Source organism: Pipistrellus hanaki (genome assembly GCF_964339955.1).
Source record: "Pipistrellus hanaki genome assembly, chromosome: 2".
Taxonomy (NCBI): domain Eukaryota; kingdom Metazoa; phylum Chordata; class Mammalia; order Chiroptera; family Vespertilionidae; genus Pipistrellus; species Pipistrellus hanaki.
The window spans coordinates 22,412,183-22,484,271 of record NC_140504.1 but is presented as its reverse complement, the minus strand read 5'-3'; the positions used below and the strand labels follow the sequence as shown (position 1 = coordinate 22,484,271).

At 39.8% G+C, this 72,089-nt stretch overlaps 1 protein-coding gene and 1 pseudogene across 3 annotated transcripts; one reads left to right on the top strand and one right to left on the bottom strand.

The window, feature by feature from the left end:
- Nucleotides 1-22,950: 22,950 nt before the first annotated feature.
- NMD3 (NMD3 ribosome export adaptor) lies at nt 22,951-49,819 on the bottom strand. Of its 2 annotated transcripts, XM_084876027.1 has the most exons (16): nt 49,705-49,819; nt 49,204-49,263; nt 47,680-47,814; nt 46,383-46,479; nt 43,838-43,918; nt 42,181-42,309; nt 41,838-41,928; nt 40,698-40,776; nt 39,374-39,470; nt 36,583-36,700; nt 34,653-34,798; nt 28,606-28,718; nt 27,532-27,604; nt 25,866-25,972; nt 24,646-24,716; nt 22,951-24,226 (listed from the first exon to the last, which is right to left on the bottom strand). In XM_084876027.1, exons 2-16 carry the CDS (start codon nt 49,245-49,247, stop codon nt 24,093-24,095), a joined length of 1,515 nt encoding a protein of 504 aa, XP_084732153.1. In that variant the 5' UTR covers nt 49,248-49,263; nt 49,705-49,819; the 3' UTR covers nt 22,951-24,092. The 2 variants fall into 2 exon arrangements, with proteins under 2 accessions (XP_084732153.1, XP_084732154.1); XM_084876028.1 differs by lacking the exon at nt 46,383-46,479 and having other exon boundaries at nt 49,705-49,774.
- A 12,350-nt stretch (nt 49,820-62,169) lies between these two features.
- LOC311617545 (pre-mRNA-splicing factor SPF27-like) lies at nt 62,170-62,835 on the top strand (annotated as a pseudogene). The gene has a single exon. The product of its transcript is annotated as a pre-mRNA-splicing factor SPF27-like (transcript).
- Nucleotides 62,836-72,089: the final 9,254 nt, after the last annotated feature.

Here is a 72,089-nt window from a genome sequence, read left to right as displayed (position 1 = left end):
GCAGCAGCCATGCCCGGAGCAGCCAGGTCGGGAGCTGCAGTGGCCAGACCCAGAGCAGCTGGTTGTGGAATGGACCAGAGCAACAGAGGCCAGACCCGGAGCAGCCAGGCCCAGAACAGCTCGCTCCTCACCTACCCCAGCCCCAAGGCTGCCTCTCAGACATGGCTAGAAACTTTTGCGGGGACTTGAGGGTCTGCTGAATCAAGTGATGAAGGCTTAGATCTGGATATGTTGAGTTAGTATAGCGCTGGGGTGTTGACCTGTGAGTGCCTTGTGCGAGGCCTGGATGAGGTTGGTTGACCTATTTGGAAATGTCTTTTGTGTGAAGTGTATCTTTGGGCATGTGGAGGTATTATTGATATGAGAAAATGCTAAGTAACTGATTTACTATCTGAAAAGGGATTTACTACCGGGGAAAGGGAGGGAGGAAGAGACTGAACATAAACTGTGCACCTATGGATGAGGACAATGGGGGGTGCGGAGGGGGCGGAGGGTGGGGTGGGAACCTGGTGGAGGGGGGAGAAAATGAGGAACCTTTGTAATAATATGAACAATAAAGATTGATTTAAAAAAATAAATAAATAAATAAATAAATAAATAAAATAAAATAAAATCTTTCCCACTGCTTGTAAATGATCGGAAGTTGTTTGCTGAGCAACGTTTAATCTTTCTGCAAATTGTTTTTTTAGTTTGACACACATCTTCATCCAATAATACTTGTAATTGTTGGTCTTCAAATGTTTTCGGTTCACCTGGACATTCTTTGTCTTTCATATCAAAATCATCACTTTTAAAACATTTAAGGAAATTAAATACAGTGTTCACAAGTATCTTGAGATGGAGCATGTTCAACACAAGCTTCCTGAAGTATACAATAACTTTCAGCAGCACTTTTCTTCAAAATAAAGTAATGAATTAAAACTTCCCCCCCGCAAATGCTCTTTTTTTGGCACAAAATTTGACATTTTTAAACGTAAAAATACCTATGGTGTTAACACCTTCAGAAAATTTGACATATGAAGTTTTGAAGCTTGTTGCCAATACAACAAAATGGCATACATATCAGATCGCATATATATCAACATATGTGTAACTCCATTTATTGAGAAAAATCCGCATTATTAACCGGTACACCTGGTATATAGGAATACATTCAGAATAAAGGGTGAAAGGAAAAGTTGGTTAGGAGGAAATGTGGAAGGCCCTAAATGATTTGATTACAGATACATATGCTGTTGGTGGGAATAGTAAATTGATAAAACTTCCTAGGGGACGGTTCAGTAATATTTCTCAAAATGCATATACCCTTTGACTTAGAATCCAACTTGTAGGAACTTCTTTTAAGAATATAATTAGAGAAGATCTCAAATGACTTTTGTAAAAGGATGTTTACTGAATATAACCGGAAAATAAAACTGTTTCCCATACCAAATTGATAACAAATAATATCTCCATATATGGAACCCAGTGCAATCATGAAGGGAGATTTCTCAGGGTTACTAAGGAGACAGAAAGATAATGTATACATGAAGTGAAGACAACAAATCATGAAAGGTCTTCATATGATATGACTCTGTAGAGATGGAAAAACTTTTCCCTTCTTCCTTATAGATTTTCTGACTGACCTAACAATTCAATTGACCTAAGGCAGAGTAACAAAAGAAAAACAAATTTAATTTTGTATGCACATGAGCCCATAAAGGAAATATGAGACCAAAGCAGCAGCTTTTTAACCTGCCTGAAAACACACACACACACACACACACACACACACACACACACACACAAATATATATATTTGTGAAGAATTGGGCTTGGGGCAGTAAATTAATGAAAAAGTATTGAAGTCTGTTTATACAATCTCCTGGCCCTAAGTTCCCGATCTCTTGTAAAGATGCCTTCTACCCTCCTGGTAGGGGTCAAGTACCTTTCACATGGGAGACTATTTCCTGCTTTCAGGAGGAACAAAGGAGGGTCTGAGTGTCCTTGAACTGTCTGTTTCTTTAGGACTTTTAATTCAAAATAATCAATATGCCAAAGTAGCATATGTGGAGGTGGCATATTCTCCTCTCCTTCAATTAATTTCTAAATATATTTTTTATTGATTTCAGAGAGGAAGGAAGAGGGAGAGAGAGATAGAAACATCAATGATGAGAGAGAATCATTGATTGCTGCTTCCTGTATGGCCCACTCTGGGGACTGAGTCTGCAACCCGGGCATATAGAACCGAATTGGAATCCTGGTTCATAGGTCAACGCTCAACCACTGACGTATGCTAGCCGGGCCACTTTTTTTTTTTTTTATTAATTCTCAGCCACAGATATTCCGGCCCACCCTCACCCCCCGTTGATTTGCAGAGAGAATGGAAGGGGGGGGCAGAGAGAAAGAGAGAAAGAGGGACATCAATGTGAGAGAGACACACCAATTGGTTGCCTCCAATTGGGCCAGTGATGGATCATGCAACCAATGTACTGCCTTAGATTAGAGTCTAATCTGAGACCCTTCAGTCCGAGGGGTGAAGCTCTAACCACTGAACAAAACCAGAAGCTATCAATAGTCACCTGTCTCATGCTCCATCCCCGCAGGGCTAATCTGATAACCAGTAATAACGTGGTGGACCCTCAGTGCAGTGCAATGCGGATGGCTGCCTCTCCCATGGGACACCATTCTCTTACAGCAGACCCTCCGGAAACCAATGCCTGAAGGCACAGTGGAGGCAAGCAGTGCAGACTGTTTCAAGGGAGGTAAGCTTTCAGTTTTTCAGATCACACCAAGAGTTTTAGTTGTCATTTCCTTGGGAGTCAGGCCTTATGTTTGCCATAGATGGTTTCATTTAAACCCTCAACAGTCCTATGAGTTAGGATGCGGTATTCTTCTCATTTTACATACGGAGAAACTGAGGCACAGAGAGGTGAATCAACTTCCTTAAGTGCACACAACTAACAAGAGATGGAAGCAGGATCTAGATATAGACAATGATAGAGTCCATATTGACAGCTACACTCTCCCACTTCTTTGAATAGAAGACAGACAGAAAATACCCATCCTGCACACACATCTCTTCGTGTAGGGACCCCACCACAGCACACCATCCACTAGGAAAATTCTGGATGGCACCTCTAGGTCTGGCACATCTGTTACTAGGTGTGGCACATCTGTTACTAGGTCTGGCACTTATTAGCTTTATAACTTTGGGTAAGTCATACACCCCCAGGCTTGACTTTCTCATGCATAAAAGGGAAATAATATTATCTGATCTGCAGGCCTCCCAGGATAGCTGCAAAGATCAAAGGAGACAAGACACATGAAAGCCCTGTGAACACTGTCGAGTGCCATACAAATAAAAGGTATGTTAGTCATAATACTAGCATGGAGCTCTCGGAGCAGTGAGATCGGACTCCTGATTGCTCTGAGAAACTCCCCAAGGATCATTCTCAAGGACTCTGTCATATAATCGCACAGACAGTCACTTCAGCTGTGGCTTGACGAGTGTGATTTGCAACAAGGCACCTGATTTGCACCACGGGGCACATACTGTGTGGAGACACGTACCCGTGGGTCATGGACACTGACTGAGATGAGCTAAATAACGATTCACACAACCCAAATCCTGGCCTGGAAAGCCAGTCAGGGGAACTTACTCTGCTATTCTGGCAGAAGGTCTTTTTGATTCTTGAGACAGAATGATGGTAACAGGCAGATAATGATGTTGCCCACCACATAGGTACAAGGCACTGCATGCACTAGGCCCCTCATAAGCATCTTCTCTAAGTCTCACAGCGCACCTGCCATTATCCCCATTTCACAGTTTAAAACACTGAGGCTCAGAGAGGATAATGCACTTGCCCTCCAGACAACTTAGGGATAAAGAGAAAATCAAGGGATGTGATGACACAATTTTGTTCTTCCATTTCTATGCCTATAAAGCTATCTACAATACTTTTTTGTTTGTTTTGTTTAGTCCTTCCAAAATGTAGGTAATTAATAAATAATATCATTTCCAGTTTTCTGTTGACATGTTACATGATAAAACTGACATTGATTCAAAAGAATTTTTAATTGTATCATTCTTTTGAGACAAATGCATTTCTGCTAGATGCTTATGAAAATTATATAAACTTAATAGAAAAGAGTTTGATTTTTTTCTCAATTAAGAGGGAAAGGTTTTTGGGTTTTAGTTAGAGAAATGAAAGACATATTTACAACAAAATGACACATTCTTCATGTCAATAATAAATAAACAGTTTATGTAATTTTATTTGTTTAACACAAATTGCCCCAAAAAATGAGCAAACAACTCACAAAGAAAACAATATATAAATTTTTATCAAATACATAGGAATTCAATAATAAATTTAAAGTAAAATAATGAAGACAACGAAATAGATCACAAATGAAAGAAATGGAGGACAAAAAGCGACTGGATATAGAGTTCAAATTTACGCTTATAAGGTTTTTCAAGAATTTCCTAGAAAAGGTCGATAAGACCTCTGAGGATATGAAAAGGGATCAACTAGAATTAATAAGGAATCAACAAGAAATGATAAGGGATCAACAAGAAATAAAGAATACATTGTCTGAAATAAAAAATATTATACAGAGTCCTAAAAACAGAATGGAAGATCGCAAGAATCAAGTCAGAGATTTGGAACATAAACAGCCTGAAGACACTCCTCCTCAGAAGCAAGAAGGCAAGAGAATCCAGAAAATTGAAGATAATGTAAGAAACCTCTGGGACAACTTCAAGCGAACCAACATCAGAATTATGGGGGTCCCAGAAGATGAGAGGGAGCAAGATATCGAAAACATACTGAAAGAAATAGTGACAGAAAACTTCCCCCACCTGGTGAAAGAATTAGACTTACAAGTCCAGGAAGCACACAGAACTCCAAACAAAAGGAATCCAAAGAGGACCACACCAAGACAAATCATAATTAAAATTCCAAGAACAAAAGACAAAAAGAGAATATTAAAAGCAGCAAGAGCAAAGCAGATAGTCACCTATAAAGGAGCACCTATACAATTGTCAGCTGATTTCTCAACAGAAACCATGCAGACCAGTCGGGAATGGCAAGAAATATTCAAGGTGATCAATAGTAAGAACCTACAGCCAAAGATAATCTACCCAGCAAAGCTATCACTCAGAATTGAAGGCCAGATAAAGAGCTTCACTAATAAAAAAAAAAAAGCTAAAGGAGTTCATCACCACCAAACCAGAATTATATGAATTGCTGAAGGGGGTTCTTTCGGAAGAGAAAGTAAATAAAGATAAAAATTATGAGCAACAAATACGTAACTATCAACAAGTGAATCTAAAAACCAAGGAAATTAAAAAAAAAATCTGATGAACAATATTAACTGTTGAATATAATAGAATCAGAGGTGTGGAAGGGGAATGAACTGACGATTCTTGGGGAAAAGGGGAGAGGGGGATGTGGGAAGAGACTGAACATAAACTGTGCACCTATGGATGAGGACAATGGGGGGTGGAGAAAGGGCAGAGGGAGGAGTGGGAACCTGGTGGAGGAGAGCAATGGAGGGAGCAATAATATTGTTCATATTATTACAATGGAACATTTGTAATAATATGAACAATAAAAATTTATTTTAAAAAAATAAATAAATTAATTAAATTAAATTAAATTAAAAAGTTGCAGAATTCAAAAAAATAAAAAAGTAAAATAATGAGAGCCCACATTTTACATACTAAATAAATGGATATTTAAAATGGTTAATATTTAGCCAAAACCAGTTTGGCTCAGTGGATAGAGCGTCAGCCTGCAGACTGGAAGGTCCCGGGTTCGATTCTGGTCAAGGGCATGTACCTTGGTTGCGGGTACATCCCCAGTAGGGGGTGTGCAAGAGGCAGCTGGTCGATGTTTCTCTCTCATTGATGTTTCTAACTCTCTATCCCTCTCTCTTCCTCTCTGTAAAAAATCAATAAAATACGTTAAAAAAAAAAAAAAGAAAAGAAAAAGTAAAATGGTTAATATTTAGTGTTGGTGAGTGTGATCTTGGGTTTGTGTCAGGTGAGTGTCTGGTAGAGCTGCATTTCAGTACAACCTCCTGCAAAGTGACCTGGTGACGGATAAAGACGCCTCAGCGATGCTCTTTCATTCTGGCAGATTAATAATGGCCACAAATTAATCTGTCACTTCCTCCTGTAACTCCCTCTGGGATCCAGCCTGTGACTGCTTAGATCAAGAGAGCATTCTAGAAGACAGTCTGCAGCAGTTCCGGGCCTAGCCTTTGAGAGACCGGGCAGTTCCCCCTCCTCCATCTTAAAACCCCTTGAAAAGACTCACCCGGTGGAGAACCAAGGCCCAGCCACCAGCCGTCACCAACTTGTCAGCCATGTGAAACAGTCAACCAGGAAGTGGGGCCTCCAGCCCCAGGTAAACCACCCAGCCAGCTAACCTCACATTGAGCAGAAACAAAGCATTCCCAGATTACAAAACTGAGCCAATCAAAGATTGCTATGGGTTACATTTTAAGTGTTGAGGACATGTGACACAGCAATAGACACCTGAGACTGACCCAATAATCTTACTTCTAGAAACTGATCATCAGGTACCAATCAGAAAAGCACACAAAGGCTTACATCCCCAAACACTGCTGGCAGAGAAGCTTGGAAAACCTTACTGTCTAAATTAGGAAAATAAACATGTACATCATAGCATCGATTATAAAAGTGATTTAAATGTTAGCAATATGGAGAGTACTTATGATACGCTTTTAGGTGGAAAAGGTCACATAAAGAAATATGTGTACAAAAAGGAAAAAAATTAAAATTTAATAGTGGTTATTTCTGAGCAATAAGATGATGAGTGATTTAATTCTGAGCTTCACGTTTTTGTGGTAATCGCACAATCAGAAAAAAAATAAAACTTAAAAATGAGAAAACAATCAACTTGTGAAATCTATCCACAGATAAAATAAACTTTAAAAAAACTTCATTTTAACTATAGTTTTTAACTTTTTCATAAAACCATTTTACCAAGGCATTCAGCAATATTGATGTTAAATCATCTGCTATTTCTGATCAGTGGCAGGCTGATTGGCAGTTACATTGCACTTTTAAAAATCAACAGGAGACAGACTTATTGGCAAAGGGCTTTGATTAGCCATAAACTGGATGTTAAAATCCTCAATAACTAAGCAGTTCTAATGAGGTGGCAGAAAGTTGAACAATTAAAGAAAAAGCTTCAAAAAATCAGATGGACCTCACTGAAAGTTGGTTACCTGCTCAGAGCTCTCCCACAGCCAAGCCACTTAATTCTCTCCAAAGTCCTATGAGGCAGGTGCTGTTCCCATTTTACAGGTGAAGACCCGCTGCCTTGACCAAGGTTCCCACAGCCAAGTATTGGGCCCAACTTCCATGTTCTCCCACAGCACCAAGCCACTCCACAAAGGTCAGAGTTCAACATTCCTATGGGATAAAACAAAATGACCAAACATGCAGATGTGGTCTGAAAAGGCCTTTTTTTTTTTTTCTAACACCACTAATTAAAATATATTTAATTGGACTTCTTAGCAGGATCATTTTCTTCTTGCAAAACTTGAAGCAATCCTAAAAAGTCAATGCCAATTTTATGAGAAGCCTAGACTATTTGTGAGCCATTGAAAGGGGCTCAGGGGAGCCCAGCTGGTGTGGCTCAGTGGTTGAGTGTCAACTTATGAACCAGTAGATCATGGTTCCATTCCCAGTCAGGGCATGCCCGGATTAAGGGCTTGATCCCAGAGTCAGGGGTGTACAGGAGGCAGCCAATCAATGATTCTCTCTCATTGATATTTCTCTCACCCTCTCCCTTCCTCTCTAAAATCAATAAAAATATATTTTAAAAAAGAAAAAAGAAAAGAAAGGGGCTCAGGGGAGGGGACTGGCTTACAAAGCAGAGGTACATATGGCACAGCTCCTCTTCTCCTTGTCTCCTCTCCCGTGGCACCTCTGTGAAGCTTTGACGTTAGCATGACTGAGGCTTTTAGTGAGTTGTTGGTTTTATTCTTGATTCATATTTGTTTTGTTTTGTTTCCAATAGGTCATACCCATTTGGGGAGCCAAGCTGTGAGTGATCAGAATCACCAAGAAGCCCCACAGGGCATTTGACAGGTAAGATGGAGAGCCAGATCCCAACCAAGCCCAGTGGTTTTCTGTTTGTTGTAATTAAATAAGAATAACTATAACAATAATAGCTAAAGTTCCCACAATGTTACATGCAATCAGCTCTGTGCTGTGCACAGAACACATGAACATGATCCTACTTAACCCTCACCATATGAAGCAGTAGGCACTATTATTATTATTATTATTATTAGAGGCCCAGTATATGAAACCTGTGCACTCAGGGGGGTCCTGAGTCTTCTCGCAGTCCTAGAGCCTTTGGGGGATGTTCGACTGCTGCAGATGCAGGAGAGACTCCTGCCACCACCACTGCACTCACCAGCTGTGAGCCCGGCTTCTGGCTGAGCGTCACTCCCCCTATGGGAGCACACTGACCACCAGGGGGCAGCTCCTGAATTGAGCATCTTTCCCCTGGTGGTCAGAGCATGTCATAGTAAACAGTTGTTCCGCTAGTTCTCAGATTTCCTCTGAGGGTTCCCAGATTGTGAGAGGGTACAGGCCATGCTGAGGGACCCCAACTATGCATGATCAGGGCTTGAGAGGGACATAGGAGGACTCCAGGGTGTGTCTGGACCATCTCGCTTGGTCTTGATCGACCAGACCCCAGCAGCAAATTATCCTACCAGTCGGAGCATTTGCCCCTGGTAGTCAATACACATAACAAGTGATTGAGCGGCCTTAGCATATCATCAGCATATTATACTTTGATTGGTTGAATGAACAACTGGACACTTAACATATTAGGCTTTTATTATATAGGACTAGAGGCCTGGTGCACAAAATTCGAGCACAGAGCGGGTGTTTGGGGGGAGGTCTCTCAGCCTGGCCTGCACCCTCTCCAATCCAGGAACCCTATACTTTTTTCTTATCCAGCTAACCTCTTCATATTTAAAATTAACTGAAATACCACCTACTCTAGGAAATCCTCTTTGAATAAATCTCTTTACAATCTGTATTAAGTATTTTCATAGTCTATCATTCTTTTTCTTTAGCAGCAACTTAGAGTGGATGCAATCTGTTTCTCATTCTTGCCTCCTTATTGTTCTTGTAATAGCGAAGCTTATCCAATTTACATTTGCCCTTCAAGGGCTTATATTTGGTTCAGTTTCTAGTTGACTCCCTGTGTGTGTGGTTTTTTTAAGCAATAAATTTGAGTTGTGATAGTAAACCTCGCTTGTAATCAAGCCTGTAGGTCTCCCTATCTGAATATTTCTATAATACCTATCACTTTAGCATACCAGAGATTGTGTTCATTTACAGAAAATAACAATAAATGTTGCCTGATCCTTTGATCTTCTAATATTTTATAGCAAGATGCATTATTCTAGTAATTTAACTATTACAAAACTGAGGCATACAGAAATAAGTCACATTGAACAATAAAGAATGTCTCAAATATCATAGCATAGTACATAGTTCACACGGACCTCAGCTTCCTTTAAAATAGGAAGTGATGCCGAAGCCGGTTTGACTCAGCAGATGGAGCATCGGCCTGCAGACTGAAGGGTCCCAGGTTTGATTCCGGTCAAAGGCATGTGCATTGGTTGCAGGCACATACCTAGTGTGGGGTGTGCAGGAGGCAGCTGGTCAATGTTTCTCTCTCATCAATGTTCCTTGCTCTCTATCCCTCTCCCTTTTTCTCTGTTAAAAAAACAATAATATATATATATATTAAAGCCGGTTTAAAAAAAGAAATAGGAAGTGATGCCATACTCATGAAGCAACTACTTCCACACATTTTTTTTATTTAATTCATAGCACATACACTTTGTATTAATTTTTGGAAAATCCCTCTAGCAACTGACTGTTCCTCTTGGTATTGCTGCCTTACATTCTGATGTCATTACTGCACTTTTATCATTCACTGGCTGTAATAAGATTGTGAATTATTTAAGGGCAGAGATCACGACTTGTGTTTCTCTGTCATGGTGTCTAGATAAATACTCAAATGCCATCCAGTCCAAATGACTGTGATGAGAGAGGCCCACCGAATCAGTTGCTGGAGACCTCTGATTTTCATTTAAGGGGCCTCGCTTGTTCTGTGCCTTTACAGAGGGGTGAGTAGGAGCTAAGGAATTTGGGGAAACGCAGACAAACTTCTCCTCCTGCAAGATTTTGCTAAGCTGGTGCCCTGGACCATGGGCAACCTCTTCACCTGGGACCGTGGTGGCCTCTTTGCCTAGGTCAACCACGGCAGCTTCTTTGCCTGGGCCGGCTGCAGCCACAGGCACCAAGGACTATGGGTGGCTTCTTCCCCTGGGCAGACTTCAGCCACAGGCACCTGGGCTCTGGCTTTGTCAAGAAGGATGTCCAGAAGGTCGTCTGGAAGACGTCTGGTCTAATTAGCATATTACCCTTTTAGTAGTATAGATTATTATTAATCCTCACCAGAAGATATTTTTCATTGATTGTTTTTAGAAATCTTGGAAGGGAGAGGAAGAGACACATCTATGTGAGAGGGACACATCGACTGATTGCCTCCCACATGCGCCCCCACCAGGGCTGGTCCCAGGGCCTGGGAATGAGCCTGCAATTGAGGCCATGCCCTTGACCAGAATTGCACCCGAGACCCTTCATTCCACAGGCTGACACTCTACCCACTGAGCCAAACTGGCTAGGGTGGTAGGCATTATTTTTTATCTTCATTTTACAGTGAAGATGCCACGAACCTGGACCCTGGACCGGAAGTGGTCAGGGAATGAAGTTTGATTTCAGTCCATGCTCCTAACTGCCACCTGGATTACAGCAGTCAGCACTGGGGTTTCAGAGAGAAGCTGGCTAAGCCTTCTTCTAACTGCTAAGCCTTCTTCTAACAGGTATTTCCACTCATTCATCATTCCCTAGATCTACAATGACACCAAAATTGAACATGCAGTAATAAAGAAAAAGAAATGAGTAGATCTTGAAATACTCAGCGGACAAGATAAATAAAATCATGACAAGCAGAGACCAGTGTTCATTATATTAAACAAAAACAAACAAGCAAACAAACAAAACTCAACAACTCAAGATAAGCACAACTGATACCCATATTAAGGTCAAGGAGATATTTTCTCCTGAAAGCAAAGTGGCCCCATGCAACGTGATGAGCAAGCCCCCACGCCTGCAAAGGACTGCATACCTGGCTGCAGAGCATGAGGACCCTGGAGCCAGGCGCCTGGGCTCTCCCACATTCCAGCCGCAATCCCGAGCAAGTTACATAACTTGTCTGTGCCTCAGTGTCTTCATCTATAAATGGGAGCTGGAGAAACACGGAGGACTACACAATGGATATAAAGCCTTTAGGCATGGATAAGCTGTGTCTGTGCTACTGTCATCACCAGCCTTGTTTGGAACATACCAGACAGGTCCTACCCAAGGCCCCTCTCCCCACTGCTCCCTCTGCCTGACACACCCTCTCCCCTCATACAAGGCTCACTTTTTCCCCTCCTTCAAGCCTTTGCTCAAATGGCACTTTCTCAGCAAGGCCCTTCCAGACAATAATATTTAAAACTAGTGGCCTGGTGCACAAAATTCATACATGGAGCGGGGGTGTCCCTCAACCCAGCCTGCACCCTCTCCAATCTGGGCCCCCTCGAGGGATGTCCCACAGTGATCGGGCCTAAACTGGCAATCAGACATCTCTCTCACAATTCGGGACCACTGGCTCCTAACCACTCACCTGCCGGTCTGCTCACCCCCAACTGTCCCCACCCCCGCCAGCTAGCTTACCCCCAACTATATCCCCGCCCACCCCCGCTGGCCTGATTACCTCCAACTGCGACCCCTCTCCTCCACCCCCCCGCCAGTCTGATCACAGCCAACTGCCCTCCCCTCCTGGCCTGATCACCCATAACCGCCTCTGCCTTAGACCCAACACAATGGCTTTGTCCGGAAGGATGTCAGGAAGGTCTCCCTGTCTAATTAGCATATTACCCTTTTATTAGTATAGATAGAAACACTTTTCCTCCTTCTCTCCCCCAAACTAGCAGCCTGCAGTGCCTGCCACAATTCATTTTTTTCCTTCTCATGCTCAAATAAGCATTTATTTTCTTTGTGTGGGTTTTTTGTCTGTCCTCCACTAAGTGAAAGCAGGCTTCTGTTTTATTCACTGCTCTATTCCTAACACCTAGAACAGAGAGTAGATACCTGGTAAATATTTGTAGGACTCATCACCAGGCAGCCAATTGCAGATCCTTTGAAACTCTGTAAGAGTAAGCTAATAAGTCAGAAAGTGAACTTGTAGGTTGTCTGAACTTTCCAATCCTTTGGTAATAATTCAGGAAAGACTTTGAAAATCCTCCAAATTTTGTGGGGAAAGAGGCAATCTCATTGATACTTTAGGTGAGATGTGCTGTTTTACACTCTTGAAGCTTAAAGTCAGTGACTGGGAGTCACTCGCAGCAGGGATGAAACAGTCAGGGCAGAGGAAGAATAAAGCATGATTGGAATCAAACAGTCACTCTGTCAGTTCTTAATAGAGCCAGTCCAAATAAATCGTGGGTCTTACTCTCCTGGCAGCAATGCAAGGACAGGAAAGCCAATTATTGATGAGGACATCTTATCTCATGCCCCAGAGGAATTCAACAAAATTAATAAAGCCTAGTGTTCCAGGTGCAGAACTGGGGGAGGGAGGAGACCCCGGGAAACGTGGGGCTCCCACACAGTACTGAGAGTTATGTGCCTTCTCAAACAGTGAAAGGAAATCTAGCAGAACAGAAAACATGCCACAGAAGGGGTAACAGAGGCCAACAAAGTGAGTCATGCCCCAGGGGAAGCTGGGAAACTCTCCCAGGCACAAAGACCGATTGACCCGTGTCATCCACATGTGGTGAAATGCCAGCCATATAGCAGTGGCCATTTCGCTACACCACACTTTGGCCAAACAAAAGGAGCCCATGCCTGAAGTATGAGAGCCAGGAATATTTCCATGGTAAATGCCAATTCTTCACAAGGTATTCAGGAGAAAGTTGAATTGACTAAGGCTGCATTCTGAGCATTCCGCTGTTGTCCACACCTTCGTTTGTGTGAACTGTGGCCTGAGCACAGCCTAAGGTTCCCAGCACGAGAGAGAACTGTGAGGCCTGGATTGCTGGTTGTGAATGAGGCTCACAAGCCCTCCCCAACCCTCAAATCACAATGACCCACCGCTGTCCACTTAGGCCTTCATCCGCTAGTCTTTAATTAAATTCAGGCTTAATCTATTCTATTCTTTCTTTTTTGTTTTAAGTGTGTTTCTTCTAAACTATGGATTCCTTAAGAGGCAGAGACTACATTTTAAGGTTCTTCTTTTGCACCGGCCTGGGCATCGTTGAGCTGACATTTAGCACCAGGAGAGTTTAAGGTGTACAATTTGTTGTTTGATACTCTTACACACTGCACAGTGATTACCACAGCAGCATTAGTGAACCCCTCCATTCCTTTTATTTAACTTTTCAAAAAGCAGCTCTTAGTTTCACTGATCTTTTCTACTATTTTACTGGTCTCTATTTCATTTATTTCTGCGCTGGTCTTTGTTATTTCCTTCCTTCTGTCAACTTTGGGCTAGGTTTCTTCTTCTCCTTCTTCTTGTAGTTCCTCGAGGTGTAAAGTTAGTTATTGCAGATTTTCTTTTCTCTTAATGTAGGTATTTATTGTCTATAAATTTCCTTCTCAGGACAGTTTTTCGCTCCATCCCATATTTTGTTTACTCCATTTGTGTTTCAAAACAAATTTTTTCCTTTTTATTTCTTTGACCCATTGGATGTTCACAAGTATACTGTTCAATTTCCCTTTTTTATTAATTTTTCATCTTTCCTCCTATTATTGAGTTCTAGACCATTCCATTGAGGACAGGAAAAATACTTGGTATGATATTAATCTTCTTAAATGAGCAAGATTTGCATAGGATCTACCCTGGAGAATGTCCCATGCACACTTGAGAAGAAAGTATATTCTGCTTCTGTTGGGTGGAATGTTCTGTATATGTCTGTTAGGTCCATTGGTCTCAAACAGAGGTGGGAGATGTCTGGTCCTTGGGCCATATAAAGCCCTTTCCAGCTTTCAACTGCCAGAAGCTTCCCATCTGAATGTCTCCGGAGATGAATTCCTACAGCTGAGTGACTGACTCTCTAACTTCTTAATACCTACATGAAAATGTCCCACAGTAGTGTTTGAAACAAATCCTCATCTTTCTTTTCTTTTATCATACATATTACCTTTTGCATATAATAAGAGGAATGTAAACCAAACTTTATAGCAGGCCTGTAAATGTCCAAAATCACGATCTGGATAACTGTACATAAAGGGCAGAAAAAACATGCTGATAAAAAGTTCTAAGGAACAATTCATCAGAACTGAGACTTTTAAAAAAATTTTATTGCCTTATTTTAAAATCTGAATTCAGCAATCAGAAAGGATGCCAAGTAAGTTATTTACCTGTTGGCCATTGTATGGCAAGTGGCCAGTGCCTAACCCTGAGCAAGCAGGCACGCCCTTGGTACATCCCATGGTCCCCAGCACTTCCTGGGCAGGTCCCACTGTACCTCTTCTCTGATCACCCATGAGCTCACCACCACCCTCTCACCCAGTGCCCCACTTGTGGCTCTGCCTGGAGTTCCAGCTCTGGTTTCTCTTATTAATTAGCACCACCCAGAGAAGAAGCACTGCCCCACATGTTGGATGGGTAAAAAATTCCCAAGGGACACATGGAAAACCAAGCACAATGGCTTCAGGAAACTTGGCAGCAAGTATCAAAGACAAATGTCCTGCCCCACTTTTTTAATCTGTTTTTTGTTGCTATTTGCTGCTTGTGTTACTTGGATTACAGCTATAAGCAAAGCCAAAGAAGGACAGCGGAAGGAAGAGGAAAGGAAAGACAGAAGGAAGTTAGCTGACCAGAAAGCTCTACCTCACCTCTTTGGAACTTTGCTCAAAACGGCAATGCCACTGATACTTGCCTGTCAATTAGTTTAATACATTAGTCTTTTAAGAATATTGTATCTTTCTAACAGTTGAACCAGGAGAAAATGCAAAGGTCTTATACTTAGGGATGGAATTTAAGAGACTTTGACACCTGAATGGAGGGACGTAGAAGTAGGAAGTTGCTTCTAAGACCTCTTAGGCCATGACACTCTTTAGATTTCAAAATCAAAGCTCAATCTTGGTTATATGTCTTCAAGACAAGTTCTCACAACATTCATTCTAAAAGAAAACACCCAAGACTTCAGCTGTCATGTTCTGAGTATACCCCAATTTATTCCTCTTTAGTAATCCACAACATTTCCTCTGATGCCAGAATGCCCAGGTTCAAATCCCAGTTCTGTGATTTACTACATGTAATATGTGGAGAAAAGTACAGAACACTTCTCCCCACTATCCTAGCTGTATAACCTTTAGTAAGTGATTTGATCCTCTTTTGCTTTAGCTTGTTCATGTGAATGAAAATAATATTATTACTTATCTCATAAAGTCTTACCTCATAAAGATTATATGAATTACTGTACATAAGGCACTTAGCATGATGTCTGATATGCAGTAAGCACTGTTTGCCATTATTATTTCCCCTTGAGGATAAAGACATCCTATAATAGGCCTGTGATCTCAACTAGAATTGGTTATGCAAATACCAACCATAAGCCCCAGGAGTTAGTGAAGATAATGGGAAAACAAAGTAACACAAAGCCATGCTAAATCACAAATCGCACATTCCATCTGGCAGTTTTAACTTTCTCTCCCTTCCCTTGACCATTCCTTTGATCTAGAGATACAAGAAAGGCAAGCAGCAAGAAGTAAAAATAAGAAACGGGTGCGCTTCAGACTGGATGGTCAGCCCCTTACTATGGAATGTTTCCCCTGTCCCAGGGCTGCTCTAAGGCAGAGTTCGACCTCTCCCCCACCTACTCCCAACCACAGCATGGAGGGTGGAGAGAGTTCTGTGCTAGGACTGGCAAATGTTCAGAACCACAAGATGTAGAAGAAAGGGGACCAGACTTCTCATCTGAGTCTCTGCCAGACCTCTGAGTGACCTAGAAATAAGTCACCTGAATTCTTTCATTCCATCTACAGGATGAGAATGCCTATGCTATGCACCTCAGAAAATGTTAAAATAGGTTGACATAGGCATGTGAAAGCATTTTGAGAAATATAAAGTACTGCCCTGGCCGGTTTGGCTCAGTGGATAGAGTGTCGGCCTGGGAACTGAGGTGTCCCGGGTTCGATTCCAGTCAAGGGTACATGCCCAGGTTGAGGGCTCAGTCCCCAGTGGGAGGGGGTGCAGGAGGTAGCTGATCAGTGATTCTCTCCCATTATTGATGTTTCTATCTCTCTATCCCCCTCCCTTCCTCTCTGAAATCAATAAAAATAATTTTTTTAAAAAGAAATATAAAGTAATATATAAGGTTTCATTAATGACAGGGTTTACATTAGTTTAGCTTTCCCTAGAGTTAACAGATGGTCACAAAATAAAGGTTCTATTATCCAATTAATTTAGCAAATGCCGGGTTAAGAAAATTGTCCAGATTCTGTACTTAGGATAGCAGTTCCCAGCCCTATCAGATACATAGAGCCCTTGTTGTAAACATGTATCTTTGTAACATCTCCTTCACCATCTCCTTTCCCATCTCCTAAAACAAATTCAAAGTTATGTCCTACACAAATAGAATATCCAGAAACCCACCACCACCACCAATGTATCCTTTATACATAAACTAAAGGCCCGGTGCACAAAATTCATGCACGGAGGGAGGGGGGTGTCCTCTCAGCCCAGCCTGCACCCTCTCTAATCCGAGACCCCTCGGGAGATGTCTGACTGCCAGTTTAGGCCTGATCCCTATGGACATCCCTTTCACAATCCGAGATCACTGACTCCTAACTACTCACCTGCCTACCTGCTTGATCATCCCTAACTGCCCCATCTGATGGCCTGGTCAACCCCAACTACACCCCCCCCTCCCCCCGCCAGCCTGGTCGCCCCTTTCTGCCCCCCACCCCCTTCTCCAGTGCTGGCCTAGTTGCCCCTTACTGCCCCCCTGCCAGCCTGGTCTCTCCACATAGCCTGCTGTTCGGTCATTTGGTCATCTCTCACTAAGCCCCTGCCGGCCTGGTCACCCCACACAACCTGTTTGGTCATCTGTTCAGTTGTTTCGGTTGTGACAGTCATTTAGGCTTACTAATATATATATATATATATATATATATATATATATATATATATATATATATATATATATATATGCCTGGGACTGACTAAACCAAAAGACATAAGTAGTCAGACACTCGCATCTATCATGGTGAATATGACAGCTACTCACCGTGGAATATTTCACCTGCCCCAGGGTTCGAAGTTGTGCTGTATTGGCGAATCAATTACATGCAGTGGCATTTGCTCATAATGTGCTTTTCTGAAATAGTAAAAACAATTACTTGTAAAGCTCCAAACAAAGTGAAATCCAACCTTCCCTTAACTTATATGATCATTGTATTTCTAAGACATTCAGTATCTACAATGATAAAATCACAACTACTTTGTGCTTATACATAAAACAGCTAGGCCAGAAGCTTAATGAAGAACAGATTTACACGACTCTAGGTACAAGTGTAAGTCCCAGGGAGCGAGGAACAACTCTTGCTTTTATGGGACTGTCTTTTACTGCAGTCTATCTAGCATACATGACCTCTTGGCCAATCAGGGCAAGAAAAACACTTTCACAAATTTATAAAACATCCCCAAGGGGGCAGTACCACTCTATTGAGATTCACTGCTTATAAGGCTTCAAAGTGTCTTTAATGTGATAACATGAAGACAAAAGTACAATAGCTTGCCAATGCTTAACCATAGCATACATTTTCCCCCAAGTAGCTTCTGGAAAGATTATAGTTTCACTAATCACACTTTGGGACATACTACTAGTAAGCATTTTTAAAGAGTAGTCGAACAGTGAAAGCATACAGACTACCTGCCACAGGTGAACAGCAATAGGAGGTGTTGGAGATAGGTTTCCCAGAGATGAGAAGACTGATGCTTGGCTGGGACTCCCAATGTTGTCAATAATGCAGAAAAGATATCCCCAGAAGATGAGGGGGAGCTCATAGGAACTTCCCAAAGGTACTCAGCACAGACAGAGCCTGACTCATTAGTGCCATTCAGGATAAATGGTATTAACGTTTTATATTTGGAATCCAGGCTGTTGCTTGGAAGTCACTTTTATGGTCCTTGAACATATTACTTCATAAATTTATTCTTCAAGGGCTATAAACTTCTCTATGCCCTTTTCCCCAAAAGAAATAGATTTATAGATCATTCCAGTGAATGAGGTAGATAAGGTTAGCTATTCTTTTCATTATCAATTCAATACACAAAACTACAGCAATGAAATGTTTATTTCCATTAGTCCTCCAAACCTACAGGTTTCACAAGCACTGAAATATGTTTAAATTGGAGCCAAACCTGGCTTTAACCCAAAACCTAATATTAAAAAAAAAAAAAAAAAAAAAAAAAAAAAAAGCCCCATTATTCAGGGTCTAGTGAGGCTAAAAATGTTCTCATTTCTACTCCAACTGCAAGAAATAAACTCTAGCAAATAATTAGATAAATGTTACTTAGAGCAATCAGATAAATGCTATTATAGGACCATAGAACCTTAATTACACTGTCAATATATTATCTCAACAGATTTTAAGGTAAGTGTGAGAATAATGCTTCTAATTTTCCTAAGTATTTATCATGCATTGGTGCCATCTGGTGGACATTTTTAACTAAACTTAAAAATGATTATTTTTTAAAAAGGGGGGTGCTTTTTTCACTCGCTAAAAACAAAAAAAGGTAGAAAAGCACATTTTTGTTATTTTGCAACATACTTAGTTTCTGTAATTTGGGGACCAATGCATCAGTTCTATCAGCTTGAGGTCACTTACCACATGGCCATACCTCATCTTTATGCACACTTATGAATGGATTAAGTTACCACGTTATTTGTAAAATAAATACTTAACAGTACTTGAAAATTTAATAAAAGAGTGAAGATATATGCAATGTCTGAAATCAACAAGGGCTACTTATACAAGATATTTCAATAGAAAAGAAACAAAGTAAAGACTATGTATAAGCCCTGACCAGAGATATGAAAGGATACTCAGCATGTTATCCAATAGTTAAAATGAGATATCACTTTACACCTATTAAGGCAAAAATTATTTTAAAAGTCTGACATTAGCAAGTGCTAGTGAAAGTATGAACAGAAGCCCCAAGTATTGCTGGAAGGAAAATCTAGCCGTACTTAGTGAAATATGTGTGCATATATCCTACAACCCAAAAATCACATTCCTAGGTATAACACATTACCCCAAGATTTAGAGGCTTAAAATGACGAACATTTCTCTCAATGTTTCTGTGAGTCAGGAATCCAGATGTGGTTTAGCGGGGTGCCTCTGGGTCAGTCTCAAAAGTCAGCAATCAAGGAAGGGTCAGCGGGGCTGCAGTGATCTCCGGATAAATGGGGAAGTACCAGCATCCAAGCTCACTGAGAGCTGCTGGCAGGTGTTAGGGCCTCACTGGCTTTAGGTCAGAGTTCCCTGCCACGTGGCAGTTTAAAACATAGCCCCCTGCCGAAACCGGTTTGGCTCAGTGGATAGAGCGTCAGCCTACACTGAAAGGTCCAGGGTTAGATTCCGGTCAAGGGCATGTACCTTGGTTGCGGGCATATCCCCAGTAGGGGGTGTGCAAGAGGCAGCAGATCGATGCTTCTCTCTCATCGATGTTTCTAGCTTTCTCTCTCTCTCTGTAAAAACTCAGTAAAATTATATATATATATATATATATATATATATATATATATATATATATATTATATATATATAAATTATATATACATAAATTATATATATATAAATTATATATATATATATATTAACATAGCCCTCTGCTTCCTCCAAAGAGAAAAATAGCAAGAAAAACAGAAGTCACAAATCTTTAGTAAACCTCCGATGTGAAATCTCATCGTAATCGCCATATTCTATTCATCAGAAGGCAATCACTAAGTCCAGCCCACATTCAAGGGAAGAGATTAAACACTGGCATGCAGATGGTAACTAAACTTATTGTGGTGATCATTTTGCAATGTTTACAAATGTGAATCCTGATGGTGTACATGTGAAACAAATATAATGTTGTATTCAATTATACTTCAAAAGAGGGAACATGAATCACTGGAGCCATTTTAGAGGCTGCCTACCACACTGGGTATACACCCCAGAAACTCTCAGATCAACAAAAAAGGGAGGAGACTGCTCGTTGCAGTATTGTGTGGGCATGGGTAACAAAAAGGAATGGGCGTGATTTGCATGGGCCAAAATCAATATGCCATGAAATGAATATAATCAATTCTGTGACTAAGGGCATTAAAAACAAAGCCCAAAAGACAATGAATAAAACAAATACGTCCCTGGCTCTGGCCAGTTTGGCTGTGATTGGAGCGTCAACCCTCAGGCTGAAGGGTCAGGGCTCAATTCCAGTCAAGAACATTTACCTGGGTTGCAGGCTCAATCCCTTGCCCTGCTCAGGGGCATGTGTGAGAGGCAACCAATTGAAGCGGGCAGGGTGGAGGGGGCATAGGCAGCACTTTTGGTAAGTGAGCCCAGCCTGCCTCTAACAGTGCAGCAGCAGGTCAACTGAGGGCTGCAGCTCCTGCAGCTTCTCATCTCTGGGTATCACCCCTTCATCTTCCTTTTCATTGCTCCATTCATCTTCCTTTTCATACTTTGTCAGTACAGAGAATAAAGACCATCAGAAAAACTGCTTTTCTATTAACCTCATAATAGGACCCACAATTTTAAACAACTATAATTCCCATTCCAGAGAGTGATTCAGAGACAATAAGTACAGTGGTGCCTCACACAACGAACTTAATTCGTTCCAGGAGCAAGTTTGTTATGCGAAAAGTTCGTTATGTGAAACGCGTTTCCCATAACAATACATGTTAAAAAAAATAATTCGTTCTGTAGCATAAAATATGCTAAGATGACATAAAAAAAGATAAATTTTTTGTTATTTTTATTTAGATACATCTAAAAACATAATTTTTTTAAAAAAAAAACACACGTTTTTTTAATTTTAAGACAGACTAAGTAGAGTCTACCGAATCTTGCACATCTTCATCCATTTTCTGCTTTTTGGCCGATGGTTTCATGAAAAACCTGTCCAAAGTCGTTTGTTTTTCTCTTTTCTCCAACATCTGCTGGAAATAACGGACAAGAGTATCGGAGTAAAGATCGTTGATCTTGTTTGCTTCAGCTGAATCCGGATACAGTGTATTGAGTTTAACTTAAAAGGACGACTGCCGTGATACGTGCGTGATTTAATTCGTAATGAAGAACGATTGCCGCGATACGTGCTTAAGTTAAGCGCAGTGACTAACGACTGCCTGCAGTGCCTGCGCGGAAGGATGCAATACATCGGCAGCGATCGTGGAAGCTCGGGCGAAGCAGTCGTGGAAGCTCGGGCAAAGCGGTCGTGGAAGCTCGGGCGACTTCGTTGTGTGAAACGAAGTTCGTTGTATGAATCATGAAATGAAGTTCGTTGTGTGCAGCGTTCGCTGTGCGAGGCGTTCTTTATGCGAGGCACCACTGTACTTGCCTGAGTCACATCTGGGATTTGAACCCAGTAGACATCTGGCTCCTGAGCCTATATGCTTACCTACATTCCATACTTCCTTTCACACACATATATTTCCCCATGATGTCATATAAAAGAAAGAAATGTGACACTTATAGTTAAATAATGCCAGTAGCCCTTTTATTTTGTATCCTCATGCTTAGAAAGAAAATGGGGGGGGGGGGGGGGAGTTACACAACAAAGTAAATGTTCCTTGGGCTAAAAATACAGATGAAGTAATTTAAAGGATAAATTAAGAGTGCAGAGCAAGCTCTAGCACTGATTCAGTACTGACCAGATAGATGGTCCCAGCGTACAGCCTCGAGTTCCAGGTTCTGCTGTTAAACGGAATTACACAAGCAACTCTCCCTCAATTGTTTCCTGGCTCTTCAATTGATTTTTGCCTATAAAACAGCAGTTTCCAGTGCAGATCTGGCTCCAAAGAAGACAATTAATCATACTGACTTAGAAATTACTCCTATCTATAAATTGGGTTATCAGCTTCCTGTGAAATTCACTAATACCAGCATTCCCAAATTGTAGCAACTCTGCAACATCACAAGAGTATTTTGAGACCCATAGCCTATACACTAGACTCTAAAATGGCAGATTTATCAAGGCCATATAGCTGTGCAACTCCTGACAGCTTTTCTCTTAGCTACATTGTTGCACCTGTCAAAACCTATTTCAGCCAAAACCGGTTTGGCTCAGTGGATAGTGTCGGTCGGTGGACTAGAAGGTCCCAGGTTCGATTCCAGTCAAGGGCATAATATATCTTGGTTGCGGGCACATCCCCAGTAGGGGGTGTGCAGGAGGCGGCAGATCAATGTTTCTCTCTCATCAATGTTTCTAGCTCTCTATTCCTCTCCCTTCCTCTCTGTAAAAAATCAATAAAATATATTTTAAAAAAAACCAAAACATATTTCAACCACTAAGTTTCATTATTTAGAAAGACATGGCATCCAAAAGAGAAGACTACACAAGGTTAGTGGCCAATTATATTTTTCAGTGGAAAATTTGACAAATACTTAAAAAATACAATTCCAGTTTGGAAAACCACATGAGACATTGTCATTTAAATATGACACTGATGCAATCACCTCAAGGAAACAAAGAAAGGGAAAGTTTTTATTTTCATGCTTTTTAAAGTCTTGACATAGAACAAGTAAACACAGACCACAAGTGAAAACTTTAAATATGGAGACAGAAAACAAGCCATACAGTAAGTTCAGGCCTTTATTCATAACTTCAGAGTTCAATTTTAAAAATAAAAAGGAAAATGTTCCATTCAGCACTTACTCAATTTCCTTCTTTAGTGGTATACCTAGAATTTTTAAATTAGCTCTTAGTTCTGGCATATTTAGTAAATATGATCTCACTTACAAAAATAGAATCTTACTATTTCATTCTGAGAACACTTCAAAACCCCAGCCCTTTTCTTTCAAGGATGTGGAAGGTGAACCTCATTCAAATCTGATTCATGGTTTTATAAAGCATGAAGATCATTCTTGCTACTTCATCTATATGCTGGCTTCTAACATTCTTTGTGATGGTTATGTGTTCAATGATAGAAACTTATATAGAGAAAATCCCTTCCCTCTCAATTTGTAAACCAAAAATTTAAAAGAAAAATTATTGAAATGAAAGAAAGACATTTTAATGACATAAGTAGCTACTGCCCTAAGCTGCTGGCACAGGCAAAAATAACAAAGGTACAAATTGTTATTTAACCTTTAAATAATTAATCTATGTTTGCTACAAATCCACAAATAATTTATATATTTTCTTCTGATAAACTGCCAGGTCAATTTATCAACTTTTAAAGGAGTTAATAAAAACTATTAATTTTCCTCCTTAATGTCCAGTGATAAACTGAACCCTAATTTCCCTACCTACTCCAAAGACAATAAACTGATCTAAAGTGGATCAAAGTGCATAACAAGTTCATATTAAAATGATTCGTCATATAGCTCTTTTACAAAAGCAATCGATACAAAAAGAATGTAAAGGCTTGCTTTATGTTTTCAGACTTAGGTAACCTCCAAGGAATCACAACTTTTATTCTAAGCTTTTAAATCCCATGTTAATGATATGTAAAAATACAGTGTAAGAAAAAAAGTGAACCAATCAAATCCTACAGGTAAAATAGTCTAAATATCAGTAATAAGAATATTCTCCATAATCTTTTATCTAAAATTTCTAAGCCATCTTTTTCAATGCTTTGAGAGGGCAATCAAAACAGTCTTATTTATTTAGGTTTAAAACTAAATTTCTCCTCTCTAAATATGAAGGCATAAATGAAATAGAAAATTTGGTTTTGTCCAGCATCCTGAGCCTACAGATATGAAAACCATCCACATGATCTCATGATGTCATCATCGAGGCACCTTCTTCCCCAGTAGCATCCTGAGAAATGTGAAGGTCTTCAAGCATCTCAGCCAGACTAATTCTAGGCGCTCCCTCATCATCTGTCTCACTTTCCACAGGAATGGTGGAATCTAAGAAAAAACCACAAGGAGGATTTCAAATGAATGCAAATATGGAAATATGCAAATACCAGCCCCTTCCATCATTATTACTGTTTAACCATATTATATCCACAGCTCTTATATCATACCTAGAGCAGACATTTAAACATTCATTGAATGACTGAGCTGCATAAATAAATAAATATCTTCTAGTAAAGGGGTCAACAACTTGAGAGATCATCCTAGGATACATATGTGATATAGCAAACATTTTAATAAGATTTACTGTTCTGCAAGTTTTTAAAAAATAAATGTTTAACTAAAGTAGTTTAAAAAACACACAATAAAAGTCATTTATAGAATCACAGTTTAAGGTACCAGAATACTTAATGTGGGGGAATACATCTATATAGTATAGATTAGAAGACACAAAACACTCAAATACCAACCTCTGTAAATGTTTACATTTTTTCTAATTGCCTCATCTTCTTCAAGATCTTCAAGGAAATCTTGGTATTGCCTATAGAAGAATAAAGAAACATTTAAATATTTCATTTTTACCCAGAAAGTATAGTCATATTTTCTTTATTTTCAGAAGTTTAAGGTGTGTTACAAGTATTACAATCTTTAAAATAATTTTATTTTCAAGTATACAGGTTAAATAAACTCATAAATATGAGTTTTTTAAAGTTTTTCTTTCACCTGGCCAGTGTGTGGCTCAGTGGTTGAGCATCAACCTATGAACCAGAAAGTCAGGATACAATTCCCGGTCAGGACACATGCCCAGATTGCATGCCAGTTTGCCAGCTCAGTCCCCAGTAAGGGGCATGCAGGAGACAACTGATCAACAATTCTCTCATCATTAATGTTTCTCTCTCTCACTCTCCTATCCTCTCTAAAATCAACAAAATAAAAATATATATTTTAAGTTTTTTCTTTCAAAATTACATCAAACACTTTTAAGACTATAAATGAAATAGTCAAATGCATACTTATACCTAATTTATGAGTACATATGTAATACGTACCTACTGGTATTTTAAATTATATGAGATTATGTTTTAGAAATAATTTAGAAAATCATAATTTTCAATGATGATATAATGAGATCATGTGGATGGTTTTCATATCTGTAGGCTCAGGATGTTGGACAAAAGAACCTTTTCTATTTCATTTATGTCTTCATATTTAGAGAGGAGAAATTTAGTTTCACACACATTTAATGACACAATTTTATTTAAACTCTTCGTTTTTTTTTTTAGATATCAGTGTCTTTACCATTAAGGCCACTTTTCAAATTATCCAATACACTTTACTAGAACATAGTATCTCCATTTCTCCTTAAGTTTTTTTGAAAATAGCATATTTGATATCAATGAACCATATTCTTTTTATCCCAAGTCATAGTACTCATTTGCTATTACTATATTTTGTCTTTCCAAATAAACTATTTACAATAACACTGCAATTATCAGGTCATAACCCAGAAAATAATACCTAGATCTGTGTTAAATGTCATTATAGTCTGTTATACTAATTCTATCAAACATTGATAAGAAAACTGAGTGCAAGGATCAATTGGGTAATGACTCTAATATGAAAACCATAAAAACTTATTATCATAAGGATTTCCTTTGAGACAACACAGAGGCTGAATGAAAAGTGGGACCTTTCATCATCTGTATCCATGTTTTCTCTCTCTCTCGCGAGCTCTTTCAGTTTCCAGTTTCTACGACGCTGCCGTTTGGTCCGGTCATAGCTCTTCTTGATTAATACCTATAAGTAACCAAAATATTTGCAAAGTTATACAAAATGGGAACGAGGTAACACTGCCTCAAAATCCAGCAAAAATAAAAAACAAAAAGTTATGGGAATGCCAGGAAGTCACCAAACTGATGACAGTGGTTAGACGCCACTTCTTCAAAATAGACTCGCCCAGGCCGTGGTATTTTGTGGAAGAGCCACATTCAAGGGGCCAAAGAGCCGCATATGGCTTGCGAGCCGCAGTATGCTGACCATGGCCTTAGGGGAAAAGAGTAGAAAGGGATCGAGAGGCAGTCAAGAGAACTTTTAATATTTTTTTGCATGTACTTTTTTGTATAATTTTTAAAATTTTTCAGTAATTGAAAAATGTTTTTCTTCAGACCAAAAACTTCAGGTGTCTCGTATGTTTTCACAGCATCATTCAGTTTTTAACTGCCAATCACATAAGTCATTCTGAAACATTATCACAGACACTTTTTCTCCCTTTTATTCCCACTAATTACAAAACTATTATGTATTATTCACAACGTATGTCCTAGAACAGTTTAATAAATTGCAGAATGAATAAAATAAATTTACACAATACAAAATCTTATAAGACCATCATGATCTGCTTTTATGACCTATTTAGAAATATCAACTTACACCTAAGCCATGCTTCTATATCTTAAATCAATTAATTTAACAGAAGCCTAACTGGGTGGTGAGGAGAGGAGTCTACCTTATACCATGACTTTATTCTGCCCACAGTTAAAGGGATTAATGTTTATTTTAAAAGATTAAAGAAACAGGTCTTTCACATTTATTGTTGCTCGTGGCTCTTATAAACTCATGCTAGAATTTAAGTTTGTTTTTCAAAGGTCAGATTCTTTCTCTAAGACTTGCTACTATGAAGATCACTTTCAACTGTAATTATATTCCAACCAGAAAAAGAATTTAATTCTAAATGCCTTCCAAACTGAACATTACATGAAATAAGCTGAGCCTAAAAGAATGAACCTAAATAAACTATAAAGGTCATCGACTTTAGCTGCAAATTTCTTTTTTTCTATACCAATAGTTATTTTGACAGAATATGAAAATTTAATTATAAGAGCAACAAAAGAACTCTTTAAATCTTGAGTTTTCCCCACTAAGAGAAATCATATGAAACAGCAACCTTCAACCTTTTTCATCTCATGGCACACATAAACCAGTTACTAAAATTCTGTGGCACACCAAAAAATATATTTTTTACCGATCTTCCAAAAAGTAAGTATATTTTTTATTCATTCATATCAAATGGCTATTGTGTTGGCTATAATTTTTTTATTTGAGAATCTAAGAGAATAGAGGTCAGTGCATCTGACTAATAGTCAGGTATTGCAAGTTTTAAAAAATCTTATGGCATACTAATTGAAAAGTGCTAACTTAAAATGAAGGCCTTTGCTATTATACCTTAAGTGCAATTTCAAAAGAAACCTCTAAATTGATTTGTTATTTTTTAAAATGTGAACTTGTGCATCTTAGGCTTAAGTGTTACATCAATCCTCTTTAACACAAGGAAAAAAAGAAAAAATCTAAAGCCTTACCACATCTGGGACTCTATCGGAGTTCATTTTGTTGACATGTTCATCATTTACGTTACAGTTTGCCAAATCAAACCTGAAATGAAAATAATAAAACACTTAATGGCAAAAACATTTTCCCTTTCCAAGTAACTTTTTATTTTATGGATAATCACCTAAAAGTTCCTCCTCAGATCAAACATTTAATATGCATTACAATTTCAAAAGTTTTGCAGTGTACAAATACAGTGAACAAGCTTCCACATATCATAGTAAAGATAATGTACACTAAATCTGAGTTTTACATATCTATTACTCTATCTCACCGTGTATTTGTAAAGAGTAAAATACTTATCTATCAGTCTAAATGTAAGTTAGATTGTTCAATTCAGTTTATAATAAAACAAAAAAATACCCTCATTCTCTAGTAAAACTAACTAAAACCCTAAGCGCAAAAGTAATGTTTAAGGCATGACGATAATTTCTGCATCAGAAAGGGCTATCCTGCCGAAACCGGTTTAGCTCAATGGATAGAGCGTCAGCTTGAGGACTGAAGGGACCCGGGTTTGATTCCAGTCAAGGGCATGTACCTTGGTTGCGGGCATATCCCCAGTAGGGGGTGTGCAAGAGGCAACTGATCGATGACTCTCTCTCATCGATATTTCTAACTCTCTATCTCTCTCTCCGTTCCTCTCTGTACAAAATCAATAAAATATATATTTTTTTTTAAAAAAAAAGGGCTATCCTATGCCTGTCAAGGCCTCTTACATACATGGCTGCCATTTTGTAAAAGTGAAATATCTGAACAGCAGCATATGCATAATAAAAACTACCCTCAAAAAGCTGTATATATGATGTAACCATACAACCTCAGAGTTCAGTTACTCAAAATTTTCTAACAAACAATGCTTTAAGATGATGACCAAATGGAATAAGTATGGGTTTCTGTTCAATCCACATTTAATTTACTTATCAATAGCGGGAACTTTTAAGTTCTTTTTGGAATAAACTTTGGTATTTTATAGATAGCTTTGTTGAATCCAGAAGAAAATCTGTAATGCAAACTGACAGCTGAAAATATTGTAAAATAATACAAACCCCAATACCAGGTCCCCAGGATTCAGAAGATGTCCCAAATGAGTGCGACAAAAATACTGTTTATCTGTATCCATTTCAGATGTTTTCTGTACCCAGACTTCCCCAAGGGTATGCTTAACAGGAAAGAAAATGAAACTTAAAATGCATTTCTTAGAAAACTTAAATGCAATGATTTTGGTTTTCTAATTTTAATTTTAAAAACAAATTATTTTATTTTTCAGATCTTTGAAACACTGTCAAATTAAGAAATTACTTAATTATGAATATAAAAAAGATTCCTAAGAAATTAATAAAATAAATATTCTTAAGATTTAGTCAAAGTGCTATGGGCACTGCCATCTTTAAGGGTAGGGAAGTCAATTACCATATTCCCTCCCTACTGGCTGTGGGCAGCACCATCTCTGAGGGCCTGGTAATCAATTAGCATATTCCCTCCGTATTGACTGTGGGCACCACCATCTATGCAACAGCGTGAGGGTCAATTAGCATATTTCCCTCTTTATTAGATAGGATACCAATGTCAACTAAAAACAGACATATATAAAATTTTTTAAACATTTTAAAAATTGATTTTTAGAGAGAGGAAGAGAGGGATAAAGAGAGAAACATCGATGTGAGAGTGAAACAAGGTTGCCTCCTGCACCCCCCTTACCAGGGAATTGAATTGGCAACCTTCTGGTGTACAGGAGGACGCCCATCCAATTGAGCAACACTGACCAGGGCGACACATATAGAATTTTCATAAGAAATGTTTTCATGGGGAGATGGGCCAATACAGACTGAGCAAAGAGAGTAACTGGGAAAGTAGGGGAATCTTAAGCCCAATATTCCTCAATGGGACATAGTGAAAGCAGTCTTGAGAGGGATGTTCATAGCTCTACAAACCTACTGCAGAAAACAAGAAAAAATGGTAATAAATTACCTAACCCTACAACTCAAAGAATTTAAAAAAAGAGCAACATGAAAAACCCAGTGTAAGTAGAAGGAAGGAAATAATAATGATCAGAGTGGAGATAAGCAACATAGAGACCAAAAAATAATGCAAAAGATCAATAAAACCAAGAGCTGGTTCTTGGAAAGGATAAATAAGACTGATGAACCTCTAGCCAGGCTCACCAAGAATCAAAGAGAAAGGATGCAAATAAACGAAATCAGAAGTGAAAGAGGAGAAATAACAACAGACCCCACTGAAATACAAAGGATTGTTTAAAAAAATACTATGAACAATTCTATTCCAAAAACTGGACAACCTGGAGGAGATGGACATATTCCTAGAAAAATACAACCTTCCAAAACTCAATCAGGAAGAATCTAAACATCTCAATAGGCCAATAACTATGGAAGAAATTGAAGCAGTCATCAAAAAGCTTCCAACAAACAAAAGCCCGTGGTCAGATGGCTTCACAGGGGAGTTTTACCAAACATTCAAGGAAGAACTAAAACCTATCCTCCTCAGACTATTCCAAATATTTTAAGAGGAAGGAACACTTCCAAGCTTCTTCTATGAAGCCAGCATCACCCTAATACCAAAACCAGATAAAGACAACTCAATGAAAGAGAATTACAGGCCAATATCCCTCATGAACATATAGATGTCAAAATCCTCAACAAAATTTTAGCAAATCGGATCCAGCAGTATATCAGAAAGATCATACAACATGACCAAGTAAGATTTATCCCAAGGATGTAAGGATGGTACAATAAACATGATACATCACATAAACAAATTGAGAGATAAAAATCACATAGTCATATCAATTGATGCAGAAAAAGCATTTGATAAAATCCAACACCCTTTCTTGATAAAAACTCTCAGCAAGGTGGGAATAGAAGTGGGAATACTCAACAAATAAAAGCCATATATGATAAACCCACAGCCAACATCATACTCAATGGACAAAAACTAAAACCATTTCCCCTAAAACAGGAACAAGACAGGGATGCCCACTCTCACCACTCCTGTTCGACATAGTACTGGAAGCATTAGCCATTGCAATTAGACAAGAAGAAATTAAGCTGTCCTTATTGTGAAGCCTTGTGATGACTGGTACCATGGATCCATCTCTCGTCCAATGGGGCAAACTGGGCCCTACCTGGAGAAGAAACCCAGGTTTCCCAAGATATGTGATCAGTGCTGGGGCCCCACCAGCAGGCAAGGGGATCCGAAGGCAGGTGCTGGGCGTGTAGGCCACAGGGGCATAGGCTACCAAGGAGACAGAACTGAACCTCACATCACCCTGCTTGGCCCCAAAGGATGGCTGGTTAGCCAATGACGGGTAAGATTCCTCAAGGGAGGGACAACCTAAGACAGGCACAGTCACAGAGGGGCCATCAGGAGAGGGGGAAAAAAGCTGTCCTTATTGGAAAAGAAGTAAACCTGTTCTTATTTGCAGATGACATGATATTGTACATAAAAAAAAAAGAAAGACACCATCAAAAAACAGACTTAATAAATCAATTTGGCAACATAGCAGGATACAAAATTAATGTCAAGAAATCTATAGCGAGGTAAACAACTAAACTGCCGCCTCGCAAAACAATTTCAAAAGTACACCTAAGCTGGGACCGGTGGATAGAGCTCAGTGGATAGAGCGTCGACATGCGGATTGAAAGGTCCCGGGTTTGATTCCGGTCAAGGGCATATACCTTGGTTGCGGGCACATCCCCAGTAGGGGGTGTGCAAGAGGCAGCTGATTGATGATTCTCTCTCATCGATGTTTCTAACTCTCTATCCCTCTCTCTTCCTCTCTGTGAAACATCAATAAAATATATTTTAAAAAAAAAAAAAAAAAAGTACACCTAAAAGACAAAACGTCTATCACCCAGAATCACAGGAAAGCTAGCTGAGTGGAAGTTTTACATCCAGAAGGAAAAAGGAGCACAAATGCTGAAAAGCTGAGGTACAGAGGCACGGGAATCGGGCTATGGCGGGCGACTGGGAAAGTGGCTTTTTTTTAACTCGAAGGGAAACAAGCTCCCGATCACTCTGAAATCCAGTTTCTGGGGACACGCGGGGGGACCCAGACGCCTATGAGGAGAAGCTGCCCTGTCGGCCATCAGGTCGGAAAGTGAGGGTGACGTTTTTGCAGAGATGCACCCAGTAATCATTGTTTACTGTGCTGGAGCACGGGACGCAGGGACTTGGAAAGGCAGAGAAGGCTGGCTGGCAGCCATCACTGTTTGCCACGCCCTAGCCTAGTGATGCCCTAAGACCTGCCCCACTCTGAGACCCTGCCCCACACATTCTACAAACCCACCCAGGCTCCACACAGAGGCTTTTGCATATAAATGGCCTGCCCTCTGGCAGCTTAACAAAATAAACTGCAGTTCCAGTCAGACTGCTCCAAAACCACCTAATCCCAAGCAAAGAGGAGAAAACTGTAGTTCTTGCTGTAGCTCCTGCTGGGTGGCCTCAGACAGTAGCTGATCTGCACACCACTGGAGATCCAGAAACTAGTGTTATCTAGTGGTTGGTGTGAGACAACACCAGATTTCAAGTACTCTCATAAGGCACACATTCAAGAGGCAGACTCAGTGAGCACTAAAGCCCTACTGGAACAAGTCCTACCCCATAAACGTGTCTCCAGCACAGCAATTCCTTTTATAGACACAGTGGGACCTCACAGCCAATTGGCCTGGAGGTCAATTCCTCTCAGTGATACCAACAACAATCAAGACTTCACTATAACAAGGCTGTACACATAATCCACAAAGGGGTACACCAAGAGTGTCCACCTCAGGTAACTGGGAGGCTGACCCATTGAACCATATAGGACACCCAGCACACAAAGCCACCCTACCAACTCAGGGAAGTAGCAAAATGAGGAGACAAGGAAACAGATCACAAACGAAAGAAATGAAGGAGAACAAACGACTGGATATAGAGTTCAAAACCACAGTTATAAGGTTTTTCAAGAATTTCCTAGAAAAGGCCGATAAATTTAACGAGACCCTCGAGGATATGAAAAAGGACCAACTAGAAATTAAACATACACTGACTGAAATAAAAAATATTATACAGAGACCCAACAGCAGACTGGAAGAACGCAAGAATCAAGTCAAAGATTTAGAATACAAAGAGGCAATGGACACTCCTCCAGAGAAGCAAGAAGAGAAGAGAATCCAGAAAGTTAAAGATAGTGTAAGAAACCTCTGGGACTTCAAGCGTACAAACATCAGAATTATGGGGTGCCGGAAGAGAGAGAGCAAGACACTGAAATCCTATTTGAAGAAATAATGTCAGAAAACTTCCCCCACCTGGTGAAAGAAATACTTACAAGTCCAGGAAGTGCATAGAACCCCAAACAAAAGGAATTCAAAGAGGACGACACCAAGAGACATCATAATTAAAATGCCAAGGGCAAAAGACAAAGAGAGACTCTTAAAAGCAGCAAGAGAAAAACAGTTAATTACCTACAAGGGAACACCCATACGATTATCAGCTGATTTCTCAACAGAAACTATGCAGGCCAGACGGGAGTGGCAAGTAATATTCAAATTGATGAATAGCAAGAACCTACAACCAAGATTATTCTACCCAGCAAAGTAATTGCTTCTAGATATGAACCTGGATTGTAAATAGTTACTGTTTTGAATTCATGCACATCCCCCTCTCCCTGCATGCCCTGTTTTCTGTACTCTATAAAACCTTGTGTGGCAGCAAAACAATAGCACTGGCTGCCTCTTCACCTGCCCATCCCTCAACTCCATGTGGCCACTCTGGAAGTATGCATGTAAGTTCTAAGCACTTGTCTTGCACAGTCAATTCTCCAGATTATTTCTTTGGAGTCCACAAACAATATGCTGAGGTCTGCCGAAACCGGTTTGGCTCAGTGGTAGAGCGTCGGTCTGCGGACTGAAAGGTCACAGGTTCGATTCCAGTCAAGGGCATGTACGTTGGTTGTGGTTAGGGGGTGTGCAAGAGGCAGCTGGTAGATGTTTCTCTCTCATGGACGTTTCTAGTTCTCTATCTCTCTCCCTTCCTCTCTGTAAAAAATTAAAATAGTTTTTTAAAAAAATTTTTAAAAAATATGCTGAGGTCTTCTGGGACCTCAGCACTTTGCATAATAGTATGTTAACATTTTAATTATGTAGAGAATGTTCCCATGTTTTAGAAATGCAAACTGATGTATTCAGTATCCGATAAAATAAAGAGGTGATATGCAAATTGACCCTCACAACCTCACATGATGGCTGCCTATGACCAGATGGGCAGGGAGGTGAGAGATGACCAAACTGAACAACCTGCTGGTGGAGCAACCAGGCCGGCAGGGAGGGGTTAGTGAAAAACAATCAAATGACTGCACAGGCAGGCTGCATGGGGCGACCAGGCCGGCAGGAAGCGGGGCAGTTGGGAGCAACCCAGACAGCAGGGGGGAAGGAAGGGACAGTTAGGGGTGACCAGGCTGGCAGGGGGTTGGGAGTGATTAGGCTAGCAGAGAGGGCAGTGAGGGGCAATCAAGCCGGCATGCAGAAGCAATGAGAGTGATCAGGCTGGCAGGGGAAGGCAGCTAGGAGCAGCCAGGCAGGCAGGCAGATGAGCAATTAGGAGCCATCAATCCAGAAATGTGAGAGGGATGTCCAACTGCCAGTTTAGGCCCAATCCCCGGGACATCCCCCAAGGGGTCCCAGATTGGAGAAGGTGCAGGCTGGGCTGAGGGGAGCGCCCCCTGCATAAATTTTGTGCACCAGGTAAAACTTTTCCATAAGTTTTCTATAAATTAAGTGCCAGGTAAAACTGATAATACAGCTTTCATAAAAGATTAACTTGTCACTCGATTCTCTTGTACAAAAGTAAAGCAAGAAAATGTTTTCCCATAATAATAAACTTTTTCTAAATGTTTCACATTAAACAAAAAATAAATTTACCAGATAGTGTAAGCCTGATAATAATCACCACAATTACCATGTTAAAAGCAAAAAAATATATAAACATGGAATGCATTTTTAATCTAGTGTGGTGTTTTATTTGTAAACACATTTTAGAATTACTGGGACCAAAACAATAATTTGGGGAGGAAAAAAAAGATGTACAAGACAGTACTTACCTTTTTTGATATCATTCCAGCACCTGCTTTGCGTTTTAGATCTCGGACTATGCTGCATTCCATCACAATAAACTCCTCTAGCTGTTTGGGATGGCATAAACTATTGAAAGGGTGACTCCAGAAAGTGCTCCCATCAATATCTGCCACTAAAAATAAACACAGACTACTAAAGAACAAGAGAAATGAAGTGTTTTAAAAATCAACAAGTGCTATAAGTAGGAACAATTTGGTATGTACGAATTGGGAAGCATGCAGTCAACAGGAACAACAGCCAACTCACTCTCTAGAGCAGGGGTCTTCAAACTACGGCCCGCGGGCCACATGCAGCCCCCAGGGTAGTCTGATCCTGCCCGCCAGGTTTTTTGGGCAGTGAGCGCAGCCAAGGTGTTACAGTAGGAATTAGTAGTTCATATAGTCCGGCCCTCCAGCTCTCTGAGGGACCGTGATCTGGCCCCCACTTTAAAAAGTTTGAGGACCCCTGCTCTAGAGTCACCATTTACTCCTATAAATCAGCCCAAACTCCTCACAGCTCGAGAGACTATCAGGTGTCAAACATTATCTTTAAGAAGTTACTAACATCACAACACCACAAGGCTAAGTGCCTTTAACATAAAGTCAGATACAATCAGTTGTATAGTTGTTTCATGGGTTAGCATTTTATTTCAGAAACATTATCAGTTGTCTTAGGCACTTAATTTATAGAAAACTTATGGAAAAGTTTTACCTGACAGATGTTTATCCCAATATTGTAAAAAAAAAAAAAAAAAAAAAACAGCTTCTGCATGATGAATTCTAATCTAATTGACAAGGATAATAAATGACTTTTGGGGAAACAGCAAAATAAATTCAATTTTTTATAATAGAAAACTTATATTAAAAATAAAAAGTGAGCTGAAACCGGTTTGGCTCAATGGATAGAGCATCAGCTTGGGGACTGAAAGGTCCCGGGTTCGATTCTGGTCAAGGGCATGTACCTTGGTTGCGGGCATATCCCCAGTGGGAGGTGTGCAAGAGGCAGCTGATCGATGACTCTCTCTCATCGATGTTTCTAACTCTATCTCTCTCCCTTCCTCTCTGTATAAAATCAATAAAATATATTTAAAAATAAATAAATAAAATAAAAAGTGAAAAAGATCAAGAATAGGAGATGCAAACAAGTCCTGAGGAGACACCTATCAATATGGGATCTTCTTTAAAAAATAGTTTTTATCAAGGAAATGTTAAAAATTATGTGTAGTAATGATGAAATTAGTTAAAATTCATATTTAAACTAAATGTTCTACCGAATTACAAAAAGTTAACTTTCTAAACTTTAGTCACAAAAGTAAAATGAGGTAAATAAGTCAATTTCAGTAAAAATAAATGGCATATGCTGTGGCTGGTTTGGCTCAGGGAATACAGCATCGACCTGTGGACTAAAGGGTCCCAGGTCAATTCTGGTCATGGGCACATGCCCAGGTTCCAGGCTCGAGATCCCCACTAAGGGGCATACAGAAGGCAGCCGATCAATGATTCTCTCTCATCATTGATGTTTCTCTCTCTCTCTCTCCCTCTCTCCCTCTCTCCCTTTCTCTCCCTTTCTCTCTCTCTCTCTCTCTCTCTCTCTCTCTCTCTCTCTCTCTCTCTCTTTCTCCCCCTCTTCCTTCCTCTCTGAAGTCAATAAAAATATATATTTTTTTATTTTTAAATAAAATAAATAGCATAAAACTAGTACATTTTTAAAAGTTCACAGAATTATTTCTTCAAGTATAAAATACAAGGTTACTTACCAAAAGCTTTAAAAATTAGGGTTTTGTAAGAAACAAGAAACAATAGTAAAAATGTTAACTAGTTTTTCAGAATATTATTTAAAAATTTGATAAAATTAACAATATAAATTATTACTGCTTATCAAATAGAATTGTCAAGACAAACAGTTCCAAAAACTTACCTTGTAGGGTATTTGGATCTATGAGATGGATGGCACTGGTTACGCGAATACACACACAAATTTGATTCATATTTCCCAAGCTTTGTGCCAGTTTTGGAGACAGACAAACAACATTATCCTAGACATAAGAACTCACATTTAGAGTGAAGCTAATCTTAAGTAACAGTCTCCAAAAAGCACTCATCAATGAATATCTGATTCAAATGCATTTGCTCAAATTAAAACATTAAATTTTTAATTCTGTGTATCAAACAAGGGCCTTAAAAAAAGAATTTTTTAGAGAAACAGAAAATAAGCTATACCTTCTTAAAATGGGCATATTTGTCTTTTTTTTAACATATATATTTTATTGATATTTTACAGAGAGGAAGGAAGGGAGATCGAGAGTTAGAAACATCGATGAGAGAGAAACATCGACCAGCTGCCTCCTGCACATCCACCACTGGGGATGTGCCCGCAACCAAGGTACATGCCCTTGACTGGAATCGAACCCAGGACCCTTGAGTCCACAGGCCGATACTTTATCCACTGAGCCAAACCGGTTTCGGCAGCATACTTGCCTTAATAAAAATGCTTTAATTTTTTTTTCCAGGTCATATCCATCAAGCTATTAATTTATTTCAATTTTATTGAAGTGTGAATGCTTACCACTCTATGTTAACATTGCACATCCTAGGCAAAGTATTAAGTATCAGAAGGAGAGTGATTTTCTAAATCTACCTGTGACTTCTTTCAATCTCCATAAAAACATATTTCAGGGGAGCCACATATTTCTCTTTTATGGCTACATTAACAATATGCCCCAAACAGTACGCCTCTATGTGTACATTGGGAAATACCAGTAATGGGATTATCTGTTTTTAAACTGTATCTTATCTAATCTAATAAAGAGGGAATATGCTAATTGATGGTTACACCCTCACAAATATGGCGGTGCCCACAGCCAATGAGTGAATACGCTAATTGACTGTCACGCCCTCAAAGATGGTGGCACCCACAGCCACAAGATGGCAGCACCTAATCCCCTCATCCCCACCAGGGCAGCAGTAGTGAGGCACAGCCAGGCCTGCCCCCAGATGGGTCCGGTCACTCCATGTGCCTGCCTCAGAGTCCCCCAATCTTCTCAGCTTCCTAGCAGACCAGGGCCATCCCAAGGTGCAGGCAAGCTGCCAATGGCAGCTGCCCAGCTGCCCAGGGCCACCCAAGGCTCAAATAAACAGGGCCAGCTGAAGCTTGCACTGCCGGCAGTGGCAGCAGCAGAGGTATGATGGGTGTCACCTTCCCCTGATCACCAGGTCACCTCCTGCCCCTGAGGGCTCCCGGACTGTGAGAAGGGGCAGGCCGGGCTTAGGGATGCCCCTCCAGTGCATGAATTTTCATGCACCAGGCCTTTAGTTAAAATATAAAAGAATATGGGTTATATTTTAAGCTGCATCTATTCATAATCATAGGTTCCTCCACTAAAAGGATATCTGCATATCCTTAATAGCACCTAGTTCAGTAACTTCCTTTTTAACTTAAGAGTCTCCAAAGATGAATGAAAATACTACTTTACATGGGTGCATGCATCCAGTTATCTGTATGAATCATTCAAAGTACTTTATACACAAGGTCTCAAATATGCCCTCACACCTAGATTTATATTTCCTTTTGCACAAGTAAAATGTTCAGTTTTAAATCAGGGGTTTGCAAAATATGCCCACAGGCCAAATTTGGACTACAGTCCGCTTCTATGGAACACATCCTCAGCCATTCCTTTACCTATTATCTATAGCTACTTTGTGCAATAGCAAGAGTTGAATTGTTGCAAAGGAGACTATATGGCCTAAAAGTTGAAAATATTTACTATCTGGCCCATTACAGAAAAACTTTGTTAACCCTACTTTAAGCCATCATTTCATCCCTGAAATTGCATTTACATTATAAATTAGCAATAATAGCTTTAAAGCTTAAGTTGCAGACCTAGGTACAAATAAATCCTGGCTTCATCATTTTACAGTTGTGTAACTCTGGTCAAGTCATCTAATCTCCGGAAGATTCAACTACCTCATCTTCAACATGCTAGTATAATTTACCCTGGTTATTATGAGATATAAAGAGTTGAAATATATTCAAGTACTTAGATATTAACTTATACAGAATGCTCAGAATAAATTATAGCACTTATTAGTTTTAAATATCAACATATAAAATATTGCATAGACCTCTAGAGACATAATCCTTAGCATAGTCTTCTGTACACTAGATCCTCAATAACTATTTGTTAAATTTTAATCCACTTATGTTTTTAGAAGCAAGTTTTTACCTTAGTACAATTAAATTAAATGATAACCTACACATTTCAAGTGTTATTCATATTATGTTTTTAAATCACAAAAATGATTCTATAGTCTCATTTCTACAATACTGTTTATTTTCATCACGCTAAAATCTAATTTGAACATATTCCAAACTAGTTCACTGATATTTATTTATTTTAATGGTATTTCTGTATTCAAAGTTTCATAGAATTGTCATGTATCCACAAGGATCACAAATTTTAAGGTTAAGGACATTAAAAAAACTGAAATAGGCCTTTCTATACACTCAAAGAAAGGGAATGCCAATTTTAAGTGTAATTACTTTTTAACATCTTTTTCATATGGTTGTGTGTGTTAGAAATCATTTATGAAAGAAGTTATTCTAAAATTTTAACAAACCCAGAAGGAAACCAAAAGCTAATCATTACATATAAACCAATTAATTACTTGTACTCTTTATGGACATGGATTAATTAAATAAGAAAAAGTACCTTGCATATTGGAACAATTTCCATAGAAAAAGTGCTTTTGTAATTGTATGTGTTACTATGAATATCCTGAGAGATCAGTCTCTGTGAGGCTTTGTATCTATTAAGAGAAAAAGTTAATAGTAATGAAAAGACAAATGTCTAACTTTCTAAGGTCTCGAAATATCAATTTTCATCAAATCCAATCATTACCAGTAAAAGTCTGAAACAGCTTTCTGATATCCGCTACAGTGAAGCCTAATTTCATCCATTTACATTTCAAACCTTCACCAATATGACTGCACCCAACTATTTTCAACTTTATCTACTAAAAATTTATAAACACTCCCTTGGCTCAGACCATTCTAATCCATATGCAGTATCTATTAAAAGATAAACTAATATCCATAAGACTTTGTTCACACTAATCTCACTTTTCAACATAAATTCTACCTTTGAAAATTTCCCATTTTAGGAGCCCTTTCTCCTCTATGAAGCTTTTCCGCAAAGCTCTCTACCCCTTCTTTCTGTTCTCTTATTTAAAGATATTCAATCAATCGTTTGGCACTACAGTGCTTACCACAGGGTGAGGTCTATATCCCCAAATGTGCTCTTAGGGTAATACTTCCTCCCTTAAAGTGACTAAAACAAATAAATGTTCACTAATTGCGTAAGTATTCCTCCTACAATTTTGAATACATACATACATACATACATACATACATACATACATACAGATATATATATGCCTAAGCAACAGAACCGAACGACTGAACAACCAGCCGACCAGTCACTATGATGCATACTGACCACTAGGGGGCAGACATTCGATGCAGGAACTGGCCTCTGGTAATCAGCGTGCTCCCACAGCAAGAGCGCCTCTCAGCTAACCGACAGGCAGCAGATGCCAGGCTCATGGCTGTGAAGCATAGCTGTGGCGGCACAAGCCTCTCCTGTCTCCACAGCAGTGCTACTCGAGTGGCAGCAGCGGCAGGCGCAGTAGGGCCAGGAGGAGCAGGAGTGGTACGGTGCCTGGCCCAGGCTCAGGCTCCTCTCTGGCTACCTGCTGCTTTGTGCACTACTACATCCTCGGGGGATGTCAGACTGGCTGTTTAAACCCTACAATCCCTGGGGATCATGCCAAAACTTGCAGTTGAATATTCCCTGAGGGGTCCTGGATTACAAGAGGCTGCAGTCCAGGCTAAGGTACCTCACCATTGCATAAATTCGTGCACTGGGCCTCTAGTTTTAGCATAAAAGAGGCTCTTTCAGTGTAAAGCATGGATAAGACCTATATCCACTCCCCACTGCTTGGATTTAATTAATCACATTTAGGTTCAGAACATACCTACAGGGAACTGTACTCTGAAGAAATTCTACCATCTTCTGAGCGTGCTGCTTTGAAGAATAATAGAAATCTAGTCCATCTTAAAAAAAAAAAACACACACAAACATGAAAATAATTCTGCAAAATAAGATTTTCCTCTACTAACATGACTATATAACAAATCCTTTAAGAATAGCTATTTCTAAACCTGTACTTTAGAGACTAGAAAAACAATGTACTGTCTACCAACAGCAAGCACTGTTAGCAAGAAATTTAAGAGTGTGCTAAAGGATATTTATATTTTTTACTATTAATTAAAGAAATATTCATCCATCATCTAGTTGTATAAGTATGCTACATCAACAGCAAATGATAAAAATATGCTCTAAAGCACATATGTCAAACACAAGGCCCGCAGGCCAAATCCAGCCCGCCAGGCCTTGCAATGTGGCCCGCACCGCACTGTCATCACTGCACTCCGCTGTCAGTTTATGACATTGTCAGTTTACGACTGTTCAGTAAACCATTCGGCCCGCGATTTAGGCTGGATTTTAGATTTTGGCCCCTTCTCTGATTGAGTTCGACACCCCTACTAAAGAGCCATTATAAAATTATGCAAAAAATTTTAAATTCCATCTTCAAGAAATCTAATTATATCATTTGTTTACCACTGTTTATTATTACTAAGTTTAGTCTTCTGATTTAATATATCCATAATAAATGCCTTTAGGCATATGAAAAACAAATATCTACAGAATAACTAACTTAGAGTTCTCAAAAATAACTGTCTTTCCATCAAAAACTGATCTCTGCTTAAAACAAATTTCCAATGAATTTTCTATCATAGTACTTGACAATCTATTAATGTAGTTACTGGTTTAGTCATCTGCTAGCTACTTAGTATATATTTAAGTTAAAACAGAAAAAAAATAAAAATTCAGTTCCTCCGTTGCACTAGGCACATTTCAAGTATCCAATATTCACATATGGCTACTGGTTACATACTGAACAGTCCAGATAAAGAAATAAGACATTTATTTTTCTTCCTAACAGAAAGTTCTTTTAAACAGTACTATTTTAGATATTATCAGTAAAAGACTCCTTAGGTTAGCTGAAATAAAATTCTGACATCATTTCAAATGACTTTACATTTTAACTCACCATGAATTTCTTTGATACGAAGTGTATTCTGATGCATTCCATACTTCAAAATTAACTGTTCCAGATAGTAGAAAGTTTTTTTGTGCAAAGTCTAAACATAAATGCATTATTAAATTAATACATGAAATGCAAAAAAAAAAAAAGCTATCTATAGATATAGCACACATATTTTAAAAACAAAATAATCTTTAAAGATTATCTAAAATGCAATAGTGATCTATTTCTAAAGGTGGATGCTCTAGGGATTAGCCCTGGTGCATAAGGATCTGGGCGAAAAAGGAGGTTTTATTTATAACTGGCAAATATATACAAACTGGAGGATTCACTCATCATCTTTCATTACCTTTTGCCTAACTTGAACCACAGCCTTCCAGAAATCCTTAGCTTCTACTCTATGGCAATCTCCACACATCTGGGGCTGAACAACATAATCCACCACGAACACTTGCTGAAGGATAGCACCATTCATCACCTGATTTAAAAAAAAAAACAACAACAAAAAAAAAACATCATACTTCATCCTTTCCTTTTGTTTAATAACAGATCTTTTTCTTAAAAGAAGACACTTTTAATATTTAACTCAAAATCATTATCCACTAATGCTTTGAGAATATCAAAAATCACTTTAAGTCATATGAATAAGTTATACTATTTCAAGAAAGATATACAGGTTTAATTTGTAATATTTATTACTATATTACCATTTCAAAGTTACCTTTAGTTGAAATGGTTATGAGAATTTTTTTTGCGGAATTTTTTATCTATACTAGAGGCCCAGTGCACAAAATTAGTGTCCTGGCAGGGTCCCTCGCAGCACAGTACTTACTCCCTTCCCCCAGCCAGCCCCACCCCCTGGTCGAACTGCTGGAGGAACTCCCAGGCGAGGGGACAATTTGCATACTACACTTTTATTATATAGGGTATCCAATATAATAAAAGGCTAAATGGCTAATATGCAAATCACTCAAACGGCTAAATGACCAGTCACTATGATGCGCACTGACCACCAGGGGGCAGATGCTCAATGCAGGAGCTGCTCCCTGTAGTCAGTGTGCTCCCACAGGGGGAACGATGTTCTACCAGAAGTGGGCTCATGGCTGGTGAGCACAGTGGCGGTGCTGGGAGCCTCTCCCACCTTTGGGGCAGCACTAAGGACATCCCCTAAGGGCTCCCTGAGTGCAAGAGGGCACAGGCTGGGCTTAGGGACTTAGGGATTCCCCCACCCCCGAGAGCACAAATGTCATGCACCAGACCTCTAGCATTTGCATATGTGCATATAAAATTCATCCTTAGGGAAAAAATAAGACAAAAACACTCCTAAGTTGTTTCCAAACATAGCCAATCATCTGCAATCACCGGGGACGCTTTTCTCACATCCAGCAGAATCCATTTTGACTCAATTACTATGTCATGATCATCAAACAAGTTTGAGAAGCACTGTCTTTGTTCATTTTTTTACTTCAGTCTTTTTCCTAATAAAAATAACTTTAAGCCCAGCCAGATGGCTGAGTGTCAACCTATGAACCAGAAGGTCATGGTTCAGTTCCTGGTCAGGGCATATGCCCAGGTTGCCAGCTTGGTCCCCAGTAGGGTGTGAGTATAGGAGGCAGCCGATCAATGGTTCTCTCTCATCGTTGATGTTTCTTTCTCCCTCTCCATTCCTCTCTGAAATCAATAAAAAATATTTTATTTTAAAAAGTAAAAAGTAAAAAAAAAAAAAAAGCTACTTTGAAAAGATTATCTTATGGGCCCAAGTTGGGCCATTACACAAACCAAATAAATTGAGCAGTTAACACAAAAATAAGATTAGCTTAGCCCTCTAATCATAAGCTTTATTAGTGACCCAATCATCTATGTAAATGATCCAAAAGAAAACAAAGGTATAATTAAGAGTTTATTTGTGACCTTTTAAGCTGTTCAAGTCACCAAGTAACTAATAGTCCCTTCATTTTGACTAGTACCTATATTTTAACCATGCTGAGAAAATTATCACAACTTACTTCTTTCTGAACAGTCAGTTTAACTTTAAGTCTCTTAGAATGGGGCTCAGTCCAAACAAAGCCTGCATCTACAAGCCGAACCTTCAATAAAACACAAACAGAATGAAACATAAATTCCCATCTGAGGAGAAAAATATGAAAGAACAGTTCATTAACTAATACATTTCTTAAGAAATCTGTAATTAGCATCCCTGCCCAAACTAACCAGTAAAAAATAAAAATTAGGCATGAAAGGTATGGCAACAAAAACAGCAAATAAATGGACAATCTGCCCTGACCCGTGTGTCTTAGTGGTTAGAGCATCAACCCTCACTCTGAAGAGTCACAGGTTCAATTCCCAGTCAAGGGAATATACCTTGATTGTAGGCTCAATCCCCGGCACCAGTCAGGGTCCATGCAGGAGGAACCAATCAATGTGTCTTTCTCACATGGATGTTTCTCTCTCCGTGTCTCTCCCCATCCTATCCACTCTCTCTAAAAATCAATGGAAAAATATCCTCAGGTAAAGATTAACAAAAAATAAATAAATAAAATAAAGAATGAGCATTCACTGGAGGTCTTTTCATGTACATAGCTAAAATGGGTATTTTAAAGACAGAGATGAGAGAACAAGAGGCTGTTTCAATAATTTGAAAATCGGAGGTGAGCTGAACCGAGAGGTACTGGAAATAACAGAAGTAAAAAGATCCAAGAGCTATTTAGTAGATAAAATCTATAGGATTTAATTACTAGATATGGAAGGAGGAAAAGAGCATCCTAGAATGATGCTCAAGCTTGGGCATCTAGATAATGCTATTTTTTTGACATACAAAAAAATCAGATTTAATAGGGAGAAGATATTATTGTACATTTGGTTTCAGACATTTGAGTTTAAGAGAATTCATCTATGAGATGTCCAAGTGAAGTTGTTCAGTAGATAAAAATACATTTAGTCTGGAGCTCTATGGAGAAATCTGAGCTCTAGACAATGTATTTGGGAGACATCAGTGGCAGGTGATAATTTAATCAAGTCCTGGCTGGTGAGAGCTAGATTACCTAGTATAGCTGCAGCAAGCCAGAATATATTAAGGTTTTACTGTACATAAAAAAAAAACTAAAAAAAAAAACAAAAAAAAAACTTGACTCTAGAAATAAAGACGACAAATCAGAAAATAGGGGGAAAAAATTTAAACCTATTAACAAACCCTCAGTAAAATTCAAGAACAGAATGCATCAAGACTTGTCCTGGCTGGTTTGGCTCAGTGAATGGAGCGTCAGCCTGCGGACTGAAGGGTCCCCAGGTTCGATTCCAGTCAAGGGCACATGCCTGGGTTGCGGGCTTGATCCCCATTGGGGGATGTGCAGGAGGCAGCTGATCAGTGATTCTCTCTCGTCATTGATGTTTCTATCTCTCCCTCTCCCTTCCTCTCTGAAATCAATAAAGTTATATTTTAAAAAAAAGAGAATGCATCAAGACTGAAGCTTAAAAATATTACTCCTGGGGGAATCAATACGAAGATAGTAAAGTAAAGAAAACTGCCAAGAACACGGTGGGAAAAAAAGACAAAACAATACAACATAAACATTTAAAAGAATACAAAAGGAAAAAGACAAAGTTTAGCAATGGTTTTATACAAATATTTCCCAAGAAATTAATTGCATGTAAAAGTTCTCCATAGCCGAAATCGGTTTGGCTCAGTGGTAGAGCATGTACATTGGTTGCAGGCACATCCCCGGTAGGGGGTGTGCAAGAGGCAGCTGGTCGATGTTTCTCTCTCATCGATGTTTCTAGCTCTCTATCTCTCTCCCTTCCTCTCTGTAAAATAACAATAAAAATTTTTTTTTTTTTTAAAGATGGAGGCAACAGAAGATTAAAAAAAAAAGTTCTCCATAAATAATGAATGACAAATTTGATTGTATATTAGGTCTTTCAAAGCAGGTGAATTTTCACTTTCATAAAAAAGAATATAGCCTGAAACCGGTTTGGCTCAGTGGACAGAGTGTCAGCCTGTGGACTGAAAGGTCCCGGGTTCAATTCCAGTAGGGGGTGTGCAAGAGGCAGCTGATCGATGATTCTCTCTCATCGATGTTTCTAATTCTCTATCCTTCTCTCTTCCTCTCTGTAAAAAAATCAATAAAAATATATATTTTTTAAAAAGAATATATGGCCGAAACCGGTTTGGCTCAGTGGTAGAGCGTCGGTCTGCGGACTGAAAGGTCCCAGGTTCGATTCCAGTCAAGGGCATGTACATTGGTTGCGGGCACATCCCCGATAGGGGGTGTGCAAGAGGCAGCTGGTTGATGTTTCTCTCTCATCGACGTTTCTAGCTCTCTATCTCTCTCCCGTCCTCCTCTCTGAAAAATATCAATAAAATACATTTTAAAAAAATAAATAAATAAATAAAAATAAAAAAGAATATATGTAACTTTAAAAATGAAATACTTGTAGTAGAATGCTTACCAACAGTATCATTTAATCGTTACTTTTGAAAAAGCTACTTATACAAGGATTTTCTGAAAATGAGATATTAAAAAGATATTACAAAAAGGTAGCTATTTGACCTACCTTACTCAGAGGGGCTTTGATTTTTTTTAAACACAAAGCAAGAAGTTCCCTGGATTCTAATGCACATTGTATCCAAGTTCCTGGTGGCTGGAAATATCTGAGAGAGATAATATACTGAAACCCAGCCATTCTCAAGGAAAAACAAAAAATTTCCATCTAAATATGCAGATATAATATTGGTTATTAACCAGATATAATAACCCAAGGCTAATCTGAAGCACTTATCCCAAATATACTTTAATAGTTCTAGAAAACTTTCAATTAGAAGTGTAGCTTTAGTTAACAAGATAAAATTCTGGGTATTTGCAAAGGATAAACTAAAATAACCTATTAAAGAGGTCTTATTCTTCAAGCACCAGTAAGAGTTCCAGTGAGGATGACAAAAGGATCAAAAGTTCCATGAATCTCAAAATGCCATTAAAATGATTTGTAATGTACTTCTGTAATGTTAGGGAACTGCTTATTTCTCACACTAAAAAGATAAATTAGTACCACATACTATGTACCAATATAGTGCAGACTATTCATCTATTTCAAGTCCCTTTCCAAATTTTAACTGTAAACCACAAGTTTTAAAATCTTTCATAAAACTCAAGTTAAAATTGAAATTCCTTATGCACATGCTTTAAGTTTTTTAGCCCAGTCCACCCAGGATTTACAACAATGCCTAGCACATAGTAAGTGCTCAATAAATGCTTGTTAAGTACATGATACATTCATGTGCTATGCGAATACTTTTTTTGCCATACTTTTCAAGATTCATTCAAAATCTTATACAGGTCCCTTTGTTGTAAACACACACATACACACACACACAGGTCTTCTGCCTTCAAATCCAGTTTCAATTCAGATCATTCCAGATATGACTTACTGAGCTTTTTCCCCCATCAACTAGTCATTTTAGTTACATGGGACATTTATAGATGTAATTTTTAAAACACATTGCTAAATTACTAAAAATAAAAGGTGCTTTTTTAGCTTCAAACTACTATAATAATAGCATGTCTTAAATGCTTCACCCCCTTACAAACATCAACTCGTTATATATTCACTGTATACATCAAACCCACTAATCTCTAAACGTAAAAAGAACAAATTTATATATACCCTTACACATCTTTACCAGATTAGCAGGGAAAACTAAAAAGTACACTACAAAATTGCAAGTTTTAAAATCTTTGACAACAATGACATAAATAAAACTTAATTCTCAATTACATGCACTTTATTCATGCACCTGGATGCTCTCCTATATATAACTCTCAACTGTAAGGAGGATGACTAGTACCCACCATACCTTTGGCACTGTTTGCAGAAAGACACAGAGACCTGTTTCGGGATGCCTTGGCTGATGTCTACTTTGCTTCGCAGACAGGCCACACAAATATTGGCAGGGTTTGGACTAATTACAACACCACATTCGCAGCACAAGCTGAAAGAAAGAAAGCATAAAGTTTACAAATTAGATGTCACAAATGCACTGTTACGTTTTGAAAACTACCAAACAAATAAACAAAAGCCTTCAAGTTAGGGCCATAATATCTCTGCCCTAAAAGCAGGAAAAAAAAAAAGAAAAAAAGAAAAAAAAAAAAGTAATTTCAAAAAGGCAATAAAGAACAACCTGGAATACTGAGATTAAAAAAAAAAAATCAAGGATGGCCAAAATTCCAAAAAGCCTCAAAATATATCCAAAGGGTTTAGAGAGTCTGAATTATGTCTAACAATCCTCAGAGAGCATTACAGCCCGAAGACATTTTTTAAAGCTTCAGCATAGCACATAGACTGCCAAAATATAAACATTTAGCCAGAGCAGAAAATTTTCACAGGCTGCAAAGAGTATCATGTTTAGTGATTCAATGTAACCGATGAGTGTCAGGGTCCTGGATGCACTGGGAGCATGCTGATGATGGTCAAGAATCACTGATGTTGCCCTAACCGGTTTGGCTTAGTGGATAGAGCTTCCGCCTGCAGACTGAAAGGTCCCAGGTTCCATTCCAGTCAAGGGCATGTACCTTGGTTGTGGGCACATCTCCATCTCCAGTAGGGAGTGTGCAGGAGGCAGCTGATCATTGTTTCTCTCTCATTAATGTTTCTAGCTCTCTAGCCCTCTCTGTAAAAAAAAAAAAAAAAAAATCAATAAAATATATATATATTTTTTTAAATCAATGATGTTGTCCAAAAGAAATGTTCTCTAATCCGCAATGTCCTGTTTGGAGGCACACGTGAATACTGAACATTTGAATTGTAGCTCAGCACGACGGAGGAGCTCAATGATTCATTTTATTTCATCGTAATTACTTTATAGTTAAATAGCCACATCTGGCTAATGGCTATGGAACTGGACAGTGCCCATCTAGAAGAACATAGGACGAATATATATATATATATATATATATATATATATATATATATGAACACTCTTAAAGCAAATAGTTGCAATAACTTTCCAAGTAAAAATCAATTCTATTTCCTCGGGAAATAAGAATTTTTTTCACTTAAGAACTGTCCTCTCAAAAAAAAAAAAAAAAAAGCTGAAACCGGTTTGGCTCAGTGGATAGAGCGTCGGCCTGCGGACTGAAAGGTCCCGAGTTCAATTCCGGGGAAGGGCATGTGCCTTGGTTGTGGGCACTTCCCCCAGTAGGGGGTGTGCAAGAGGCAGCTGATCGATGATTCTCTCTCATTGATGTTTCTAACTCTCTATCCCTCTCTCTTCCTCTAAGAAATCAATAAAATATATTTAAAAATAAAAAAAAAGCGTTTCTCCCAGTAAGTTTCAGACTGACTTGAACACCTTGGGGATGCAGGGACGGGCGGGACTCACATGTGCCCGGGGGTGCGCTCGGCGGACTCCGGCATGTACTCCATGGTGCGGGGCCCGAGCCTGAAAAGGAAGAGAAGCCGTGGGATCCGTCCTGTGTCCGCCTTCTTCCCTCTCCTCCTCCTCCCGCCTCCTCTGAAGGAGGCAGCCACGGCGACCCCCCTGGGCCACTCCACCGGGCCGCGGACCCACGTGTCACCGGGCGCCACGCCGGCGGGTCGGACCGGGCCGCTGCGGGCACCCCACGCCTCGGACCCGAGCCGCAGGCGCCCCCGGACGCCGCGGCCACCCGCCCGGGCCCGCGGGAGCCCCCGGACGGCGTCCCTGCGGCCGCGGCCACCCCGCCCCCGGACCCGCGCCCGCCGGGGAGACCTCGGATGGGGACCCGCAGCGCACACGCGGCGCGCACGCGGCCAGAGGCCGGCCGAGCGCGGGGGTTGCGCCCCACCCTCGCCCCAGGGACCCCGCGCCACGAAAGCCTGGGTCTCGGCCCCCAGAACCTACTGAGCTCCTGTGGGCAGGACCCAAACTTCTCAAAAACCCCCCAACCGCCCCAACGGCCTCCGCGGCCGGGCCAGTGAAAATCTCGCGGGAGAAGGATCCAAATCTCGCGGCTGAGAGTTGGGAGTTAAAGGGCCGGTGTGGGCGGGGAAAGGGGCGGGCACAGGCGAGCGGCGGGGCGGGGCGAGGGGCGGGGCGAGGGGCGGGGCAGCTGCAAGGATCCTGGAGGAAAGGCTGCGTTGCACTGTCCAAAGATGCTTGAGACTTAGATGTACTAATACAACTTCCCAACTTTCTTATTGGGGTGTCTTCCTTACCGATTTTCTTGGGCCCCACTTAACGCCACCCCAACCTCGCCCACTTTTCAGATATCCGGATTGGGAGCTTGCTTCTTGGTGAAATGATTATGTAAAAACTATCTGTAAACAGTGTCAGATTACACACAAAGAAATTAAACTCCATGGGGGGGCAGTGCCTTTGTTATAGTGTTCACCGCCTAATGTCTGCCTCATCCTAAATGCCCAAATGGATATTTGTTGAACAGATGAGAGGAAAAATGTAAGGCATAATTATTTGAGAAGAAGTCTACGCTGTTTTTAGGCCACTCTAATTATTAGAAGGTACTTCCTAATCACTTAATGTTTCCTTATAACTTTATACCTTGAGCATAGAGCAGAACAGATCATGTCTACCCACTCTTTCTCATGGCAGCATTTCAAATATTTGAAGAGCACACTTGTATTTTTTCCAAGTGTTCTCACCCAACTTTCAAGGAAAAAGCAAGATCATCTTACAGCAGGTGATCAAAGAAGGTCTCTCCGTCATTTCTTGTCCAGGGTACTTAAGTAGTCTCCAATTCATTATTTTTTTTCCAGACTACAATCCATCCTTCTAAGGCAGCCATTTAAAATGCAAATCTGATTTTGTCACCTGCTGCTAATCCTTCAGAGGTCTCTGATCCCCTCCTGAATTATTTCCAATTTTCTGCAAAGAAAGCCCTTTCAGGATCTGACCCTAACAAATCCTGTCACATTTCTAAGCACACAGCCCACTAGAAGGTCCTCACAAGAACTCATCTATCTTTGTTTATGCCTGGGATACTTCACCTTAAAAATTAAGCTCGAGTATCCTATGTTTGTTTCCTATTGCTGCCATAACAAATATCACAAATCTTGGCTTAAAACAACACAAATTTATTATCTTACAGTTCTGGAGATTATAGATTTAAAAATAGATGCTCCTCCCCCTTTACATATGGTTGTATGACAGCTTGATAGGCGGCATATGCCTCTATAATAGTGCTAGCAACATTAAGTTGGATCATAGAGATTCTATTCTGCATGTTCCACGGACTCACACTACTGGAGAGCAGGCTGGGTCTTGTTCCCTTTGATATTCACTGACCCTGACACAATGCCTGACACAAAACACAGCCTCGGTGTATTTTGGCAAATTAGTTATCCATTTGATAAAAACTCACAAGAGACAGTGTTCTTTTTATGTTTTTTCACTCACATTGTCATTTCTCTTATGTCAAATACCACTAGAAAGACTACTAGTTAAACAGATTGTGTTTATTATTCATTGAAGAAAGTGCAAACAGACCATGCGTAATCCTGGAGTGTTTTAATAAGAGGGTGGTAAGAAGAAATGTACTCTCAGAAAGCAAGAATTTGCTGTAGATTAGATGTACTCAGAAAGCAGGGATGATTCTATTATTGGAAATATCAGTAAATCTTAGAAAGAGGAGCAAAAGGATAAAGCTGCAAGGGGTAACGAAGTAGCAGTCACTCCTTTTGGCCAAAAGAGGGGGTGAGTGTCTGGCATTGTGTGGGTAGCGCAGTGGCCTTGTATTTTTTTATGCTCACACAAAATGATGCAGTGGCTTTGCTTTGTCTTGTTTTATCATGGTCTCGGAGTAACCTTGTCTGAGGTTGGTATTCTATGACATTTTTTATGTCTGCCAGGAGAATGACATGGTCTACCTGTGAGTCCAGGCCAGCCTCTGAATATCAAAGGCAGCTCTTTGTTTCTTTCTCAACATATTCCTTCAATACCCTATTTGATGTGGCACCAAGAACCACAGCGCCAGGCTTGTTAGGCACTCGCTATACGACAGTGAACAACACAGACTCGGTCCCTGCCCGCATGGAGCTGACATTTTACAGAGGAGGCTGATATTCCAAAGATTGGGTACTTTGCTGAGAGTTCTTCAGTGAGTGAGTGGCAGGACCAGGACCTGAACTACGGTTTGTGTAACTCTGTACCCGTGCCCTCAACACCATATCAAGCAGCCTGTCCTGAGACTCAGGCCGTCTATTCTTTATTCTTATCCACAGGCTTTTTTTTTTTTTTTTTTTTAAGAAACTATTTTTTTTCCCATCAACCTTAGTTCCATTTTCTGCTTAAGAGTCTGAGGAAGGAAGAACAGCTTAACACCACTCAGTGGTTATTTCCCAAGTAAGCAAGTTTGGATATCAGAAAGAAAGTGCTTTCTAAAATGTCTGGGTATGGAGCTGATGTACTTTAGGGTACTTTTCCGTTAGTTAAACTGTGGTCTTTCAATTAATTATGAAAGTTAGTAATATTGAAGAAATATTTCCCAGACTGAAAGGACATGAAATTCACAGATGGAAAGGGTCCACCATATTCTCATCAAAATGGGGAAAAATAGGCACCCACCTATCTTTAGGTCGTTATGCTGAGGCTCAGGATGCTGGTGATGAAAGAAAGATCCAGGAGGCTTCTGGGGAGAATAAAATAGGTCACATACAGAGGATTACTATCAGAACAGCGTCAACCTTCTCAACAGCAACACCAGAAACAAGAAAGCAATAAAGAAATAGTTTGAGCCCTAGCTGGTTTGGCTCAGTGGATAGAACATCATCCTGCTACTGAAGGGTCCCAAGTTCAATTCTGGTCAAGGGCACATGCCCAGGCTGTGGGCTTGTTCCCCAGTAGGGGGCATGCAGTAGGCAGCCAATCAATGATTCTCTCTCATTGTTGATGTTTCTATCTCTCTCTCCTTCTCCCTTTCTCTCTGAAATCAATAAAAAAATATATATTAACATATTTTTTTTTTAAGAAGAAAGAAATAGTTTGAAAATTCTGAAGGAAAAATATTTCAACCTTGAATTCTATTCTAGGCCAAACTATCAATAAAGTGTGAGTGTAGAATAAAGATCTTTTCACTTGCACCCTCTGAGGAAGTTACTGACAGATCTAAACCAAGAAAAAATCAATGGAGGAAATGGCCCTTTCAACAAATGGTGCTGGAGCAAGTCGATGTCCATCCACAAGCAAAAAAAATAAACCTCCTCAGCTTAAGTCTGACACTTCCTATAAAAATTAACTCGAGCGAAACCGGTTTGGCTCAGTGGATAGAGTGTTAGCCTGTGGACTGAAGGGTCCCGGGGTTCAATTCTGGTCAAGGGCATGCCTTGGTTGTGGGCACATCCCCAGTAGGGGGTGCAAGAGGCAGCTGATGGATGATTCTCTCTCATCGATGTTTCTAACTCTCTATCCCTCTCTCTTCCTCTCTGTAAAAAATCAATAAAATATATATTTTTAAATTAACTCAAAATGCATCACAGATTTGAGATAAAATGTAAAACTATGAAACTTTTACAAAAACTTGGGAGAAAAATCTCTGATCCAGGACTAAGAAAGAATTGTTTTTATATTTGACTCCAAAAGCATTATCCACAAAAGGAAAATTTGGTAAGTTGATTTTAAATGATTAAGATTTAAAGATTTGCGCTGTTGAAAGACACTGTTAAGAAGATAAAAAGACAAGCTACTGAATGGGAGAAAATATGTGCAAACAGTAACTACCAAAGGACTAGTATCTCTTTTTTTTTAAATATATTTTTTATTGATTTCAGAGAGACAGGGAGAGGGAGAGAGAGAGAGAGAAACGTCAGTGATAAGAGAGAATCATTGATTGGCTGCCTGCTGCACACCCCACACTGGGCATTGACCCCGCAACCCATGATGCCCTGGCAGGACTAGTATCTTAAATACACAAAGAACTCTCCAAACTTAAACGTGGAAAAAAAAAAAAACTAATTAGAAAATGGGCAAACAACATGGACAGACATTGCACTGAAGAGGATATCCAGTAGCAGATAGGAAGATGTTTAATGTCATTAGCCAGTAGGGATAAGCAGATTAAAAGCACAATGAGCTGTCACTACCTATCTATCAGCATGGCTAACATAAAAAGTAGTGGTAACACCACATGCTGGCAAGAATGCCAAGAAACTGGATTGCCTATACACGGCTGGAGGTTAGGTAAAATGGTAAAGCCATTTTACAATTTGACAGTTTCTTTAAAAACTAAAAATACAATCACCATACAATCTAGCCATTATACTCCTAGCCAGGTATCCTAATGAAATGAAAACTTATGTTCACCTAAGAACCTGTACACAAATGTTTATAGCAGCAGCTTTATTTGTTGTAGATAAAATATCCCAGTATCTTTCAATGGATGAATGATTAAACAAACTGTATTACATCCATACTGTGAAATACCATTCAGCAACAAGAAGTGAACTATGGTATTGTACAAACAACAACCTTCATAAATCTCCAGAGAATTATGTGGATGGGGGAATAAAGCCAATTCCAAAAAGTTACATACTGTATCACTCCATTTATATAACACTAGAGGCCCAGTGCACAAAATTTGTACACTGGTAGAGTCCCTACTCCCTTCCCCCAACTGACGCGCCTCCCCATCCCTCCACCCTCCCCCCCCACCCCTACCCATCAAACTCCCAGACAACCTCCCAGTGGAGGGGACAATTTGCATACTATGCTTTTATAATCTAGGATTCTTGAAATGACAAAATTAAAGAGCTGGGGAACAGATTAATGGTTGCCACAAATGAAAAAGGAGGCAAAGGGCAGGAAAGAATTGGGTGTAGCTATACAAAGACAACATGAAGGGTCCTAGTTTGATGGAAATGTTCTGTATTTTGACTGTATCCATATCAATATCCCAGTTGTGATCTTGTATTATTGCTGTGTACAGATGTTGTCTTTCGTTGGGGGGGTGGGAGGGGGAAGGGGGGTTTGCAGGCTGACAGGTTAAAGCATTCAGGAATCTCTCTGTTTTGTTTCTTACAACGGCATGTGAATCTACAATTATCAAAAACTTTTTAAAAGTTTGATTTTTTTTTCAGATGTAGGGTAAAGTTTTCTGTTTAAGGAAAGCAACTCCCTGGTTTTATCTTTTGTAATTTTTTTCAGAAGGCTTGGACACCTTGGTTGGCTGGTTAACCCCATCCACAGCACAGTTCTCCCAGTCTCCTCGGCAGCAGGTTAAAATGGGAAGTGCATTGGGCAATCTTCCAGGAAAGCTTTCTGAACAAAAGGGCACAGACTAGGTGGCTATGCCCTTTTGCTCTCACTCTTTGCTCCTTTGCCCTTTGTCTGCTTTCTGTCTGGAATGCAAATGTGACACCAGGAGGTACAGCAGCCGCCTCCTGACCATAGGCAATAAGCAATAAAAGCAAATGCCATCGGGCTCAGGCTGGGGTAACAGAGAGTTAGAAAGAGCTATCCACTTCAGAGTTCTGCCTATTTAAGGAGTGGGGAAAAAGCCACTTTATTGGTTTAAACCACTATTGACCAGGTTTTCTATTAACTGTAACACCTTTCTAACGGATTCCTCACTCACAGGAGATTCTCAGCAGGGCTGATAAACGCTGCCTATCAATAAAACTATTCATTGTGAGGATGGAAAGCATGATCACTACTTAATATTCTTTGTGTGTTTCAGAAACCAAACTGCTGATACTGTCTTTTCGTTTCTTCTTTCTCCACAGTATTTTATGTTTCTTATTCTCCTCAGCTTGGCCTGAATTGGTATTATAATCAGACGCTCGCTCTCCTAATTGAATCGAGCTTTGGTTACAGCCAGCTCAGAATTTTTTAAAGGTCTTCCTAAACCACTCCAGCCCAAGGCAGTCACTCCCATCTTCAACCTGACAGCACTTACTGTCTGCACCTCCGAGCAGCAATTCATCATGCACCGCCCTGTGACATTCCTCTCACAGCTGTCACAGGAGAATCGATGGTTAGTGCTGGAAGGGACATTAAAGATCATCTTCTCCAGCCACCCCAGTGCATGTGAATTGTAATTTAACTCCTGGATTTTTCTTATCTCTTCATGGGCTTACGGCTTAACATCCCAACTAGGTCTGAAGCTCCTAGAGTCAAGGAAATGTTGGCAACTTTGGATTCTATTCAATAAAACAACTGTATCTTTATTTTTCATCTGCCACATTGCGTACTTTCACCTGGGCCTAGCAGATTGTTTAATTTGGAGTTTGAAGCCTTTCCGCGGCATCACTTTTTTGCAGAACCTCCTTAATGCTCAATTGGTGATTAAAATGCCTTTTTTTTTTTTTTTTTTTTTTAGTGCCATTGCTGTTGTTTAGGTAACAAGAAAAATATTAGGTAACCAGCTTTGAAAGAGTCCAATCCTGTAGCTGGCATTCATCTCCAATATAAACCACATTTGATTTTTTGACATTTCTAGGTAGTCTCTTCATTTTTTTTAAATTATACATTTCTGTATTTTAAAAAAGAGTTTGGTCATAATTTTAGATACATGCTTTTAATTAATGTACATGTGGGAACATTACATTTTGAATATATACTGCTTAAATCTATGAACTCAAAATACTGCAGTGAATACCAATTTTTAAAAAAGCCCTAGCTAGTTTGGCTCAGTGGATAGTGTCATCCTGCAGACTGGAGGGTCCCAGGTTCTATTCCAGTCAAGGGCACACGCCAGGGTTGTAGGCTCTATCCACAGTAGCGGACGTGCCAGAGGCAGCCAATCAATGATTCTCTCTCATCATTGATGATTCTGTCTCTCTCTCCCTCTCCCTTCCTCTCTAAAATCAATAAAAATATTTAAAAAGATAAAAAATAAATAAAATAAAAATATCATAAGCTGCCCTAGCTGGCTTGGCTCAGTGGGTAGAGCATCAACCTGCAGACTGAAGGGTCCCTGGTTTGGTTCTGGTAAAAGGCACATGCCCAGGTTGTGGGCTCGATCCCCAGTAGGGGGCGTGCAAGAGGCAGCCAATCAAGGATTCTCATGACTGATGTTTTTATCTCTCTCCCTCCCTTTTTCTCAGAAATCAATAAAAATATATTTTGAAAAAATATATCATAAGCTATGATAATTGGTTGTACATGCCTAAAATTTCAACAAGAAAATAACTTTACAAGTAAATAAATATATCTAATAGACTCCTCTGTGTCATGATTACCCAAGCTTCTAGTCATGCAAATGATCACACCTTAAGCATCAGCCTTGAGGGCAAGGACTATACCTTGTATACCTTTGTATCCATCAGGTCTCATACAGGAGAGTCTAATAAACATTTGAATGATGAATGAATGAATGAATGAATGAACGAATATGCTTCATTTAATGTGACGCATATGTTTTTGAGTTTCTCTTGATTGTTAGCATGTGTTTTGCTTAAAATAGAGAGTATTGCTGATTGTATGAGTGTTCAAAAGAGGAAAGTGAAAGGTGTCTCTTATCGGCTCCACTATTGTGCTAGGTATCATGAAATACAATATGATACCTAGCACAATAGTCGCTATCAATTATTGACCGTCAAGGCTTCAGCAATCTAGATGTCCCCTTTACACCAACCATTCCACCCCCGACCCTTGCCTTTTCTTGGAACCTATAACAATTTGCTAAAGAGTTGCTACCTTTTTTTTAAAAGATAGGATGATGTATTCCTTTGATAATGAGGAGGGGGGAAATTAAGAAATCTAATCCGGCCGAAACCGGTTTGGCTCAATGGATAGAGCGTCACCTTAGGGACTGAAAGGTCCTGGGTTCAATTCCAATCGAGGGCATGTGCCTTGGTTGTGGGCATATCCCCGGTGGGGGTGTGCAAGAGGCAGCTGATCGATGATTCTCTCTCATCGATGTTTCTAGCTCTCTATCTCTCTCCCTTCCTCTCTGTAAAAATCAATAAAATATACTTTTTAAAAAAATCTAATCCGTATGGATTCTGTTCACATTTTCTCTTCTCCCACTTCATTTATAAAGGAGCTTATAACATCAGGGAGGTTTCAAACTGGTGCACCATACCAAATCCAATTTATGGAATTTTTTGGCAGCCTAAAACATTGGTTTGTAAAAAAATGCAATTAATTGCTCTACCACATTATATTCTTAGTGATAAGCAAGAAAAACTGACTCCAGCTAATTTAACAGAAAAGAATTTGTGAGCATGCTCCTGATCGGCCCCAGAATCTAAATGAGGGTGGAGGACCAGACTCAGGGCCATGCAGCCAGGAACAGGACTCAAAACCACACAGCAGGGCCAACTCACCCCGTCAAGACCACACTTTCACAGGATACATGCTACACCCACACCTCAGACAAGGCTCCTGCTGCTGGCACCAAAGCCTCTGTTTCCCTGGGAACTCCACTATGTGGCCACCACAGGGCTTCCGTAGCCCCTGCTTCTTTGCTTCACTATCGGAGAAGTTCAGGGCAGGCTCCTATAATCTTCAGAGCCCAGATCATGCGAGTGGATGAAGGAGACTGGGCAGTAACTAGAGATGGAGGGAGAGTTGAGCCATTGCCGGCTACTGCCCTGTCCCTTCCTTGTTAATTTTCAAATATCTCCCTCTTACTCCCCCACCTTTGCCCCTTCTGAGTTTAGAACCCCTAAACAAGCTTAGTAATTTGCACATTCATTGGCAAAATTAACACAGTTGGAAGCACTAAGTTAAGAAGTCTAATAGCTGCCTGTTCTTGGTAAATATTTATCAGGCCATTTTTAGACAGTGGTAATGCATTTAATTAATATTTATGAATGCAAAATAGAAAGCCCTAAATGGTCTAATACAGCCCTAAATGGTCTAATGGTTATGATTGCACTCTTCCAGTAATCCTTTCAAATTCAGAATTAGAATTTAAATAGAGTCTGTGAGTGCCTTGAGAAACCAATTAAAACCTTAATCCCTCTATGGGGTAATTCTTTGCCTACATTATTGTGCAGGCTCACTGTTTCCTAGTCCATCAACTGCACTGTCAACTATGGCCCTTCTCCAATAACCTTTAATCCATCTAACAGACTGAGCAATTGAACCGCTCAGTGAAAATTTACTTGAGTTCAACACATTCTTGGATGCACTCATTAATTTTCTCAAAAAGCTTCCAAGAGGGTAAGTGTTGGCCCAGAATGTGATATTTATTCATGAGTTGTTTGGCATGTAGTCACAGCCTTCATTTCACAAACAAGGAAATGCTTTTAGCTGTAAGCACTTTAACTTCTGTTCTGAACACAACAAACTCATCCTCAAAAAATCCTAGCAATTAAGTTTATTGTTGAAGTGTAGAAGTTTTTCAATAAAACCCATCCATGGCAGAAGAATTTTTGTATGTGCTACATTGCAGAAGACTAAACTGTCAGATCTAGACTCAGTTTTATATTTACCTAGCATAAACTTACAAACACTTTTCTAGGCAAGGCTATAAACATTATCCTAACTATTACAACAAACACACAAGGTAGAGTTAATCCCGCTTCACTGATGAGGAAAGGAAAGCTCAAGGTCTATAGGACAAAAAAAAGACAGACAGAAAGAAAGAAAGAAAGAAAGAAAGAAAGAAAGAAAGAAAGAAAGAAAGAAAGAAGGAAGGAAGGAAGGAAGGAAGGAAGGAAGGAAGGAAGGAAGGAAGGAAGGAAGGAAGAAAGAAAGAAAGGAAATGCAATTAATTGCTCTACCACATTATATTCTTAGTGACAAAGCAAGAAAACTGACTCCGGCTAATTTAACAGAAAAGAATTTGTGAACATGCTCCTGATCGGCCCCAGAATCCAAATGAGGGTGGAGGACAAGAAAGAAAGGAAGAAAGAAAGAAAGGAAGAAAGAAAGAAAGAAAGAAAGAAAGAAAGAAAGAAAGAAAGAAAGAAAGAAAGAAAGAAAGAAAGAAAGAAAGAAAGAAAGAAAGAAAGAAAGAAATCACAGACTGGTTGCCATGGCTCAGTGGTTGAACGTCGACCTATGACCAGGAGGTCACAGTTGACTCCCGGTCAGAGCACATGCCCAGATTGTGGGCTCAACCCCATCTCCAATGTGGAGCCCAACAGTTGGACCAAGGGTGCCTTCATATGACTCCCAGCACCATCTGGGAAACAGATCCTCGCTCAGGCTCCACAACATGGAATTCAGGATCCTATCTGGTCCAAGCTGTTTTGGCTTGGAGAGGTTAAGAGTAATGAGTGAGGCCCTGACTGGCTTTAGTTAAGTGGATAGAGCGTCAGCCTGTGTACTGAAGGGTCCTGGGTTTTATTCCAGTCAAGGGTAAGTATCTTGGTTGCGGGCACATCCCCAATAAGAGATGTGCAAGAGGCAGCTGATCAATGTTTCTAACTCTCTATCCCTCTCCTTTCATCTCTGTAAAAAAATCAAAATATATTTTTTTTAAAGAGTAATGAGTAAGGAGTTTATTTAACCTACCGTGTTACATGACCCTGGGATAGATGCAGGGGGCAGTTGTCTCCACCATGTACTCAAGCAATGACATGTCCCGAACGGCTTTAGCACCCTGTGTGTATAAGACTGGGCTTGAAGGGGCAGCTGAGCTTTAAAAAGCCTGATGTGAGCTTCATTTGCTCAGACTTAGCATCCCCAAATGTGTATCTGCTGGTGTGGTCATTTTGAGAGATCCTCAAGTGGAAGCACTTCTCTCTGTTAAAAGGAAATGAGCCGAAACCAGTTTGGTTCAGTGAATAGAGCATCAGCCTGCAGACTGAAAGGTCCCAGGTTTGATTCCAGTCAAGGGCATGTACCTGGGTTGCAGGCACATCCCCAGTAGGGGGTGTGCAGGAGACAGTTGATCGATGATTCTCTCCCATCGATGTTTCTAACCCTCTATCCCTCTCTCTTCCTCTCTGTAAAAAAAATCAATAAAAAATATATTTAAGCCGGCACCGGTTTGACTCAGTGGATAGAGCGTCGGCCTGTGGACTGAGAGGTCCCAGGTTCAATTCCAGTCAAGGGCATGTACCTTGGTTGCAGGCACATCCCCAGTGGGGGGTGTGCAAGAGGCAGCTGGTCGATGATTCTCTCTCATCAATGTTTCTAACTCTCTATCTCTCTCTCTTCCTCTCTGTGAAAAATCAATAAAATATATTAAAAAAATAAAAATATATATATGTGTGTGTGTATATATATATATATATATATATATATATATTTTTTAAAAAAGGAAATGAGAACTGCATACCTTACCTGCTCTGACTAAAATGCTGCACCTTTAAATATAGAAATCTTGTTTGATTTACCCAAGTGGTGTCTTTATGTGGTTGTCTAGCCAATCTGAGCCTATTATTCACATTTATAAGGTTGGTGAGTGTACAGAGCCAGATATCTAAAACAGTTCCTTTTCAAAGGAGATGGTAGGTTGATTGCAAAACTGATGTTCAGTGATAATTCTCATCCTTGACCAGAATGTAAGGTTCACAGGAACCTTCAAGAATTGTTTCTTGCCCTAGTTGGTTTGGCTCAGTAAATAGAGTATGGGCCTGTGGACTGAAGGGTCACGGGTTAGATTCTGGCCAAGGGCACATGCCTGGGTTGTGGGCTCGACCCCCAGTAGGGGGCGTGTAGAAGGCAGCCAATCAATGATTCTCTCTCATAATTGATGTTTCTATCTCTCTCTCCCTCTCCCTTCCTCTCTGAAATCAATAAAGAAATATATATATATATATATTTTATATAATATATATAAAAAATTATATTATATAATATATATATTTTTTTTCTTTTTTAAAAGAAACACATCCATTGGTTGCCTCCTGCCTGAGCCCTTCCCAGGGCCAAGGCTGGGGAGGAGCCTATAACCAAGATACTTGCCCTTGACCAGAATCAAACCTGGGAACCTTTGGTCTATAGGCTGATGCTCTATCCACTGAGACAAACTGGCTAGGGCAAAATTTTAAATCAATGAAACAAAGAATTTTTGAATTTTTCAAATATTTTATCATCTCAGTCATTTTAATAATTCATCCAAAAGAGAAAAGATCTCATTTAGATGATTGGGGAATAACTTTTCTTACCTCAAATCAATAGTGTTTATTGATTTTCACTATGAACAAGACCCGCAGTTCGCCTCTGAGAATATGCCCTCCCCCCACAGAAAAAATCGACACTCTGCACTCAATTCCTTTATCCTTTTGCTCCTTTTCCAAACACATTGACACAGAGAGTCATAAAACAAACATGTCTGCCAATATCTTCCTTTTCTAGGTATTTATTGTGGATCTTTTGATAACTTTCCAATTATTTTCTTTTATAAAATTAAAGCAAATTCTGAAAATGGATTATCTATTAAATAAACGTTTACTTGTACTATAAGAAATCAATATTTACTTGCAATAAGAGAAAACTTAGGCGAACTTAAGGATGGCGGGCACAGGTTTGGTGGCTGGAGAGGCTGTGGTGGATGCGCTGCCGAATTTGACCAAGGTCATGAAGCGCCTGGAGTGCGGGGAGTGGCTATGGCACTGGTGGAGGAGAAAACTTGCAGATACCGACCTACTAAGAACTACCTGAGCTGCCTGACAGCCTCGGGTTACCCTGCTTTTAAGACAGACATAATGAGAAATGAATTGGAAAGACTGGCTGCTCTACAACCAATTAAATTGCTCAGTATGAACTTCCAGCCCCTTCCTCGGGTCAGAAAAATGACATCACTGCGTGGTAAGGGTGTGTAAGCAATTCTACGGCCCAGTTAGAGCATCAAGTGGTTCAAATTGAGAATCTAGAACTAATGTCACAGCATGGATGCAATGCTTGGGAAGTAGATAAGGAAAATCTAGTTCCTATGACCAAACATGCACAGAAAGAGCTCCAGAAGTTAAGGAAACATATTCAAGATTTAAACTGGCAGCGAAAGAACATGCAGCTCACAGCTGGATCTAAATTAAGAGAAATGGAGTTGAATTGGGTATCCCTGATCAGTAAGAATTATGAGATTGAAAGGACTATTGTGCAGTTAGAAAATGAAGTCTTTCAAATGAAGCAGCAACTTGGAGAGGCAACAAAGAAAACACCCGACAAGACTTCTGAAAAGACATTCATGCGGTGGGTCGGAAGGAAGGCAGGTTGTGCTTTCACAGAAGAGCAGGCACTGCTCTGTGAGGGTCAGCAGCATCTTACGGAAATCATCCGTTGTGTTTGGAAACCATAAAAAGTGTACTGTGATCTTCTATTTATACATTAGAAAAATAAGAAGTTTTAACTTGGAAAAAAAATATTTACTTGTGTGAGAAAGAATAGATTTACTTATCAATAAAGAGTGTTCAACTTTTTATCAAAAGGGAAAACAAGAGACTTTGTTGATCCTGACAATTTTGTTTTTTCTATTTACAGGATAATGCAGCTTAGAAATAAATAGAACCCATTCAAGAAGAACATATGGATGGAAATATAACTTCTCATATAAGGGAATTAATTTCTTATCTCTGTTATTGATTCTGATGTTTAGAAAGAAAGCAAAAGCCCCACACTGCAATTGTTTATGTGGAGCATTTTATAAAACAACTAGGTGCCCCGCACATAAAATCTCACAAGACCCAGACTCGGTGTGCCATGGTACGCAGCGTCAAGTCCCTGCCCACCCCCGCACGTCTCACCACGCACACAGCCTCCTGGTGACAGTCTTTGGTCGTTAAGGTGTTAGGGCCACTGGGTTTTTGTAATATAGATGGGTAGATTTTTCTCCTTTCAGCTTGGTTGTAGAAAGGACCTAATCTTCCACTAGAGGGCATCTTTACCCTATTTTGACTTTTGTAAAAATAACAATCTTTGGCTTAAGGCAATTATATTACCTTTTAACTATACCTGACCCTAAGGAGAGAGTTGTGAATGATCCTGATATTAAAAGAGCTTTTAGAAATGCACACACATTCTTTTTTTTTTTTTAATGAAAAGTTCCAGTATTAATAACTGTTACTCTTATGAAATTATCTTTGGAACTAATTGTCATTCTCTTTTATCCCCTCCCTTGCACAAATATTAACCTCTTTCAATATAGGCAGCATGAATGTAACCAACACTGAAACAATTAGTACATAATTTATTATGTACTCTATGAAATGGCCTTTCTAAGTAGTATCTCAATGGGAAAAAAATCACAAAGGAAAAGGTGGATACATCTGACTCGATATAAAAATTAAATATGTGAGTCTAAGTTAAAAGTATAAAGAAGATTTAAATGCAAGTAACAAACTAGAAAAATAAGAGTCACAAATATGAAAATGGTTTAAAAGCATTAATATATATAAACATGCGGATATATAAAACACTAAGCTTTTGATGAAAGTAGACATAATATAAACATATTGTTTAGTAAGAACAGTTAAAACTTAATAAACCTATTAAAAAGCTAGGAAACACAAAAAATACAATATACTTTATAATCTGTTAAGTTGCAAAGATAACAGGTATTAACGAGGGTGAAGAAAAGCACAGTTTCATGCACTGCAGCTGTAAGAAAGTGCTGACCTGTAGCCCAGGTCAGGTTGCTCAATGGTTAGAGCATTGTCCCATACACCAAAAGGTTGTGGTATTGATGCCTGGTCAGGACACATATCCAGGGCGCATTTTCAATTCCTGGTTGGGATGCAGTTTTTCTCTCTCCTCTCTCTTCCTCTCTATCTCTAAAATTATTAAGAACATATCCTTAGGTGAGGATTAAAAAAGAAAAAGTGCTGACTTATAAGTGTGAAAAGAATGCTTGAATTGAAAATAAATCTTCATTTTTCAGCCAAAACAGTATTGATTGGTTCAGGCAAAATTTATCAATAAATGCTAAGTCTAGAGGGAAAAAAAAACTGATGAAAAGCAGAATTTTTGTATGGTCTCATGATGTCTTCCCACAGCAGGGGAGGAAAAATAATTTTCCTTCAACACTTCCAAGTTCTGTGGCTAAGAATCAACCCCTTTAATAAAAGATGATTAACAAGAAGAAAACAAATAGAAGCTTATTAATATATATGCCTCATACATACGTGGGTGATACTCAAGAAAACGGAATAAAACTCCCCAGAATGGCCAAAGCCACCAACTTAAATACCATTTTTCAGCCAAAGACAAAATTAAAATGTTGGGGTGTGGGGAGGCCAGTTATAAGATGTTATCATGAAAAACAGAGTAAATAGGTAAGATTGTTATGCAAACTTGTTATATAGAGGTCTCTCTCTCTTCCTGGTACAGAGAGGGAGGGAAGCACTGACCAATAGAGATTTCCCTTAAAAAACAGTAAATTCAACTCGATTTTCAGAGCTTCTCCTGTTACTGCTCTGTCTTAAAAAATACCATATTTTTCCGTGTATAAGACGCTATTTTTTTTCTAAAATCATTAGACTGAAAACCGAAAGGCGTCTTATACACGGAAGTCAGCCAAGGAAGGAGCCGTGCAGGTGTGTAGCTGCCCATACCTTGTTAAACAGGCTTCCTCCAATCACAAGTCTTATTGTTACTGACCTCAGCTGATGCTGTAATTGGTGGAGGTGGAGAATGCACAGATGCAACAGGGACCCGAGCGTTCTGAGCCCATAAAGATGTCAAAACATAAAAAGATAAATACCGATAAGTGATTGTCTTACTCAGCAAAATTCAAGCTGAAGGTAATCAGCTATGCAAAAGAGCATGGAAAAGAGCTGCAGAGAGATAGTTTGAACCTCCTTCCAACTGAGTGTATGATCAGGCAGTGGAGAAAACAGGAAGAACAACTCCTTAAAATGCCAACAAAGAAGAAGGCCTGAAGAGGAAAACCAGCAAAATGGACAAACTTGGAGCAGAGGTTTAAGACCTGGATTATGGAGCAGTGCCAGGGTGGCTTATGTGTGTCATAAGCTTATTCAATGTCAGGCAAGAATGTTTGCAAGTGAAATAAGCATTTTCGATTTTACAAGTGAGGCAAAAGGGTGCCTTAATTTCATGAACAAAGTTAGCTCAGACAATGCCATCAGCTTATGAAGAGCTCACATATAGAGACAGTGACTCAGAAGACATCAGTGATACAATAGAAGTTGACGAAGTGGATATGTCTGGAGCTAATAGTGACGAAGAAGAAAGCAGTGATGCAACAGAGGCTGAATAAAGTGATATGCTGCATAATATCACAGTACTGATATGTAACCATTACTTGCAGTAATCTGTAATAATAAAAGTGTGATATGCAAATAGACTGAACTGTTGAACAGCGGAACGATCATCTGGACAACTACATTATGATACGCACTGGCACCAGGCCAGCCAAGGTGGGTGCAATGCAACTGGTCGGGGAGCCTGCCATTACCCCATCATCACTCTGCAAAGGGAGGCCCAGGCCACCCTCTGCAGGGAGATTGATCAGAGGGCTCTGTGGAACTGGGAGTGTGTGGTCATGGATGTGGGCAGTGCCAGGCCAAGGCAGGTGTGGGTGGTGGATGGGGCCACAAGGTAGCTCTGGCTGTGAGGGCCCCAGCAGCCAGGTCTGCAAAGGCCCCAGAGCCCAGGACTACAAAGGCCTACCCTTGCATGAATTTCATGCATTGGGCCTCTAGTCTATATATATATAAAGGCTAATATGAAAAGGGTCCCCTCAGGAGTTTGACTAGGAGACCGGGAGTTCGGTTGCTCGCTATGACATGTGCTGACCACCAGGGGGTGGTGTGGAATGAAGGAAAGCCCCAGCCAGCAGCTGGCAGCCGGGGAAGAGAGGCCCTGGCCAGCAGCTGGAAGGCCCTGATTGACCCTGATCACCAGCCAGCCTTGGGACCCTATCCATGAACAAATTTTGTGCACTGGGCCTCTAGTTACTAAATAAAAATGTATTCTGTTTTATGTTTAAAATATTGATTTATTAATTGGGGGTTGGAAAAGTGGGCAGTGTCTTATACATGGGGGGGGGGGGGGTCTTATACACGGAAAAATACGGTAATCTTGAAGAAGTTTTATAGTCCAGAAGCTGAGTGTGTATATTCCTCCATCTCACTGAACCAATCTCTGAGTCCCAATAATAGCTGAGCTCAGTTATTGTGTCTATTTCAGGAGGCAGTGTAGAAGAGGAAAAATAATTTCCTCTACCCTTCTAGGTTCTTGGCTGAGTGCCACCCTGCTCATAATAAAAGACGGATCAATAGGAGAAAAACAAATTTATTTATGCACATATGGGATTCAAGGAAGTGACCAAAGCAGGAAGCTTCATATATTTTAGACAAAGAAACAATACATTTGTGGAAAATTAACAAGACAAGGGGTTTAAGCTTAGGGTAATAAAATGGTGAAGTAGCAAGGTTTGGTTATAAATTCTTGGTTGTAAATTCCCTGACTCTAGTGATAAGATTTATCTCCTATTTTTAAGGGGGAAAGGGAGGGCCAGAGTGTCCTTTTAGCCCTTGGCTGCTTCACAAGTACCTTTAATTCAAAATAATCAATATGCCAATGTGGCATATTCTGAATCCTTACAGTGATGATATAGGTGGGGTCCCTGTATCAAAGGTAGGCTTGCCAAAACTGGTTTGGCTCAGTGGATAAAGCATCGGCCTACGGACTGAAGGGTCCCAGGTTCGATTCCGGTCAAGGGCATGTACCTTGGTTGCAGGCACATCCCCAGTGGGGAGTGTGAGGAGGCAGCTGATTGATGTTTCTCTCTCATCAATATTTCTAACTCTCTATTCCTCTCTCTTCCTCTCTGTAAAAAATCAATAAAATATATATTTTTAGAAAAAAGGTAGGCTTGTCTGGGTCAAGCAATCAGGTATTTAGTAAGAGGCATTACTATAGAAACGAAACAAGAGCAAAGGTTAATCGCCAGGGCAGACTATCAACCTAGTGTTTGAGTCCTGGGAACAGCCAATGATTTGCAGATGTTGCATTTGAAGCACTTTCTGAAGTGTGACTGTCTCTGGTGATGCCACCACGTGTTCAGGGAACTTTATGAGCGGCCCATGCAATAGGCTTGAAGATTGCCCACACCTAAATTGTGGCGGTGATTTTTGTGAAATTTTTATCAGTTGTCCAGCTTGAGTTTGCAGGAAAAAGGGGGGCAGGCTTTGTCCTTAATGGCTTCAGTTTTGAAGGGGAAGAAAATTTGAAATGTTAGTGTATATAATTGTCTATATCATTGAAGCCAACTGTTGTTTACAGGCAGATAACACAACCTCAAAGACATTTAACAGGATTAGAACCTGATATTCACCAAAGGGTACCATCTCACAGGTGGCTGGTGGGTAAAAGGAAGAACAAAAAACAACTAATCATAATGTGAACAACCCATACAACACCCTGACCAGGAGGTCAAAATTAGCATCAGGGAAGAAAGGCAGATGGCACACACGTTGTAGCCTCCAGATGTGATCTCCTGAGGACACATCGCGAATGTACCACTCTAGCCAGGATACACGATCTGAAACCAAACATGAGGGAATCGTACACAAACAAAATCAGTTTTTGCTCAACGAAACTCTTAAAAATTTTAATACACCTCTGTTTATCTTTTCAACAGTTCACACACACTGAAGTATTAGGAGTAAATATGGTGGGAAGAAATGGTTAAGAAAAATAGACATGTTATTTCTCTGAGTTTAAATATATCTATCCATCTACCTCTTTCTATATCTAAGTATCTAGATATATAGAGATATAAAGAGAGAAATCTTATTTGATCTCCCCTCATCTCACTAAAGCAGGGGCCCCTGGAAATACAGCTGTCTTTAACCCCTCTCCCAGGGGGTTTCCTGATTGGGAGGAAACAGACCTGGGAGGTGAGAATTCGGCTCTGGTAAAATCCACTCCAGAGCCGAATTTGCAGCAGGATGAGAAAACCCAGTAAACTCTGCCATGCTTTCCCATCGAAGCCCTTAACTACTCCTCTTTCCTCTTATGAAACTGCTATATAAACTGTTTTTGCGTAATCCCACATGCATGTCCATAAACCTTGTCTTTTCTCCCACAAATCTGGCTATTGTCAGCTAATTCCCAGGCTCCCACCGCATTCTGACCTAAGTTAGTAAAGTATCCCCTCACCCCCGCCCCACCCTCTCCTACACACACACACACACACACACACACACACACACACAACAAAGAACAAAAGATAAAGCAAATGAGGCAAGATGTTAATAATAGGTGAATCTAGGTAGAGGGTATAAGTCTATTCTTTGTATTATTCTGGCAAATTTTCTGTAGGTTTGAAATTATTTCCAAATAAAAGATTTTTTTTTAAGAGCTACTCATTGAAATATCTATAAAAGAAAAAAAAATTCTTAAACTTTTCTGTATTCACTCAATGTTATCATAGCAATCAAAACTGATGTTTTAAAAATGTTCCATAACATGGAAAAATGTTACATAAATGTTCCTTAAAACTGAAAAAAGGTTGAAATCAACAATCCATACAGGTTGATCCCAATTATATAAAAAAATTAATAGTTTATGTGTTTGTGCCAGATCTAAGTTCATGAGAAGATCATAATAAAATTGATTCCAATTTTAAAACTGGAAACTCAGAGCCACTCTGAACAGTTCTAGGAGTAAAAATGTGTCTGTATTGGAGGAGCAGGGGTGCGGGGGGGGCTATCCCCTGTATTTCTTCTGGTCTTCTCTGGCTCCAAACTTTTGCTTTTGATAAATTATTTCTGTGTAAGGATGCTCTGCTGTGAATGCCTTATCTCTTCTCTAGAGAATGGTCACATCTCCTTTTTCCTGACTTCTTTTTAAAGCACAAAATAACTCATTTGCACATGTTGGGGAACTAAAAGTAAGTCCTACCAACAAAGAGAGATCCCTGCACATCAATACAGAAAAGAAAAAAGAGGGGGGAAAAACCTGATCACTGAGTACATACAACAGAATAACACTTGCACATAGCCTGCGAGGAACTAGGAAGTCAGGAGAAAATTTCACACAATTCATTAAGAAAAGCAGAAGAAAGAAAAGTGGAACTTCCCTCATTCATTGAGAGGAGTTGCTAGGTGAACTCCAGAGTTGTGTGTAGACATTTCAAGGGGGCATGAAGCATGGAGCTTAGGAACATCTCCACAAAGGGCAACCGGAGAATGGCTGACCTAGCCCTGGAGAGACTTATATATGTTCCCAAAAGTGAGAGTAGAAACTCAAGGCCTGTTCTGTTTCTAAAGAGACCCTTTATTTTTTTATTTTATTTTTTTAAAAATATATTTTATTGATTTTGTACAGAGAGGAAGGGAGAGAGATAGAGAGTTAGAAACATCGATGAGAGAGAGTCATCGATCAGCTGCCTCTTGCACACCCCCTACTGGGGATATGCCCGCAATCAAGGTACATGCCCTTGACCGGAATCGAACCCGGGACCCTTCAGTCCCCAAGCCGACGCTCTATCCATTGAGCCAAACCGGTCCCGGCTAAAGAGACCCTTTAAAAAAAAAAAAAAAAAAAAAAAGGAAGAAGCAACATTCTTCTCTCCCTTTGTAGGCAGAACATTTTTTGTTTGTTTTTAATATATATTTTTATTGATTTCAGAGAGGAAAGGGGGGGAGAGGGAGAGAGAGAACATCAATGATGAAAGAGAATCATTGATCTGCTGCCTCCTGCACGCCCCCTACTGGGTGGGGATCGAGTGAGCAACCCAGGGATGTGCCCTGACCTTCTGGATCATAGGTTGATGCTCAACCACTGATCCAAACCGCCAGAGACATAACATTAAAAAAAAAAAAAAATCCTAATACATATGCATCTGCTTTTTGGACTTTGGAATGAGGTATACAAAGGGTGGGACGGCATGAGAGTTGCACCAAACAGCGTAAAGGTGAACAGTAGATACCCTTCTTGCTAAATCCCTCTGGCAGCCCAGCAGTCTGAGGAGAAGGCAGAGAGAAGCAGAGATGCACTGCTTAACTGCAGAAATGAATTATGGCATTCCCCCCCTCCATACCCCTCACAGAGGCAGAGATGGCTGTCCTCAAAGTTGGTGTTTGTTTTTCTTAATTGCTGATGGTATTAGATGCCTCCCATTTCTATCCGTCTCCTCCCAGCCCCTACCTCCTTGGTCCAAAAAAACTAATCTATCACTTCTGGTTTCCCATGACTAAGCACACTAAAACACTGCTCCAAGAGCTTCACTTCCTTTTTCTTTTCTTTTTTGAACGCTTAAAGAGAAAGCCTTGCCGAAGCAAGGCCGCCAAAAATTTTCAGCTGCCTCCCAAAAAAAATTGGGAGTGAGAGAGAAGCAGACGGGCGTTGTAATCCACCTCTCGGGTAACAGCAACTCCTATTACAGTGTGTAGGTGGTTAGTGGAGACCAAAACTCAAAAACTTCCAGGTGACTCTGTAAATAAAAATTCAATTTTCGGAAAATATAAGGGGGAGGAAAAAATTTAAGTTTGTCTCTTAATCTTGATTTCCTCTTGAATACTATTTCCCGTCAGCCTTTGCGTTTACGTGCAATGTAAATTTCGCCGTGGCTTTCGCTAGAGCACATTGCTCCTAAAATAAGGTGGCGGGACGGTCCCGCTTTTCAACAATTTGTCCCGCGTCCCGGATGGGACGTTCTTAAAACGCCGCGGGACGCGGGACAAATTCTTAAAAATCGGGGCCGTCCCGCCTGGTCACCTTATCATAAAATGTTGTCTAGGAAGTCTGTTTCAAAAAATATTTATTGCTGATTGTATTACAGGTATCGACCATTCCCCCCCCCCCCCGGAACTCTTTTTCAAAAATTTCTTATAGTCGATAGTTATTACAAGCATCTGCCATCCCCCCCAGCCCCCGCCCTCAGCCCGCCCTCCGGCTCCGCAGCGGGCCTGCGTCCCGTTAACCCGCTGGTGGCAGCCGCTCACCGCGCCAGGTAGAAAAACGTGTAATGTCTTCGGTTAACCTTGCCCATTCCCACCGGGACACCCCCACTTCTGTCTTTTGGACATCACAGAAAGGCCTCGCCGAAGCAAGGCCACCAAAAATTTTGGTTGCCTCCCAAAAAAAAAAAGATTGGGAGAGAGAGAGAAACCTCTTAAAGTTGTAATTCACGCCTCGAGTAAAAGCAACTCCTATTTCTGTGTGTATATGATTAGTGGAGACCAAAATTCAGTGCTTGACTGGAAACTTCCAGGTTATTCTGTAAATTTTCGGGAAATGTAAGTGGCAAAAAAATTTAAGTTTGTCTTTTAATCTTGGATTTTCTCCTGAATAGCATTTCCCCATCAGCCTTTGCGTTTACGTGCTATGCAAATTTTACTGTGGATTTCACTAGAACAAACCTTGTCTAGGAATAATTCTTTAAAACAAGTTTTTTTAAATTAATTAATTATTATTATTATTATTATTATTTGCTGATAGTATTACAGATACATCCCTTTCTA

Bases quoted from the DNA above. Each gene is read 5' to 3' on its own strand.
- NMD3 (XM_084876027.1), bottom strand. From the start codon at position 49,247: ATGGAGTACATGCCGGAGTCCGCCGAGCGCACCCCCGGGCACAT. The intron at 46,480-47,679 runs GTATGGTGGGTA...TATCTCTCTCAG, and splicing joins TTCTGCAAACAGTGCCAAAG to ATATTTCCAGCCACCAGGAA. The intron at 24,227-24,645 runs GTTGGTATTTGA...GTTTTTTCTTAG, and splicing joins AAATGTAAACATTTACAGAG to ATTCCACCATTCCTGTGGAA.